The sequence below is a fragment of the Charadrius vociferus genome, unplaced genomic scaffold (genome assembly GCF_000708025.1).
Source record: "Charadrius vociferus isolate BGI_N301 unplaced genomic scaffold, ASM70802v2 scaffold15, whole genome shotgun sequence".
Lineage (NCBI taxonomy): Eukaryota > Metazoa > Chordata > Aves > Charadriiformes > Charadriidae > Charadrius > Charadrius vociferus.
In genome coordinates, this window is record NW_009650064.1 from 7,308,984 (window position 1) to 7,381,072 (window position 72,089).

The 72,089-nt window shown below is 40.2% G+C and overlaps 1 protein-coding gene across 1 annotated transcript; it reads left to right on the forward strand.

Annotated features, from left to right (window-relative positions):
- The first annotated feature begins 10,565 nt into the window (after positions 1-10,565).
- Positions 10,566-51,367, forward strand: TRIQK (triple QxxK/R motif containing). Its single transcript, XM_009891853.1, has 3 exons — positions 10,566-10,643; positions 40,899-40,984; positions 50,827-51,367. Exons 1-3 carry the CDS (start codon positions 10,583-10,585, stop codon positions 50,938-50,940), a joined length of 261 nt encoding a protein of 86 aa, XP_009890155.1. The 5' UTR covers positions 10,566-10,582; the 3' UTR covers positions 50,941-51,367.
- The last annotated feature ends 20,722 nt before the right edge of the window (positions 51,368-72,089 follow it).

Genomic DNA, 72,089 nt, shown 5'->3' on the forward strand with positions numbered 1-72,089 from the left:
GGCTGTAAAGCTGAATGCATGGGATAGAGTATTTTGGAAGTTGAAAGCAGAAGCAACTTTGCTAAAGACATTTTCAGATTTGACCCAGCTCTCCTTAAACTTCTTCAGCTTGGTTACAGGGTTGTACAGCTTTTGGTACAGTAGTGGCTGCACTGAGCAATTGTGGCAGGAACGGAACAGACCTGCAGTTTCTTGTGGTGTTGGTATTGATTCTTTGCTCTTACGCAAGCCAGTCTGAACTCGTCTTACTGTATGCTCCAGCAGTTGTTTATTTTGTTGTATGCAGCCTACAAGGCTAGATTTCAGGCATTATATCCCCCTCCTCCTAATAAAACCTTACGGTAGTGCTGAAGCGTACGTTTTCCTTTGGCTGTAGCCAGGGGCACGTGCAAACCCCGAGTGCTCAGAGAGATGCACTCAGGCAATTAGAGTGAATGGAGTGGATTGTCATCTGACATTTTGTCTCAGGCTAGGGTTTCTGAAGAGATGCTCACAGGCTGATAGCTACTCATTAAATGCTCTCATTTAGGAGTCTTATAACTATTCCATTCCTAACGAGTTTGAGGTGTAGAAATCTCTTGATCAGAGGTATCTTTTAGGCTGGAGAAGGGCAACCTGTCACATGTCAGAACGCACGATCTTAAAAATGTGCCATCTCCAAAAGGAGCAACGCATGAAAAAGTGTTAAACTTTGTATTTCACTCATATGTTTACAGTAGATAGAATTTCACGTGTACTGCGTGACTTGAAACATCCAAAGGAGTACTTTTTTCAGTCTGTTAGTCTCAGTTGGTGTCATCCTTTCCTTTGGCGTTTTGCTGGACAATGAACCTCACAGCAAAATTCCTTCCGCCTTGTGACGGACACACGCACGCTGGTCAGGAGTAGTCAGAATAGTTGGGGACACAGTCTCCTCCCATCCTGTGGTCTTACAGGTAAAGCTGCAAAAAGCACCCGGGCAGACATTTGCAGAAATGGTTGCGTCTGGGACCTTCAGATGTCCACATGACTTTCTGATATTTCAACTGATACTTTTCTGCTAGTTCCTGATTTTTCTTTTTGCTGCCTTTTCTTCCCAGCTGCACTCCACACTTTTCTCCTCTACCTTAAAATGAGGCAAGTAAACAGTTTACCACATTTTCTGATGGCTATCAAAGCTTATTTTTTCATTTGGCCCATATAAAGGTTTTAGCCTGTTTTTGATCCACTCCTTTAATACAATTTTTTGTTCAAGTTTCAGATTTTTGATAGATATCAATGATCTTCTGTTCCCTTTTTGCCCAAATAGAACATAAAGCTCCTCCAGAGATGGTATCATGTACGCTATTACTTTAGTCTTTATCTTAAAAATCACTGCCTTGAATGGGATCTCTAGGTAGGTTTCAGGAGATCCAAGTCTTGAGCAATTTAGATATAATCTGCAGTGAGCGTGCTTGGCCTATTGTTTTGAACTACTTTGGAAACTACTGAGCCGACATTATTTAAGCCGTATTAAACTCTTCACCCAATTATGGCCTAATCCTTCAAAACCAATAGAGTCGGACTACGTTTTGAAAATGCTGCTGCTAACTTCTCTGGGTCTGTTCGCTCAGCCTGACTATTAAGCTCATTATTAAGTCCTGTAGGGCTGAACTCTACATTTGATATGTTAACACAAAGTTAGCTACTGGTTTATCTACTATTTTTCACCTCAGACAATTTTAAAGAAAAAATACCAAAAAAAAAGATGTATTGCATTAAGGCTACAAAAATGCATGTCAGCTTTATCTTCTGATCTTTATGGCGAAGATTAACAGGTTATTCTGTCTTCAATCAGTCACTGAAAAATAGAAGAAAACAAATGCCCAAATTACCAAATTAAAACTCTGTACACTTAAAGTTTCTTTTGCCTTGTGACTAGAATAGATTATTCTTTTTTAAGCTGAGTTGCTTTCCTGAATGCCTGATAGAGCACGTGAGGCAACAAAAGTGGCATAAAACTATTTTTCCCCATTTATAGATCGGTCTATTTAATACTTGCTGAGCTACAGTAGTTCCAGAGAAAGGAAAAAGACCCATTCTGAATGCTGGATGGAAAGATTACCTTTTAAGTCCTTTTGAACACCAGGTTTAGTAATGGAACTAATAATTCAGTTTTGCTGAAGTGTTACGGTTAGGTCTACGTGTACTGAAGTGTTATTTGCTGCCGTCATTTGTAGCCTGTTTTCAGCTTTTGCGTGCTTGCTCAAGGTAAGAGGTGAGGCCATCATTAGGCTATAAACGTGGTGACCAGTTTTAGCAATTACTATGACTGGAATTCATGTGCGATGGGACATCATATCATAGTGCAATGAAATATATAACAGAAGGGCACATTTGCCTGCCTGCTGGCTTTGTGCCTGTGGAGCTTATTTGTGGCTGTTTTCTCTTCTTCTGGTTTTCAGTTATTAGGTTGATTGTCAAGCAGGAACGGACTATTTGCTGAGAGCTGGTTTTCTTCTTGAATGATAGACTAATTTAAATGAAAATTTAGGGCATGTAGTGATAGAACGAGGGGGAATGGCTTTAAACTGGAAGAGGGCAGGTTTAGATTAAACATTAGGAAGAAGTTTTTCGCTTTAAGGGTGGTAAGGCACTGGAACAGGTTGCCCAGAGAGGTTATTGAGGCCCCATCCCTGGAGGTGTTCAAGGCCAGGCTGGACGCGGCCTTGGGCAACCTGGTCTAGTGGGAGGTGTCCCTGCCCATGGCAGGGGGGTTGGAACTGGATGATCTTCAAGGTCCTTTCCAGCCTAAACCATTCTATGATTCTATGAAAATTGGGTCAAAACAGATGGGTTATTGATATTAGAATTAATGGGGGAAAAAATAACCTGAAACTTAGCCTTAACATACTTCAAAAAGCATTTTTTTTAAAAGCAGGGTGGGAGGAAAGGAAAAATTCCAGCAGTTTCAAATTGACTTGTTTTGATATATTTCTTCAAAGAAACTATTTCAATTCACTCAGAAATTTTGTATTTTTAAGGGTCCAAGACAACGCAAGCAAAAAAAAAAAAAGGTATAATAGGAAACAGAAAGTAATTATCAATATGGAATTACTTATTGTTCCAAATTTTTTTGTGCGTGAATAGCTCCACAAGTGACAAGATTTATTCTCACTGAAAGTTGTTATCCCATTTTGCTGTATTGAAAACATCGTGAAACAAACTTTCTGTCCTCTGGATGATTGTGAATTGTAGTTAAAGATGGGTGTGCTAAAGGAAAGTGTAATTCCTGCCTCAACATTTCTTCTTGCTTAAGGAAGAAATAAGTATTTTATTTCCAGAAAAAATGAGCCTAAGCTTAAAGTCTACAAATGAGAAATTGAGAAGTGTATGTAATTCATAGAATCATAGAGTGGTTTAGGTTGGAAGGAACCTTAAAGATCATCTAGTTCCAACCCCCTGCCATGGGCAGGGACACCTCTGACTAGACCAGGTTGGTAGAGCACCCAAGCTTATAGCAAGCTGTGACTTGTGGCAGTCCCAGGAAAGGAGTAACATCTGGAAAAAATGGATTTTTTTGTCACTTCTCCAAACTAAAGAGAGGGGAAAGTCGAGGGGTTATTTTGTGGTTTAAAGAAGAGAAAGAAGTCACTCTTCCCCTGCTGTAACATCTAGCAGGGCAAAACAGAGTTTCTAAGGTTTTGGAATAAGACCTCAGTGAAACCACGTGGTGCTGTATTAAATTCAAGAATTGTAACTTCATAACATATTAGAAGTGAAGTGCTTAGGCAGACTTAGCTGATATTGAAATTTAAGGTCTATGACCTCTAGCTTTATACCTGTTATTTAAATTATTCCCTACTTCATCAAAGGAAATGAGTGCTGAAGGGGTGTGTGCTGGGGATCAAAGAGGGAATAAAACTGCCTGGATTTAACTGAACCGCAAAATGTTCGCTGCTGCCACTTCAGTAACTGAGATGGAGCAAATAATTGTTTCTCATTGTTGCTCTTGACTCGACAAACTTTTAACTCATGAGGCAGAGAGCGCGTGCTTTGTTTCCATCTTGTGCAGGCGTGGTGGTGGTGGTGGTGGTGTCCTCTGTACTTGCCCTCAGACCCACAGAGGTGTCTGTACAGCATCTGTGGTTGCTCCCATGGAGGCTGTATCCATCCTTGGTGGATGTGCCTCTGGGCACTGGAGTGTTCTGGATGCCCATTCTCTTCCCATCCTTTTTACCTCGTATTTCTACCATAGTGTCACCCTCCCCCCCACCCAAAAAAAAAAAAAAAGGTTTAAACAGATTCTGTTATTTTGAAGAATGTTATTCTGAAATACTGCATATGGTGTCATTTATCGTGTAATTTTCCCTTTAGCAGAGATTACTTTTTCCTCTGGGAAATACTACATTTTGAACTGTCTGGCAAGGTAGAATTGAACCACATGTATGCTTTTTTCCTTCATGAACTTCTTTAAGGATATTTTCTTGACACACCAATGCCGTCATGTATTCATTAAAATGAAAAAAAAAAAAGTTCATCTTTGAACGTTTGGAATTTTAAATTTGTTCAGATGAAGATCTGTCTTCATATTAAAATGAATATATGTTTCACAGATGGTACAGCTCTACTTGGCTTTGAAGTGAGTAGGGAATTTGGTTCTGAAGACAAATAACAAATCCTAATAATGAAAAGTAAATGTAAGGTGCATGGAATCGCTACAAATAGGAATATTCTTCTGCAAAATGTCATACTGTTTTTATAACAAGTGTAACACCAATTGCTAAACAGATACCTTCTGTATAAGTTATGTTTTTATAAGTGAGTTTTGGCCTGGTACATTTTGATTTTTCTTCCCGTAGAAGCAGTGACAAACTACTCTACTGGGAATGGGAGGAACCTTTGACATTTTTAATAGCATCTTTTTGCTTAAAAACCCCAAATTTACATAATTATGAAGTCTGTTAAAATCTTAGTCAGGTTTTGCAATCCTTTAAATTTTCACTTTTTTTGTGGCTGTCATGAATATATTTCATGAAAATCTTTTCAACTCTTCAGATATTTAAAAAAATTCGCATCTAGAAAAAGTAAGTCAACTTTTTGCTAGAGGAGCGAATGAAAATATCTGGGCCTAAATAATCCCACCAAATTTTAGGTATTTATGAGAGGTTTAGGAGCATAGCAAGATTGCTGGAGGCGATTTGGATTCCTTACCATTGCATCTCTCCCTTCATTTGCTGTAAAGGGAGCAGAGGTGGCGTCCTGCATAACTTGGGTGTCTCACTTACCTCCCTGAAATTAGGTGGAACTAGTCGGGGTTGTTGATGAAATTTATTTTTCATAATGTGTTGCCTCAGGATTTTGAAACAGCCAGGAGAATATGCTGAGTATTCATGTGGACTGTTACCTGTGTTTTACTTTTGTTAAATAAATTTGGAGCTAATTTAATGGGTTTTGTAGGTGTTGTATAGGAAACAACCAAGAGAGCAGCTCCTTTTCCTAGAGTGCAAAGGGGACTTACTGGAAGTAACAATGTGCATTTTGTTCCTACTGCTTACATGAAGCTGTTGAACAGCCTGATCTGTGTCAGAATAAAAGTTGTAATTCCTATGTGGTTTTAATCTTGGGATATGGTATGGTGTTTTTTTGTCCTTGTGTAGAATGTTAAGATTATTTTAGCAATATTTGTTCCAACTGGAGTTATGGATCCCATTTTTTTGATTAAATTTCCCAAATTTAACTGAGTTGAAATCAGGTCTATTGCTTTCAAGGTTAAATTAAGTAAATAAATGTTAAAATCCTTTTATTAAAAGAAAATGAAATAAATCCCCATAGAAAGGAGAGCTACGTTCTGCAGGAAGCACCATGGGCAGGTGCTCTTTCCTTTGAAATAATAATCTCATCCTTTGAGAGAGACTTTCCAGAGGAATGGTGAAGACTACTATAAGACTTACCAATAGGACATAAATGGATTTTCTTCAAATTTTTTTTTTTGTTTGTTTGTATGGGTGGTTTTTTTAAGTATTAGTAGTAAAGGTTTTTAAATTCTTTCTCTTGGCTAAAGTATGGTTAAAGTATTCAGCTGCATTATTCTTCCAGTTCTGGCTGCAGGTCACTTCCACTGCATCTCTGCTGCTGCTGTACAGACAAACCTGAGTTACTGTACTTCAGCAGTACACCAAAGAAAACCAAATTAATATAACCAGCAGCAACGTTTTCAAAAATACCTACATGCAGACAGCTTCCCACTTGAAATGCAGTGCTACCAGTTCTTTGGAGTCACTTGATCTTCACAGAGGATCTGATGTGCTCCTTGGATTTTACCTGAGGAGGATAAAAGGGTATTTTTGCTCTCTTGTTACTTGCAAGGGTTTTAATACCCGTTATTTATTAAACTGTGAGCTATGGAATTGACTGGTCAAAGACCAATTCTTTCACTGACATCAATAAGCTTTGAATCGTATTAAACAATGATTTGTGTTGAGAGTTCAACTTATCAACCTGTATTGCATTCAATAACAACGACCAAAAAGAAAAGGATTTTTAAGTTTGGTATCCATTTGCAATAAAGGATAAGGTACTTCTGCATATATGCAGGTATTCACTGCGTTCACCTGCATTTTCAATTAGAGCTGAAGACTTGGCCCAGTGCTTTTACATTCTGTAGCGGTTCTTTTATATCCTGAATTTTTACTTGCTTTTATCTCAGCTGTCTAGCTATCTTTCAGCTACAAAACCTGTCATTTCATTGACTATTTTTATTTCTTTAGCATTCTCTCTATTAGTATTTAGGCAGCTTATTGTTGAAGAATACAGATGTACTATCAAATATCTCTGCTAAGAAAGTTCATACGCATGCGCATGTGTAGATCTTTGAGTATTCACTGGTTTGCACTTTAAGCCTTATCACTGTTATTAATCATTTGTATTGCATCATAAATGCACAAAGTGCAATCTTTTGCTATATAGTCCCTGTATTTATTTTTTATTAGTAATCCTAAAGTAATTTCTAGTTCATTAAAGTCAGTGCTTTAAACTTTCTTTGGTTGATACAGGCTGTGTATGCAGCAAGGATAGTGAGTTGGGATTTAAACGCTCCTGTGGCCAGATCTTGAATGGATAGTTATAGGTCATAATAGGCAGTTTATTGTGTGTATTATTATTATCAGCCACTGCTTATGAATAAAAGAGGCGGAAAAGAAAAATCGTATGTTCTTCTGAGGGTGTAAGCCTTCAAAGGTGAATTATGAGAAGGGAAGAGAAAGAGGATGAAAAAACAGTAAAGGGTGCCACAAAAAAGAAAGACGTCTCTTGACCTTGTGGTATCTCTGAAATAGCAATAAGCAAAAAATCATTCCATTGGGCCTCGCATCATTTTCTTAAAACCATCTTTTGTAAAAGCTTGAAAGTTGAGGAGGGCTCACGTTGCCTTCAAATGAGCTGAAATTGCTCCTGAAGTGGTTTTAGTAGCCTGTAAAAAGAGCAGTGAGGAGCTCCTTTACGTGGTTTGGTTGGTTTTTTTTTTTTAAATGGTTGTGTAGTCATTAAAATTCCAGGGACCTGAAGGCTGCTGGGGGTGCGCGCAGCACGGCGCACTGCCTGTCTCTTCGGCTCGGCGAGAAGATGGAGGAAAGGCCACATCCTCCACTTGCTGAGGTTGGAGGCAGCCGAGCGCCCAGAGACAGCTGGGAAAGGAGTGCACATTTCATTTACAGTAAAGCTAAGATGACCGATTGTTGTAGGATGACCACTGCTATTTTAAATGGGTAAAAGGCGCTTTTCAAATCGTTTTGTGACTCATAAAGGTTCCAGGTTTTTCCCTTATGGAAATCTGATCAGAAAGTTACGTTGGGAACCACTCGTACAGCAAGGTTCATAAATAATAAATATTATATCTTATTAATCCATATTTTAGTTTAACTCTGGCTCGTGGCAAGTTGCTTCCTCAGGGAACGCAGGATTCTTTACAAGAGAAGGTGATGAGCCACGGTCCCCGAGGAATTAAATTGTGAAAACAATCTCGGTTTCGTACATGCTAATATAGATCTGTTATTCCCTTTCCACATCTATCACAACACATTCTAAATTGTGGCTGATCTTTTATGCAAATAGCTGTCTTATTAGACATTGCGGCTGTATGTGCTAATGTCTCCATGGGTTTCTCGGGCGTTTGCTATCTAACCATCAAAGCGGTAGAAATGAATGATGATTACTGCATCCCTTTGAAGAACAAAGAGGAGTCGAGGTTCTAGATGTGGGAGTCGGTGACACCGAGCCACGCGGGCAAATGTGAGCATCTCTGTGGCTCGTATTATCTCGGGAAGTAATTTTTGCCTGCATTTTCTTCCTGTGTTTTATTGGCACTGCTAAAAGTGCAAGCATCTTTCACAGCTGACGTTTTGTTACAAAACATTAGTAGGCTATTGAAATTGCAAAAGGCAAGTCAAAACAGTCTCTAACAGTGGCATAAAGAAGCCAAGAACTAGTTTTGCGGTGTAAAATGCATCTGTTATCTCCTCAACTAGCTGAAAGTTCAAATGTTAGTTTTATTTTTCTACTCCTGTTATTATGCTGTGAATGTTCTGTGAGAATTCTAACTCAGTTAAGAAAATAGCTGGAAAGCATAACAGAGGGGGAAGAAAAGCCCAGTGGTTTATAGTTCACTGCTTATAGTGTTTTCCATAAAATGGCAGTGTTCTCTGAATTAAACCAAAATAATGCGTGGAAACATGAGAACACTATAATGGACTTTTCTGTTCAGATTAAAAAATACTGCTATTCTTTTATACTATATTACTCCTCCTGAATGCCTTTTAAAAAACTTGATGATTTTTGAGAATCAAAGTTCATTTTATGTCCTGTGTCCCACACTTTAAATTAAACCAGGATCCTGGTTCTATCTGTGGTGGTCTGTTTTTGTCCCTTGGCATTGAATGCCAATAATTCTTACAGGATAAATACAAAAAAAAAAACCTTTGTGGGTTCTAAACGTGAATCAGTGATGGCATCATTCCTGCAGGTGTCCTTTGAACCTTGTTTGAAGTTAGGAAGGAAATAGTGGTGGGTGTTTAAGGCTGTGATGCTGACGGTAGCCCGTTCAGCAGTGCCTTGGCATGTTTTTGTGCCCGTGGTTTGGCATGGCAGTGCCAAGGGCTGCGCTTCCCAGACAGCACACCTTGGCAGAACCTGGGGAAGCTCGTCTTGCTGTAACGCAGCTGGTTATGCCTAATGGGAAAGTAAAACTCCTGCAGATACTCCAAGGCCGTACGTGCACGATCTGCAGATGGTTTGTGGCCATCCGGTATGGTTCAGCTAAAGTTTGCCCTTGGCGCTGTGCTCGCCAAGGCTGGTTGGGAAAAGGCAAGTGTTGGCTGTGGTGCGTCTTCCGCGCTCAAATGGTAAATCTGACACCTCTGGGAAATGTCGGTCCTTTTGTGAGCGCCGGGGTTGATGCTGGGATGCTTGTGTCATAAGTATGGTGGAACGGTGGGGCTTATCATCGCTGTGGTGAGTGATGTCTTCAGCCTAGCCAAAATGGTTGAAAACCCGTGTTTTGAACAAATGTGACCATAAAAGCCAGGTGGTTTTTTACTATGGAAAAAGAGGTGAAATGAGCATATTTGTGGCATCTTACTGTATCTTTTGAGCAGCAGTTCTGAGAGGGGATGAATAAGAAACCATAAGGTTTTGCACGTGAAATGCGTATATTGGGAGTTTGCTAGAACACTACTTGTTCAGTTACATGGATGGTGCAGGAGCACCAGAGTACCAAAAAGAGCATCTCTGGATGAATGATAGTGCAGTTCCCTGTGCAATCCTACTGTCACCTGCTTGTGCTGTGCAACGCGAGAAGCCGATTCAGGAGCCAGGATGGTTGTTACCTAAATGCACCGAAGGTGATTTAAACTCTCAGTACTTTGTCTGAAGGGTGTAAAATGGGCACAGCCTCAGCTCTCACCTTTATCCTCCAGTTTCTTTTCATTAGCAGATCTCTAGAGCCCATGGCAGGAAGGTAGAAGAGAGCGTGGCGTTGCGGTGTTTTAGGTATCTTGTTCCTCTCTTTTGCTCGGGGTGGCCGGAGGGCTGCGTCTGCAGGTGGGTTTCCTGAGCAATTGCACCAGTGGATGCACACATGCCTACTCCTGCCTCGAACACCCAGGCGTAGTGTAAGTGTGTTTGCCAACGATACAAGTGGCTCACAATACTACATTCACTTCCCAGTTTACTAAAGAAAAAAATTATCTAGGAATGTAATTCAGTAGTACCAAATGCTGAATTACAGTGCAATCAGTTTAAATCCTTTTCTTTTTTCTTTTTTCTTTTTTTTTTATTCAAACTAACAGGCATTCTGTAGTGTTAATAACCCATGCAATGGGGAAAAAGGTGTATTTCGAATTTATCTAATAGTCTTCAGAATAGTGACGATTAAATCCGGTGTCTTATTGTACTCTGGGCAGACTTATGTCTTTGTGTATAGTCATGTAAATACTGCTTGTTACAGTTTTTTTCTGGTGTTAGAAGTCATTGATTTCCTTAGTAATTTATTTGGGAATAATGCCTTTTCTTTTCTTTTTTTTTTTTTTTTTTTTTCCTGATACTGACAGTGATTTTTGGATTGAAAACGATGGGTAGAAAAGATGCTTCTACAGCAAGGACTCCTGTTGACCAATACAGAAAACAAATAGGTAAGAGATCTGAAGAAGAGTTTGTGTGCTTAAAAAAAAATAAATCTGTTTTTTGCAGCCAGACCAGCTTGGTTAACAAAATGTGCTATTCCTCTTCAAAAAGTTCATGTTAGTTGTGAGCAGTACAAAATAATGCATCCTCCAGGAAAACATTTTTTTGTATGCTGTTGACTAATTTTTTCATAAAAACCTTTTATGCAGCCAGTGTTTCATGTAACTTGAAAAAAGACCATGTTCTGTGTTTGGAAATGCTAGTGAAATGCTGCAGTGCCGTGGCTACATGATCTTTCTGAACTGCTGGAACTTTCATTATTTTCCTTTTTGTCTCCAGTGTAAAATATGGGCATTTCTAACAAAATACAGTTCCAACTTAATAACAATTTTTGATACATTGAACTATACAGACCTTTACATTGTATAAAAACATTTATTCTGACATTAATGGAATACTTTCGATATTTTAATAATTTATTTTCCTAGGTTTTTTTCTGTTCTTACCCATTGTAACTGTAGGTAACTTGTATACAAATTAGGCACATGCGTATGCATGAATGCACACACGTACACTCATACACGTATATACAACGCAGACACAAGTCCCTATTTCTTTGCTTAAATGTGGAGGTAAGTGATTTGTTTTTGGAATCCATATATGAGGATTCTGTCTCTCTAGGTGTTAAATATTGTGTCTGTTTTATAATATTATTTTCAAAGTACATATATAAAATGAAGTACCTTAATCTATACTCAGTTATTTAAGTAAATGACTGTTTTACAGTTGCTAAGCACCCACATCTGTGTTTAAATATGCAGAAAAATAGCAAGTGTCTGGGAAAAAAAGGCTGTTTATAATGTACATACTCATGGTGAAAGAGCTAGGGTATGTGAACAACCTTATTTTTATCATATCTTAATTTTTTAGTGCCTCCTTACTATTTTAATGTAAGTGTTTTAATGTTTTTTTCCACATTTAAAGTTGAAAGTAAGGAACTATTTTATATTTTATTTGGTTTAGATAGCTGTGGAATGTTCTATATTTCCTAATCTTGGACAGTTCATCTTCCTCAGTTAATTCTCTGAGATAGAAACGTGCCTGAAAACCTCCAAGTACCCTTACGGATGGGAAGCAGATATGCTGCAAAAATGTTTAAATAGATGGGCTCTCCGCTTTTGTGCTATTTAGGTTTCATGTAGAAAACCTTGCAAGGAAACTAGTACTCAGCAGAAGATGACACCACAAATATTTGACCCAAATGAGTTTGGTGAGAAGTGGGAGCCCTGCAGCTCATCTTCGGGACAACTCGTCCCACGTAACTGGGTGTTTGGAGAGAGGATGATTGCATCAGCTTTCTGGCATTTTCTCCGCATTTTTTTTCATCGTGGTTACTTCTTTTTCAGCCACCTCCTTTAGGGTTGCTTTTCTTGCCTTTGTGAACACCTTCAGGTGACCATGGTTGGAGTAATTTTTTGAAGTCCTCTGCAGGGTGAAAGAGACTGGTGATCTCCAGTGGGATCCCCGGCGAGCAGGCTGGGCTGCTGGAGGACCAGAGGCATGTAAAGCTGTGTCTGAGGGTCACAAAATTACCTCCTGCTCTTCCACAACTTGGGCTCATTCTTGCACATTACCACCGTGCAGCACCATGGTTGCACATCTAACCCCTGTGAGATGCCAGAACTGATCGGCTGTGCCTTGAGTAGGGGAGAGGATACTGTGCTGTAGCAAGGGGGCGAGAGGATTTGTATTGGGGCTCACCACTTGGAGCAATCCTATTATGTAGCTAACTCTCTGGTTTCGGGCTATCGTGTTGTCTGAAAAATTTGTCACCTTCCCTGTTATACGATGCAGCACCATGATCCATCGGGTACTGCAAAAATACAGCGTCTGTAGTTTGAGTTTACATATTACAAGCTCATTTTCCTTAGATGCGATGCATTGCTCTTAACTTGGCAAAAGCAAGTGTTAAAAATTATCGTAGGAAAGAATCTCACACCGGCAGGCAAATAAACTATATAACCTAGGAGGTGTTTCTGTGATTGTAGTATTCCTTAGAGGACAGAGAGCAAGAACTAAAATAGACTATCGACTGCCTTTTGCTCTGACGATGGTTACTGCAGCTCCCACTCTGGTCGTTCACTGATACAGCCATAGAGTTTGCCAATGGAAATTACTTCTCTGATCTCACCAGTGAACTTAATGAATGTGAGAGGGAGGAGTTGAAAAGTTATGGATATGGTTTTATGCTGTAATGTTGCGGGCACGTTTGAGTTTTACATATAAGCGTTTGGGGCTAGCTTTAGGGCTGAGCATTTTGGGCTCAGCCTGGTAGCTGAGCTTAGTCAAGCTATCCCTGTAGTCTCATTATGCCTTTAGGTGTATTTTAGGACAAATAGGTATATTATTGGCAAATATTGTCCAATAAAGAACTTGTCTTGCTATAATGAATGTGGAAATCTTTCAATTTTTTGCTATTACTTCTTGATTTTTTTTTCTTCTTACATAGTTTTGTGTAAGTGAGGGTAATTCATCTGTTTATCACACAATCACAGGATGGTTGAGGTTGGCAGGGTCTCTGGATCTTGTATGGTCCAACCCCTTTGCTCAAGCAGGGCACCTAGAGCTGGTTGCCCAGGAACATGTCCAGACAGCTTTTGAATATCTCCAAGGAGGGTAACTCCGCGACTTCTCTGGACAACCTGTTCCTGTGTTTGACCACCCTCAAATTAGAAAAAAAAAAAAATCCCTTATGTTTTTCAGTGTGTGCACATTGCCCCTGGTCCTGTCACTCAGCACCACTGGCTCCATCCTCTTTGCACCCTTCCTTCAGGTATTTACACACATTGATGAGGTCTTTTCTCCTGGGTAAACAGCCCCAAGTCTCTCAGCCATTCCTCACAGGAGAGATGCCCCAGATCCCTAATTTTAACTCTTCTTGATATAATTCTTCATGATCTCATTAAGATACTTATTGAAAATTATACAGGAAGAATTTCAATTTTGTCTTAAAATCTGTTCATTAAATAAGCCCTGGGCTTGGCAGCTTAGGCACTTTTGCAGGGATGCTTTAATGTGAGGCTGTTCAGTAGAAGACCCCCCAGAATACAGAACGCCGTTGTGCTCCAGGACTGTGTAGCTTATGGGAGGGTCATTCTTGTTTGTAGGAGAACAGAGACAGAAGGCTGATCTATTTTGGAGATGGATGTTTGATCACTCTTTTCCAGACAGGTTATATCTAGAAACAGTGAACAAAGGGAGGGTGCATGGGGCCTGTCTTTAAAAAAAAATAATTTATCAGCCCCGTTTAAAATTTTAAATCCATGTTTGGAGTGATTGCCATCCTTCCTTTCCAGACATTCGGTACCTATGGGTTCTTGAAAATATTATGATGGATGCTGGCTGAACAGCTATCTCTTGCTGGCTAATGGTGTAGTGTTATTTTTTAGCTCACAATTTAATGTTTTCTAGCCTCACTGGATAGAAGGTAACCAGATTGAATTGTTTTTAATACCTTTCTTTTTTTGATGGAAAATGTCAGTCTTCAAAGAACGACATGTCACAAAATCACGTCAACTTCAACACAATTTTCAGTTAGATGTTTAGTGGAGTAATTTGAAATAAAAGCAGATTTTTAATTTCATTTTGTTCCAAGCTTTCTGTTTTGTTCTGAGTTTCCATACGGCACGCCGCATGTTTGCCCTGTGCCACGGTTCAAGTTCATGTTGATCACTTCAGTTCAGACATTTGCCTTTTTCTCTCCTCCGCGAGTGCGGGATCACTCATGTGTTGTTTGCCACTGCGCCGTTAGCGGTTGCTGTTTCCTTCAGTAGCATTTTCAGAGGATTCCCCGGGCATAGAGATTGATATTGCTCTTCTCTGTCAGCTGGCTTTCAGCCATCTTTCCTGCCACCAGCCAAAATTTGTCTGTAGTGCCTCTTGTTTCAGCAAGTGTTCCAGTATCCAACAGCAGCACCACCTTTTCTGTGGGAGCAGAGGCAGCCTTTTAGTTATCAGACCAAACTGGCACTGGCTTCATGAAGACTGTCCCCAAATGGGACAGGGAACAACAGCAGCAACCTTTGCAGACTGGCTCAGACTGTGCCTGGAGGAGGGAGGATGGTGCCGAGGGGATCTCTCCCCGTTCAGTTCCCCATAAGCAGCCGAGGCTCTGGAGGAGGTATGAGGCAAAGTAATTTTAACGCTCTTTATTTAGCACTCTCTCACATACCCAAACATATACCTGTCATGCAGCAGCAAACGGGGCAGCTCTTCCGCACAGTGTTTCCTTCTCACTGCTGCTGTTTGTGCTGCTGTGCTTAATTTGCTGGGATCAGAGGAAAGGTGTGAGGCAGTATGCATCTTTCCGCATTTATGCAGCTTTGCTCCGCAAATGCTGTGAAAATAGCAACAGGTTTTGCACCATATTTGCTTTGTTTACTGTTATGTGTGCTTTAAGTTCCCAGAACAATTCCACATGTATATTTTCCATCCGTCTTCATCTGGTGTGTCGCTTGCTCGGCATGGAAGCCGCAGGATTTGTGGGTAGTGTTCATGACTCGTGTGATTGCGGGATCCTAAGCAGGCATACTGAGAGGATTATAGCATAACTAAAACCTGGTCTGCAAATCAGGAATAGACATACTTTTGGCTCCCATTACTATTGTGTTGCTGTAGCATAATTTTTCATGAGGAGAGGTTGTTTGCCAATCATTCAACCTCCAATTTGTAGATTCAAGGGTCTGCTTATTGTCTGCTCTGTATCTTCTGACTTGCCGGCTTGATCCTTTAAGGGCTGAAGCTTATACAGGCATAGCCCAGGGGATCTCTGGAGTAAACAAGGCTCCTCACGTCCCCTGGGAAGGAGTAAAATTTATGAATGAAAATAAAATCTCTTTTTGTTTTGGAAAGCACAAAGTGCGAGGCTGAGCAAGATGGCTCGATGGTGGAGGCGGTGCTCGTTGGCATAGTACATGCAGAGCGATGGGGTGGTGAAGGGGACTGGTTGGGAGTCCTGAGACCCCGGCTGTAGCAGTGCAGAATTGGAGAGAGAACTGTCCATCTGAACTCTGTGGGTAAAGTCGCCCCTTTTTTAAAACTCTTCAGCGCAGGAAACAGGTGACTTGTCCAGAAGAAAGGCAGCTCATCCTAGTGCCAAGGGTTACCATCCCACTGTAGCCCCAATGAGGTGGAGAAGAGCTTGTCTCTCGGTGTGAGTGTGGTGGGCAGAGCTGGGCTTGGTTGCCTCTCAGTCTCCTGGACAGAGTGGCTCAGCTGTCAGCTGGGTGTTTGCGAAGGAAAACAGTCCCAGTCTCCCAAACCAGGACTCATTTGTGGTAATATGGTTGCACTGATGATATGAAGGAATAGACCTTGGTGGGATGGATGGGTGGATGGATGGGAACTAGCAGCAGCAAGAACGTCTCTGGAGTTCCCACCTCCAGCTACCAGCTCAGTCGCCAGCATGGACCTGTTCCCTTCCTGTCTCCAGAGGGAAGCCCTTCTTGCGGCAGATTGCCACTTCCACTTGCCCTGCTGCGAAAGGAATTGTCTTTACCACCTCACCTTTTCCTCTGTTTTCTGTTATTGTTCACCTTCTCTGTCCTTTTACATAGTTAATGTCCCCTTATTCTCAGTAGTGCCATTACGTACTCAAATCAAACTGACCGCTAACGGTCTTGCTTTTCAGCTTAAAAAAAGGAAAAGTGAAAGGAAATGTTGATACTTTCTTCTGAAATATATTACATAGTTTGAAGTGAAATGTGATTGTTTTGTTTTGTTTTGGATCAGGAAATGTTTGTTATCAGCATCAAAATTTTAGATTTCTTTTCTGAAACAACAGCAACAGCAGCAACAGCAAAAAATGCTTGGACTGAATTTCTGCTGAAAATTTCAAAATCGCACCATTTGTCACAAAACAGGAATTCCTATCTCTTTTGTCTCTTAAGAAAAGGCACAGGACCAGACGGCAGCATTTGCATCATCGAGACTGCTCTCTACTCTCACAAGCAAAGATGTAGCAGGACTGATGTCAATGGATTGAAAATCCTCCAGCCTATTTTTTTAATTAGACACACGCCCCCCCCCGCCCCATATTTGATGGCAGTCACCTATTTATTGGGAGAAAGGGAGGGAGGGGAAAAGTACAGAAACAAATACTTGCTATTCTAAGTTGAGACAAAAAATGAAGAGACCTCTCCTACTACTTATTTAGAGTGTAGAAACAACCCAAGAAATAGGCAGTTCTGGTGCACGGTGTGCCCCTTTTTTTTTGCATATGGAACATTACATTTACTGTCTTGAATTTTTCAAATAAAAACGTACTATTAAGCACATAATAAAGAGAAGGCGGAAAAAAATCCTCCGTTTGCTATTATGTGTGACTGTTGGCAAGTTTTGGAATCTTTTCCTATGCTGAGTTTTGTACTTCAGAGTGAAATGCCATGGATACCATGTGTAGTCACTTTCCTTTTGTTTGGGAGGAGGTTTTATGAAGAATGAATTTCTTTATCACAAAAATTGAACTAGATCTTTTGGTCAGGGATTGCTGTTTTAATTTCGAGTTTGTGCCAGTGGCATCACTTCTTGGAAACTAAAGCAGCAGCAGCTGAGGAAAACACTGCTGTGAAGTAAGGCCTAGTCTGGCTGTACTAATTTAATCCACATTTTGTGACGATTGGGATGTTTTTAAATACATTCTGTGAAGGCTGATGATGGATTTTAAGCACATACAGTATGTGATCACTTATTTTTTAAGGTCCAAAGCAGTAAAGCTATATTTTATTGCCTTGGCTGAGAGCATAAAAGGTGATGGTGGATCTGGATATGTACTTGGGTCTGCGTGGATATTATTTAGTTTTTATTTGCGGGGCAGACGCAGCCCCAGCCTGAGCAGGGACAGGAGGGGTGGCTGCAGAGCCGGGGGGCTGTGGGAGCACTTACACACACCCTGCAGAGAGGCGGTGTATCTAACCCTTGGCTCCCATCCCCTCTCCATGGCAAAAGCCTAGAGTTTCTTTGAACTTGTTTGATTATACTACTTTTACTGTACGTTTATACTACGCTTGTGTAGTACTTTTGTACAGATGGAGTCTCATAGCCTGCTCTTATTTTAATCTCATCAACAATATCACCATTTCACTCAGTAGAGTCACTAGGAATTCTTTTTATAGGTGTAAATGAGAGTGAAATTTGACACGCTGTTTCCAATTGCTGAACTGCATTTCAGCATGGTGTTATTTCAAGCATTTGCAATTCCGGTAAGGTATCTGGTATCTACAGGGCTCTTGCAATGATACATATTTGTGCTTGTACGTACTCTCAGCTTCTGATCCATTCTTCAATGGATTCATTTCTACAGCCAAAAAAATCACCCTAAAACAACCTCTTTGTATCCTCTCCAAAATACATAAAAAATTCACTATAGACACATAAGCATGCATATATTACATTCAGAGGCAGAGCAGTTTAACATTTTTAGAAATACTTTCACCAGGCTTTGAAAATCTTAGCTGGTATGTGTGAAGGGTGGACTTCAAAGTACTCATATCTCAATGTGAATCTGTAAATCTAACTTTAGGCACCCATTTCTAAAAAGTCTCAGGCATAATTTTTCTATGTATACGGTGTTCATATATATGCATTCTCTGCATGTGGTACATGTGCTTGTATTTGTAGGTAATATTACATCAATATAAATGCAAGGAGAGCTAGGAATTGAACTACAAATCTGACTTCCTCTTCTTTCATCATAAAGCAGCAGTGCAGAAGGCATAAGAATGAAAAGCCCAGTGCACACGCATCTATCAAGATGCGCTTGGCAGATGTTTAAGGTGGACATAATGCATAGTTGTAACAGCATTTCTTCAGTTACAGTGCTATGAGATGTAGTGGTTGGGTTTTTTTTTTTTCACTTTTTAGACCACTTAAGTTTTGCCCAGCCGTTGTCCTGCAATGGAGGGTGGCAGTCTTTTAAACCTCCGCTGCTCCTCCACTCTCTGGACTAGCAGAAATGAAGGCAGCAAGGATTCTGGTGAGCACGGCAGGGGGCACTGGTCTAAGAAGAAAGACAGCGTCCCCTTGGCTCAATTCAAGAGGTTTAACTGAAGAGACATTTGTATTTCATGCTTCAGGATGTGACCATGTGCATTATTATGTAGTTCAGTAGGTATTGCACCTATTTATGGCCTTAAAAAATATGTTAGATATCTGTGTTCAGGGTAAGCATGACCGTAGAACAGTCATCTGGCTTTTGTAATGAATTTGTTCACATTGGTGATTGCTATCATGCGGTCCATTAATTGCATGTTGTCAGGCATTTCTGTAACTGGTTTGTATTAAAAATATTTTTTTCAGTGGAAGCTTTTGCTTCTATTATGCCTTATTTTGGAAGAAAGTTAGGAACTGGCTACATTGTGGTTTTCAAGGTCTTGAACTATTTATGGGATTGTCTGCTAGGCTCTACATATTACTTGCAGGCTTTAAGTGTTGGATGCAAAATGAAGTAACAGGGCAGCAGGAGAATGATCTTAGTAAGCTCAAACTGCTCAAATGAGAATATAAAAAGACAGTTCTTTAATTTGAATTACAGTTATAGAAATCGCAAACATCATGCGACTAGCTTTTGCTTTTACTTGATGGTAAAGGCTGATTAAAAATAAGCACTATTGAAAATATTCACACATTCAAAGTTATTTTGAGATTTTTCATTTGTGTAGCAGTTGGATCAGTACAGCAAAACACCAAGAAGAGAACAAAGAGCTCTACAATAAGAAGTGGAATGTGGGAAATCAAATACTCTGCCCTGATTGAGTGCTCTGGTTGCAGTTAATAAATTTACAGATAATATAAGGCAAGTCACTAATCTGTTGTTTAATCTCTGAAATACTTTTCTTGAAATCTGGTCCTTGTCATCATCCCAGCTACATAGATACCATGGGACTGACTGAATGAGTTTTGCTCTGATAAGCTATCTATACTCTTCTAAAATAACTCATATATTAAATAATAATATTTTCAAGAGTTTTGACTTCCTGTTAAATAGGAAAGGTGGAAATAGTCTGCCTTTTCCTTAGTTTATTTCCTGTGAATATCTTATCATTATCAACATATCTGCATTGATGCCGTGAGATTTGTAGCAATACTGATATCTTCGATTGTGCGATTTGATTTTACGTTAACAAAGTAACAGTAATTTTAGAATGCACGGCTGGTTTTGTTAGAGTTAATTTTTCTATGGTATTTTAACCAAATACCTGTAGGTTTTCGTGTTCATAAGAATTGGGGGTTGGATGATCTAGGGTGTGATCGGTAAGAGGATGTGACACAGCTCATCACTAAATCACTTGCTCAGATTCAGCCTAGGTGATAGTCATGGGAAGATGGTAACTGCCTGGCAGATGTTGGGTGGCATTTATGATGCGATGTTTGTGCATTCAGTTCCTAGTGGAGAAGTGTTGAAAAACATCATTATTTGTTGGCAGTCAAAACAGAGAGGAGCTGGATAATGAACTAGCATATGGAGTGAAACAGTGCCTCAGCATTAGACATGGTCCCTTCAGCTCAAGGTTACAGCATACTGACGAGATCATGGCCCAGAGTCACTGAAGCTGTTGTGAGTAAGTCTGACCTCAGAGGGTGCATTAAACCCCGCAGCTTTGGACCTTTTGAGCGTTGTGCTCGTGCTGACCTGCCTCTTAGCAGCTCTAGTTAACTTGGCCACAATGCTGTGTATTATGGCAGTGCATCTCCTGATTTGAAGTTGGCGTGCACCTAACCACACCACAGGCAGAATGCAAGCGGGGCCTCCTAGGAGGGCATTGAGTGGGGATGTGTAAGAATTATCTCTGTAGGCTTCTGTTTTAACAGGTGAAAGGTCTGAGTTTGGGCTGGTGATTCACATAACAATTGGAGTGCAGACCAGTGAATTCCAGTTCCTGTTGGCATTGTATAATGTACTAGTACACCTGCAACCAGAGAGCCAGAGGGTACAGTTTGACATTACAGAGTGACCTTTAGCAACACCTACTTCTCTCTACTTGTTCCTGTCCCCATGTCACAGTGTATACTGCACCATCCTCTGGGATCACACAGCTGTTTGTGTGCCGTTTTGGTCCAGCCTGAAGAAAAAGATGTGCTGGGCAATTTTTCAGTTGAATCAACTCCCTGATCTACTTCATCATCTGGCCGCACGCGCAAACTGAGCTAATATGCATCGCAGAGCAGGACGGCACACTGCGGGGACTGAAGTGTGGCAAAACTCAGGCCAACAAGTGCCGTAAGGCAGTATTGCTGTTGAACATATCGCAAAGCCAAGCCACACCTCGAGTGAGTCTAGGAAGAGTCTTCATTCTGTATAACATGCAGATTGAACAGAATAGGAAGTGTGAGAAGGATTTGCTTCCTTTGTAGGCTTCCCCTGACTTCATAGAATAACTTTTGGTTTCAGTCCAGTGGCCTCTGTGGGTCAGATCAGTCCTACTGGCTGAATTACTTTATGAATAATAACTACGATAGTTTAAATCCATGTATTTTTAGAGATATCTGACACCGTCTGCAGTGAATAATGATGTTGTCTTCCATACATGTGGAAGGCACAACAAAACCTGAATGCAGTTCTTTCTTTGGCACAGCCTTTTCCATAATGTTCAGGTATAGTGCAGTGTAATTTGCCTACCAGACATTAGAAAGAAATGGAGTTAAGTGACTAGTGGGATTATCTCCGAAGAAATACTTTTCCAGAAAAGACAGGCTGCAGTCCGCTGTGTCATTTCTGGAATAGATGGGGACTGTGCAAACTAGAATGAACTGCACAGGGAGAAACATTGAATAAATTGCAAATCAAATAGAACTGAAGGTACAATCCTTAACATACTTCATAGTGTGAAGTGTCTCAGAAAATCAACCTGTTAAGTACAATACCAGATGGAAACGATTGGTAGAGTTACAAGAAAATCAGGCTCATGTCTGTAACACAGGAGGCTCAGCGTATCTTGATAGGCAGCTTGGAAAACCACAGACCCCATAGCACATATTCCATGGAAGAGTTTCTGTCCAAATGGCTTAATGGAAAAAGCAAATATGACCTGTTGTGTTTGTGTAGAGAAAACTATCAAATTCTCATGATTAATAGTCATGAAAAGGACAAAGAGCAAAGTGCTTTCATGTACTCTTCAGAGAGGGAGAATAGAATATTTTGGCTGTGGCAAAAGCAGAAAAAATGTAGTCCACAGATGATTGTCTTCCCCATCTTATTTCTATCACTGATGCAAAAGGAGAAATTAAAAAGCATAATTCAATGTTAACAATTTTGCTTTATCCAGCTACCTTCCAGGTAATTTTTAGTCTGAAGAGAAACACTTCCTACAGTCAAGAGGCCATGAGTAGGAAGGTTGGATTTTATGGCAGTGGAGATTTGGGACAGGTATCACACTACTGAATTTAGCAAAGTTATTTCAGATGCTCAGCCTTGTAACTAGAAGCAAAATCCAATCCGTAAGAGGGAAGATAAAATGAATGACATTTAGCTACTGGTAAGACTTACTCTATTTCTTCATTATTTGTTTGTTTTCTGTTGTCAAAATACTGTCAAAGAACTGTGCGTGTAGCCGACTTAGTAATAATTTTGGAAAAGTTTCACAATAAAGGAGGCTGAACGCCAGTACTGGTTTCCCAGAGAAGCTGTTGAATTTCCATCTCTGGAAATTTTTTGAAACTGAGTTGTATGAAGACGTGAGCCACATGATCTAACTTTGAGGTTAGCCTGGCCTAGCTTCTGGTTAGAGTAGGTAACCTCTAGAGGTCCCTTCCATCCTGAATTATTCTGACATCCTCTGCCATTATTTGCATTTGTTTCTGAAATGCTGGGAATATTTCCTTGTACCGGCATAGAGTCCTACCACAGAAAAGGTTCTCAGAGCTGCTCAGCACACTCCTGTGCATGGGCAGATGAAGAAATAGAAAACTTAGTGATATGGTACTTGTCATACGTGGCTATATCAGCATTTCAAAAAATGCTTATAAATACCTAAAGGGCGGGTGTCAAGAGAATGGGGCCAGGCTTTTTTCAGTGGTGCCCAGCGACAGGACAAGGGGCAACGGGCACAAACTGGAACACAGGAAATTCCATCTCAACATGAGGAAAAACTTACTTACTTTGAGGGTGGCAGAGCACTGGCACAGGCTGCCCAGGGTGTGGAATCTCCTCTGGAGATCTTCAAAACCCGTCTGGATGCGTTCCTGTCCAACCTGCTCCAGGTGAACCTGCTCTGGCAGGGGGGTTGGACTGGATAATCTCTGAAGGTCCCTTCCGACCCCTACTGTGCTGTGATTCTGTGATTTGGGAATGTCAGGGTGGGTTGCATGACTCATGGTCATGAAAAAAAGTGTGGTTTATCCTTGTGTGTATTTAAAGGGGAGATTGGAAATACTAAAGCCATTAAATAGGGCACTGGAGACAGTGCATTGGACGTACTGAGTACTGCTTTGCTCATCCATGTTTAAGAAAGATGAATTGAAAGTGAAAGAGTTGCTGAAAGAACTACTAGAGTGACCAAGAAGAGCCTTGCGTAGCACAGCGGAACACAAACTAAGACAAATATGGTTCCTCTCAGTGAATATTTTGGGAGTAAACACTTGGGAAAGACAACAGTCCATATATATCCAGTATGTAACTGTGTATAAATTGTCCATAAAGAAACATAGCTGGAAATTAGAAGGCAGTTTCTTGCCAATAGGAGATTGGGCTTCTTGAGTAATGTCCTACTGGTAGGGCCAAAGACCAAAAAAAAGCCCACAAAGTTCTAACTTGTTTTCCAACTGATCGTTTTGTATGATCGGTTTTCAACAAAACTGAATGATATGGGTGCCTTCACTAACAGAGTACTGGATTTCAGTAGTTCACCAAGTCCTTCCTAGTCATATGTTCCATATGGACAAAGTTTCACTGTGAAGTGGAGCAGCTTTCTGAGATATTTATAGCTAGAGAATGCATTTGGAAGAATTACCATAACTTTCTGACTGCAGTTTGACTTGTGGAAAAATTAATACTGAGTATTTTCACCAAAATCAAGATTTCAGAAGAACTGAAAATATAATCTTGAATTTCACAGACTTTTTCCCTGTTGTTGAACAGCATATGAAATTCAGGCTGAAAGTCCAGGCTAAAAGGAGAGAGAGGAGGGAAAAGGGGCACATTTCAATTGTATCATTAACCTTTGTTTTTCTGTGCCTGTGCTCTCAACATAATGTGGTGAAACCATCAAAACATTTCCATAGCATCATCTTTTCCTCTTTGTTTTCAGGGGGGGTTAATAAACTGCGGGGTGTACATTTGGTGTTGCTGCTCTTTTTGGTTTTTTTTATATTATAGAAATGCAGTATTTTACAGTCTAGTAGTAAGTACAGTATGTAATTTCTTGGAGGATCCCCAGTTGTACAGCTTTGACAGGACTTTCCTATGTCACCCCTTGGCCCTAGCTGTTGCAGCACGTCCCCTTGGTAGGAATAGGATGTGACTCAGGCATTCTTGTTGTCAAGAAATGTCAATGAGAGACTAAAATTGGTTCATACCAAATATTTCTAGCAATTAGCTCATCTCCAGGGGGACAGAAAAGAGAAATGCATACTATTTGTAAGTTGTCAAGGAACCTGGGAACATACTTAATTCAGTAAGTAAATAGGACGAGTCTGGAAACAGTTTACAGCAGGTACCAAAGCTTGTGGAATAAGGGCATGGTAAATGTGAGCTGTCTCCACTGCATACATCACTGACTGAGGTGCTTTCTTTAGGTGGAGTTTTCCTTCTCCACCTATCTATTTATTTATGGACCAGCATATACAAAATCAGTCATTTCCCAAGAATTATTTTCACCTAGCTTAGCACATTTTGAAATTAATTCATGTGGGTGCGCAGCACTAAGTGTTATTGAAATCTTTGGCATAAATTGCTTGGATCTTGGAAGTGCACACCAGTATGGGGGGCACTGAAAAAGTTTCATTCCTAGTAAATCTTGGAATAGGTCGATATATTGGCTAGAGCGGGTTATAGCTGGGTAAACATCTGGAGCAGAAAGTGATCAAGGCATGTATATTTATGTGGACTACTGGTCACGTAACGTGTCACAGGGACATATCAACTCAGGCTGCCATTTGATCGTGGAATGGGATTCTGGCCGCAGAGAAGTACGAGGTAAGTCTATTGCCATGTTTTACCTCATCAAATCTGCGCTTTTCCTAAGCCATAAGAAGGAAGACAGTTACCCAGGACAGCTTGCCCATTTGATGAATCAACACGTGAATGTCTTGTCCAAAGTCATACCCAAAACGTGTGGCTGAGAGAGGAAAAGGTATTCTGGTCCTCATCTATTGCCCTAACCATAAATGCAGTTGTCATCTTCCATTGATCCCTTGCCTCATTTTGTACTTCGTACAAGTTGATCAATGAGTCTTATCATTCATATTTACTTAGCTCCTGAAAGAGAAAAGGGCTTCTGAGCAGCATACTTTATCATAAAATGATAAAAATTCATAAACTTCTGTATTCTGGTATATATGTTAGGAGCAGACAACTTTATATTTATTCCTCGTCTTTTCAGTGCCCGCCTTTGAACTTGCTAGTGTCTGTGTTAAAAATACAGGTGGGTGCCTACAGATTTTTCTTATGATATTTCTGTGGAGAAAACCAACAAAAAATAAAGCACTGGCCCACTACAGAGTGAACTGTCAGTGAGTCCTTTTGCCACACTCTGTAGCTCTTCTATCATAAGAAAAAAATTAAGGATTAGAACATGAGCATTAAATTATGATTGTATTTCTGCCACAGCTTTGGATTTTGCACCAAAAGAACTAAGTAACTCAATGCAAATCTTCATTTCATGCATGTTTCACTCAAATGTTAGTTGCAGTAATTTTGTTTTAATAATTTAGTGTCCTGTATTCTGCATATGCAAAATCCCTTTGCTAAATTTTTAGAACTTGACATAATCAGATCCACTGGCTTTTTCTTGGATCTCAGAAAAGTATGTCTGTCATAAGGACTGCATTGTTACTGAAAGTGAAGTTGTGTCTCTTTTCTTCTGAGGAAATGAACTGTTGAGAAACAGGCCATAGGGAGAGTGTGTGGCTTTGTTTTGTTCTGTGTTTCTGTATCTATCTGTCTACAAAATGAGACATTCAGGAAAACAATATGCTCCAAATGTGAGACAAACCTCTAGGTTGTGAGGAACTGAAAAATGACTCTGAAAAGGAAATGCCTTGACTGTTTTTCACTCTGCATGGTATGTATAATAAATGTGTCCTTTGGGGTATATTTAAAGAACAGAATCAATCGGAGCGAGAAATGTTAAGAAAGAACTGCTCAGGTAGTTTACAAATAACCTCTCTCATCTTGTCCTGAGCAACGCCTGTCCTGTCTGCTGGGAGCTCACCCCGGCGGGAGGTGGCGGGTCCTCTCTGCTGATGCTGAACATCACGACTCTCCCGCAGGAGACGCACTTGAACTAGGACCAAGTCACCGGTCACCTAATGGCGCGTGGCTGAAGCTGTGTGTCCTGTGTCACGTGCTAGGCAACGCTAGGTGACTCTACACAAAAGGACTTCTTCAGCAGGGGCAGAGAGAAGGGGCTGTGGGGTTACGTAGGACCTTTGTGATCGCAGCAGCATCCATAGAAACAGTTTGTGAGGAAACCGGCATAGTTACAAGTTAGTTTTCTGTTTAATTCTGTTTAATTTTGTATGCTTTTGATTCCAGAAACTGAAATTGCTTTGTGCATGGGTTTATAAATATTTAACACACATTTTTAATGAATAAGAAATTGACTTTAAGGGTCAGTAGCAGATTTGGTTAGTTTTTCAGGTACTTTTTTTAATTGTTTCTCATTATATTTGTAAATGTAATTTTAAAATCTTTAAAAAGAAATTAATATAGGCCATCAGAGAATCATCTCTAATAGATAACACTCATGAGCGTTTTTCACTTCTATTACGCTATTAGACCAGGATCTCAGAGTTTTTGATGAGTACCAAAGTCTTGCAAGGAAAAGAGATTTCCCAAGGTCATACAGTAATTTTATGGAAGATTCAGGAATAAAAAACAGGTTCGTGCTTTATCTGCTCTAATCGAATAGTTTTCCAGATGGTAGACTATTTTCCTCAGCAGTCTCTCCAGCTTTTGTATGTTTCCTACAAGAGCCGGCGTACTTAAAAGATCATCCTGTGGAATAAAGTTTCGGAAAAAATGATGCTGGGAGCAATCCTTGTTTCTTTGAATAAATTGCCATAATACGTCTTTCACTCTTTAAATTGTTTATAATATAGTCATGTTCAAAATAAGACTATTACTGAAACCAACTGACTTTATTCATTAAAACATCAACGGAGCACTGGTGCCAGTGCGTATGATGAAATAAAATCAAAAGGTCTCAGATAAACTCATTACCATCACTCTGATGGCAAAGTGATTGGAAAAATACAGCATTTAAGTTACTTGACAAATTTATATGCCTAAAGAGAAGGTGTGAAGTAAAACCTGGCTATTCTTTATTCTGTATTGAAGTTTGCAGTATTTGTGCATTCACCTGTAAGGCAGCAAGTCCAGTCCTGAAGTCAGGAGTAAGATACCGTTATTTTACATGTTTTAATACACTACATGTCAATAATACACACATGTCGATCCTTTTCTATGAGCCTTCAGACAGTGAAAAGGAAAGGATGGAGTAGTATGTCTGGAAAAATAAAGATAAATTTTAAAGTTAACGAGGCTCCTCTATCCTATTATCTTAAGAAAAACAAGGATCTCATCACTGTCTGTAGCCCAGTTTGGATTTTGAAGGTAAAATTGTGTCTCCTAATATGCCTTCGAGACATTATTACACCTTCGGTTGTGAGGTCCATAAACCATTACTCTGGGTGCTCATAAATATGCATTTCCTTTACACTTTTGAGTAAGCTGCTATTGCTGTCATTCACTTTTCATTAAGACCTGTCAGGTGGTGTTTCTGTTGAAGGAAATAAGTTTAAATTATGGGCGAACTGAAGATATGTAGTTCTTAGGAGTGCTAAAATTATGAGTGAGTTGGAGAGATTATTCCTCACAAGTAATTTTAGGATCCCAAGGGATAATGGTGATGTGTACAAGAGATGTTCCCTTCTCCGCTAATTCCATTAAAAGCCTCTGATTTCTGCATTGCTGGAGTGAGGCTCCGAAAACCTGCTTTTCCATCTTACATAATCACTTTCACAGTATCCTGTAACATCCACCTCTGCTAAGACTGTCAGTGCACTGACTCCTGGAGAGACAGTGATATATAGGTCTGACAAAGCATCCTTCGCAATATGCTTCATTGAAGTGAGAACTGCAAATGCTGACAGTATTACTGGAAACCTTTTACTTAGGCAGAATTAATAAATTACAAGTTGTATTTTGGGATGGTCTCGTAATATACAGCTGGTCCAGAATGATATGACTTACTAGTAAGGAATTACTGCATCTTGGCAGACAGCATCCAATTTATTTTCAATTCTGAGAAAAGCATTATCCACTGGATAAGACGCTGGATCAGGAGTTAAGGCATTCAGGATCACACTTGTGCCATTCTTCTGGTGCCTGACCTCACCCAGATGTCTTTTCTTTCTTCCCCCACTCTTTCCCTTTTTAAACGTGGCTGTGATCATTCACAGGGTGTTCCTCTCAGCACTCGCAGCTTCTCCACTCGTAGGTGAACGCCATGAATCCCATACTTGAACTAAATCCATAAATTTAGTCCATTACCCACAAGTTCTAGCTCTGGTCCAGGCTTTGTTTGGTTCAGACTTGGGAAGCTTTTCTTTAGCAAGTTGTGACCAGTGGTGAATTAACGGTGAGTCAGTGTGAAGCAAAGTACGGTTTTCATCTTGGCAGCAAGGACGCAGGCTAACATTAAAAGGGATTGCATTTCAACAAAACCGGCATTAGAGGGAAGTGACCCTAGCTTCTCCTGAGCTGCACTGTCTCTGAGGCTCTGTCTCCGGTTCATCATGTGACTTTGCCAATGTTCTTTGTTTACTGCAAGGCTTTTTTTGTTTTTCGCAAAATCGAATATATGATTTAATGCTGGGTGATGTACTAATACTGTTCAAACACTGCCATCCTATTGCGTGTGAGAACAGAAGACTGTGAAACTGTTAGAAACGGATGCGATGTGGTGTCTGTGGTGGAAGTCCTGTACTTTCATATGGCCTCATCCATTCCCCGAGTTCCTCAGGTTTTCCGTGCTACCCCCAAGACCTCCCTGTTCAGCTGAAGAAAAGGAAGCTGTGGGTGACAGGTTGTGTCCTTCCCTTCCTGGACTAGCTGTCACCATCCTTCCTCTAAGCAAAGTCCCACAGCAGAACGGCTGGTCAGATTTGGCTGGGGAGGTCTGTGGCTCCTAGGAGGGTGGAGGAGCAGGGACATGGGAGAAGCTGTAACTCCAGATCCATGTGGTGCCACAGTCCCACTGTGACATCCTCCAGTGACAGGCACCAGTCACCTAACAAGGTTGAAGACATCAGGTAGTGTGGGGTTCACTACAGCAGCGAGAGAGAGATCCTCCTCTCCTGAAACACCACTGACCATTTTTCCAGAAGGTTTAATATTATTATTACAGTACTTGTGATGTTGTGGTGCTTATTCAGCAACCACTGTTGCGAATGACTTGGTGATGTTGTCTGGCAGTAGCATGATACCCACCAGAGTAATTTGGAATAAATTTCAACGTACTGGTATTGAAAACGTTTTTCAGGGAGTGGTTGGTTTGGTCCTTTTCACATGCTCAAGAGGTGAAACTTATTGCCAGAGATGCGGTCTGGAAGAGTTTCTTGCTGGTTCAGATAGTCTGGGGCTATTGAAGGGGTTTTCTTCAGTGGGGAAAGAGGGAAGAGGGAATTGCTTTCCTTTTAATCATACTCTTAGAATCATTTACATGTGTGTTGTTTTTTTTTTTTTCCTAAAAAAATACCTCGGTAGGAAATCTTTGACTTTTCCTGTGACCTCAGTGGCTCCTGTTCTGTTTAAGGTCAAAAGAAAGCAATTTATGTCTAACAGTGGGAGAAACTTCTGGCTATGTAGTTGTGGGGTTAAGAAAAACAGAGATGTTTTGTGGAACATCTGTTACATGGAGATGCTTTATTGCGGGCAACTGAATTGGATGACCTGGTCATCAGTCTCTATATTTTCCTTTATTGTCTTTAAGTGCTCTCAGTGGAGAACTATTAGTAGTATTTTCCTACCTTCCTACCTAAGCATAGGCTAGCTTTTATTGGACCTAACCTCTAGTAATTATAAAGCCAACTTCACAATAACAAGCAAACAGATGGGACATATAATATTCATAAATTATTGAACGCAGCTTCCTCATCCTTCACAGTGAGCTCTTCAGGACAGGGACAGACAGTGTCTTGTAAGCACCTACAGTACAACAACGAGGTAAGCAACAGCCAACGTGATTTGTCAAATCAATTCAATTTTCTTCTCTGACAGAGTAGCAAACCTTATCGATGGGGAAGAGGAAGAAGTGCCATATGCCTTCACCTTGTCAAGGCTTTTTGACAATGTATTCTGGTAAACAAACTAGAGATGCATGAATATGAACGTACTGCAAGATGGGTACCAAACTGGTATGAAAGCTGTTCTTGGCAGTTACTAATGGTTTATTCTCTGTTTGTAAAGGTGTAATGAGGGATCCGTAGCGGTCTGTCCTGGACCCAATACTTTAACTGCAAGTGGGATGATGAATTTAGTTTGCAAATTATACCAGTAAAGAGATAAGAGTTTAAGATTAAAATTCAAACTAAATTTGAGAAATCTATGAAACGGCTTGGAAAAACAGAATATAATCCAACAACTATAAGGGCAAGATTCTTAACTTTGGTATAAGTAATCAACCTACAGACTGAATATGGGTAAGAAATGCCTAGGCAGGAATTTTGAAGAAAGGGTTTGTAACAGTGAGCAGAGTCACAGCAGACTGTGATTGAATGTGTAAGGAGAGTGTATACATAAAAGATACCTATAAGGCCTCAGATGAAGTGCTGTGTTCAATTTTGTACAAAGATCAGTAAAAAAAAATCCAGAGGAGAGCCAGAGGAGCCCAGAAAACAAAGACTGAAGGACTGGGACTGAAGGACTGGTTCAATCTGGAAAGCAGAAGATTTGAGAGATGTAATCGCAGTCATTAAATATATAAAAGCCTTATGCAAAGAAGGGAATATATCAGCTGTCCTCAAAGTCTATGGTGGATATGACAACAAGTAATGTGCCAAGAATTCGGTGTGGGAGATTTGAGTTAAATATTGGACATGAGGAAACTTTTCATGATAAACTTCGTGAAGCACCAGGGGAAGGCTAGTGAGGCTGTGTCATCTCCATTTTTAAGGACCTGCTTTTCAGTGACTCTGTAGTCCCTGTGTGGAACATGGTTGCTGGATGAGCCCTCCAGGTCCGTATCTGGGACAAAAATATAATCATCTCTTTCTCTTGTCTTTGCTACTTAGCTTCTATCTGGCAGATCCCCTCCTATTCAGCTTTTCCCCCTATTAAGTGAGCTATGAGTACACCTTCAAATGGGATATATTAAAAAACGTCCGAGGCCTCTAAGGGACAGAGATGGCAAAGACCAGAAGAGCATGGTCAGGACTTGTGCAGCTCTGGGACAATGGCGCTGCATGCTACCTCCATCTTCCTAGAAAGCTGTGACCATCAATCTGTTTCCACTTATTTGGGGGTAAATCACATTTTCTTCAATTTGCATCCAACAAAGTTAATAAAGTCAGTATAAGCCAAATTGGAGCTGGGCACAGTCTGTCTCAGAAAGGCAGAAAGACACTTTGTGTGCTGTGTATCTCTCTCACCACCTCTTAAGCTGCCTTTTTCAAACATATCATCATCAAAGAAATAGTACAATAGTTTCCATTGTCCAAAAATCATCTAATCAAATGTTTGATAAAAATAGGGCTTTTAATTGCATTAATGGTGGGTACTTTGCTCCTAAGCAGTAGTATTTTTGTTTTGCTTTTTTCGTTTTCAGAATTCACACTAAATCATGGTTGTTTAAAGGAAAATGCAACTGCTAGTAGTTGTTCCATAGCAAAGTAATAAAAATGTGATCAAAACTACACGTGCACATCGATGCGTGTATACGCATATAGGTGGAGAAGAAAAGAAGCAAAATACCCACCCAGTGATCTCTTTCAAATTATTTGCGTTAATTTATTTTTAAGAAAGGTATTTAATGTTTTCATAGTTGTCTGAGTAGTAGATGTGAAGGAGATTGTTGGAAAGATTAATTGAAGAACTGCCATCATGTGTGTTGGAGAGACTACTTTTACATGAAGCTGTTACTTTCTAATGGCTGTAGGCACGCACCTGTTGGGCTTGAGCAAGAGACTGTAAAAGATGATTTAGCATGGAAAGGTGTGAAAGAGGGCTGCCCGTCGAATAGTATCTAGTAAGCATCAGTATTTTCAGTGCTCTTCTTCAGATTTTTTATTATGGTCTTGCAGTTAATTGAGTATATTCTACAGGTATTGAAAACAATGAAATTACATGACTGATTAGCTGATTTAAAGTATTGCTGTTATTTTTTTGTTTCGTAGATTACTGATAACCAGTTTTCTGAATTTCTTTTCTCAATTGCTTATATAGATTTTGAAAATATTCCTTAAAAGAGGTATCAGAAAAGGTGCTAATTTAAATATGTTCTTAATTACTCATTACAGTCAATGTATGTCTAATAAAGATTTTAAATGTGAAGCATTTGTTTAATGAAATGCTGCTTTTCATGGCAACTCATAGCAAATTCTGAGGGATTTTCTAAGGCATTCTAAGGGCTATTACCAGACTTCTGTTTTGGAATCAGGGAAAGATAGCAATAATTAAATGGATATATTTTGGTATACTTAAGAATGCTTTATATTTTGTTGGGTTTTTTTTTTTCTTAATCTTGCATGCAGCATAAAAGGAACTATTCATTTTAATGCATCCTGCTTGTTGGCTTAAAGCTGAAATATAGTTGCTTGAAAATTAATTTACCCCTCATGAATGACTGGTTGGATTATCTTTGTAGCATTAAATGTCAACCCTGAGCTCAGAGCACATTGTGTCTACGGTAAAAAGTTGTCCCTGAGCACTTAATGTTGTGTTAAATGATGATGTGTCCTTTGCAAATGTATTATTAGTGTCAAGCTGTTCCGTCTCTCAAGATTGAAAAATGGTCAGTGATTTGAGCTGCCATTAAACCTGAATAAAATGGAGAGAGGCTGTGGGGGGTTTTCATGCCTTTTCTGAGTACAGACATACTCTTGAGTAGGTATACGACATATCAAAATGTTTCTGTTAGGAACCTAAGACTCCAAAAACTCCATTTGGAATCACAGCAATTAAAAATAAGAAAATCTCACTTCTGCTTCTCAGGAAAACAGTGGTCACTGAATACATCTGTGTCACACTAAGAGCACAAAACCCAATAATAAATACTTGAGAGCTTGGTGTTGTTTCTGTAGATGTGAGCTAGAGTTCTGTCACCGATTCTCAAACACAGATTATAACGCTGTTACTGATGGGTGATTTTAACTGGGGTTAGGCCTGAAATTCCTGTGGAATTTTGTTTTCCTGAGGTTCCTCTAACATCCCAAACAAATAGTTATTTTCAGTTTTAGAGTTATAGCGTTATGGATGAGGCATGAATGTTTAAGGTGTGTTGTGTGCGAGTAGAGTTTCAGAGTTTCACAGGATTGAAATTCTGTTAGTCAATGAATATACAGTGAATAGTTTAAAATCTCTCAAAGATATTTAATGATCTACTTCTGTACACGCACCTTAGAAAACAGGTGCCTAGGTACTTTTATGGGTCTGGGTAAGGTTACAAAGCACTTGCGAAAACATTTCTTTACCTGTGCCAGACACCTAACTTGCTAGAATTAATAAAGGAAAAAATCTCCTACTGTGTATGAGATGATAGAGCACAGTTTTGAGGAGTCCCTGGGCGTGTAGGAAAAAAAATACTTATATTCCCTCCTATTGAAAAACAAACTACTGTAAAGTTATAGAGTTGTTGAAAGCACAAACTGATTTGAACTTTTTAGTCCACTGACTTGTTGTTTACAGACGCTACTGAATTCCTCTGGTGCACTTTAGTTACATTGCTGTAGTTAACATTGAGGTATTTCAGACAATGAGATTTTATGGCCAAATTCTCCCTGAGTTGTCACCCATTTAGCTGGTTCCAAGGAAGTGTTTCCTGATGACTGGAAAAAGGCAAAACACCGTGCCCATCTTCAAGTAAAACTAGGAGGACATGGACGTACTAGACTGCATCCAGTGAAGGGCCAAGATGACCGTCTGGAGCACAGGATGTACAAAGAGAAGCTGAGAGAGCTGGTTTGTTCAGCTCTAAGAAGAGAAAGCTCAGCTGAAATATTATTGCTGTCTACAAATACTTAATAGAAGGCCACAGACAAGGTGAAGCCTAACTTTTCTGAAAGGTGCACAATGGTAGGACAAGAGGCAAATTAGAACATGGAAATTCTAATTACATCGGAGAAAAATGTTTTTACCAGAAGGATGGTCACATGTTGGAAAAGGTTGCTCACAGAGGTTGTGGAATTGCCACCTTTGGAAATACTCAAAACTCAACTAGACAAGCTCAGCTAGACTAGTTCCCTGAGCAACTAGAGCTAACTTTCAGGTTGGATCCAGTTTAGAAGTTGGCTCTGTTCTGAGTTGGACCAGGTGACCTTCAGAAATCCCTTCTAACCTAAACTGTCCTATGAGACTGTATCTTGAAGCCCCAAGGACCATAGCTGGTACATAGGAATGTTTCTGACGAAGCAGTGTGATAATTATGGTACATTTTCACAAGAGTGGGCCCGTAGTATGGATGTAGCTAACTGGCTTGGGAACCACCACAGCATAGCTGAGCAAGGCTGGAATTCAAGCTGTGATTTTAGATGCATTTTACAGTCCCTTTGTGGGTCTGTGATGTTCTCACTTTAGTACTAGTAATACTTAAGATAATTACTTCAAAGTTAATCTGGCCATGTCCACAAATGTCCCGAGAGTCTAGACAAAATCATGTAGGAAACCAGTTCTCCTTCTCCACTTGTCCTTTAGATCTAGTTTCCTTCGCTCAGATTCATTTTGCTTAACCTTGGAGGTAAAACCAACCCACCTGTCTTGGGTGCTGAACATCTCTGAGCTCTCTCTGTTGTTGATGACAGTAAAATAAGCTCTGCCAGCGAGCACTTTAGGCTGTCTAGACTGCTGTCACTCCCTCTTTGGAAAAGTCTCTCTATGAGAAGTAAAGAGAGACCTAAACAAGCAATCACCTAAAACTGAAGTCAGGTGCAATGGCTGTGACCTTCTATGTCGTGCATGTAGGGAGGTTGTAGAAGATACTGTGACTGAGCCTTCCTCCACCTTGGACCTTCACCCCTGTCAGTGAGATCTAACTTTTCGCTTCCCCCTGTTACAGCAGGGAAAAAGAGTGGATGCTTGAAGTCAGACTGTAGAAGCCCTGGAAAGACCAGAGGACCATTTTCTTGTTCTGTGTTTGTTCTATGGGTTTTTTTGGAGGGTTCCTGGAACCTTCGCTAATTCAGATCAATAATAAGAACATTGATTTCAGCTTAACTAGGTGTGTGATTTCACACTTCCAGTTTGACAGTAAAGCTTGCCACAGTCTGTCTCTAGTTTCTAATTAGCTACGTGTACATTTTATTATGGGTTTCAGCATCAGTTACACTAGTGTACTTTAGTTAAACTACTACTGGTAACTAAAATTTATCCAGTAGTTGTAGTTCTGTTGCACCTTAAACAATACTTTAACAGAAGAAATGGATTGCTACTGTATGGAAAATGTCTTACTAAGTTTTGATTGTGACTATAATACCAGCACAGAAAGATTCAGGACAGCAGTCAGTTGGTTGTTGCGAATTATAGTGAAAGTGTTGGAAAGAATTTTAAATCTGTAATGTTGATTAGCAAATTTTACTATCTGTCAGGTTTTTTGGCATGCTGTAAATAACTTGTGTTCAAATAATTTGTCTGAGTAATTAAATTTAGATTGCATATTTCTCGTTTCAAATATTTTTACTCTTATCTATTTGCTTTTCCATTGTGGCTTAATTGGTGTGGTCTATATAAACGGACAATAAATTTATATACCTTTGTTATAAAGATCAGTCAGTGAATAGAACTTGGTATTCATCCCAGACAGAATTATGATTGAATGTATTTGCAAGATTAAAGCACTGAATTTACTTTTTTTTCTAATTAAAGGCAATTAAAGATTTGCAGGCACAAATAAAAGACAATGAATTGAGGAATAAGTATAGGAGCAAGTCCATTTGCAGGTGAAAAGAAGTGCCTTTGAAGCAGAACCAGCTGTATTTTCATTGAAAGAATAACAGTTTAGGAAGCTTTTCTGCATGTGCTTGCTTGATAGCATAATGTACTCATAAGCAGCTTACGCAGTACAGTATTCAGAAAATAGCAGTGCATTAATTTTTAAAGTAGCAAATGCAGGCAAAGAGCAATGCTGCCACATGATGATAATGAAGGTGGATATTGTAAAGTCTACTGAGAGAAAAGAAAGCAGGGAGCTCCTGAAATGTGAACATTTATAAAACAATAACTAGATATTCATATGATAATAAGCTTGGACAGCAGCATCAACAAAGGCCAAAGATGCAGTCCTGTTTCTGCTTAAGCCTGATGAATTGAAAAGCAGAGAGGCAGTCTTTAGTCTGTTATTCAATTCCAGTAATGAGCTATTGTTAGAATGAAAGAGTAAATATCTAGAAGGATTGGAAATCTAATTTTTTTTTTTTTTTTCTGGTGAAGTTATTCTATAGATTTGTTCAGGTTGTATCTTAGATGACAACATCTTTAAACACAATCTTAAATGTAGTCGGTTTTCTTAAATATAGTGCTCAGGATGTTGCATTCTCAGTTACGTGTATAACAGAGCTTGGTGTGTATGCAGAAGTACAGTGTTATGCATACTACCTGGTAATGTCACAGTATTTCTGTAGACTAAAAAAAAAATGGTCACCCAGAACTTAATGAACTTGTCTAGCTCATATGTATTATTTAGTTTAAGTTTTGCATTAATCATGGTGTCACTGGAGGTTTAGTTAAAAAGAATACTGAATATAAAAGATCAGGTCATCTCTAATCTCTTATTAAAATTACTGAATAGAAGATATATGGGATCTCAATTTCCCTTGTGAGTAGAGATGAATCACAAAAATTCTTGTGAAATCAGTAGATTTTAATCCTAGTTACATGAAGAAAAGCAAATTCATGTTGCATATTGTATGAATCCGTAATATTTGCTCTGAGGGAGACACTGGCATTTTTCACCATAGAGCTGTGTTTAGTAGCTCAAAAAGTCCTTATATTTCACCCTTTTCTAACCCTACAGCTAGTAGAATAGTCTTCATTTCTACCTCTGGAACGTTTTTCCAAGCAGGATCTGTAAACAGGGTGCAACTCAGTTCAGCTACTACTGAGGTCACTTTGCCACCAAAAAAGTGGAAAAAACTTTGCAAGAAGGGTGGAAGGGAAGGGAGGGATGAAAGGTGAGCTCTGGAGAGCTTCTGAAGGGCAAAGGCAACTTCAATCACTGAAATGGAAAGGTGGATGGTCTTTGCACATGGTCTTGGGAGGGACTGGCAGGAGGCAGGACAAGCAGAGAGATGATGGCTGTACTCAGTAAGAAAAGTTGCCTTATAGTGGACTAGTTCTTTGGCCCTAAAAATGGAAATAAAGTGATGGACTTGGGAAAAGTTGTAAAGAAAGAAATGGGAAATCTGTAAAAAAAAAAATTGAAGTTGTGGTAGTTGTAAAAAAAGTTGAGGAAAGCTGACACTGGAATTTCAGAGAAGAGATGAGATGACTAATTGATAAGAATAACGAGAAGTAGAAGAGGAAAGGATTTTGCATAAGTAATACAAAAGGTAAAATTTGGTGTGGAAATTTTCCAGTTATATGTTTTTGGCTGCTTCTTCTTCCCTTGGTACGTTCCCTCAGGAAAACTCAGTGTCTTGAATAGACATTGGGTAAAGCAGACAAATGGGGCTTTGTCTGATAAGTCGCTTTGACGGTCACTTCCTGGGGAGAAGAAACAGCTTAAGCTGATGACTCTGACAGATAAGCGTACAAGAGAGCTTGCAGGATAAGTGAGATAAAACTAGAAGACATTGGGAGTGTGAATATACGTATTCCAACTGGCTGAATTTGCAGGCCCAAAAGAGCGTAGGGAGCCTGTAATATTTATTTCTGCTTGTTTTCCAGGTGGTAATGATCAGTATTCACGTGGCAGGGGCTTTGCATTTCATAGTTCTTTATAGTCGTGTAGCGCAGATGTCTTTCCCAAGGCCTCAGAAAGTTCAGATGTTTTAAGAGTCTTTTAGTACAATTGCTGAATCTGGTTTTCATTAGAAAGAACTCCACAGATGCCCTTTTTAAACTTTTGCACTTGGTGGACTCAGACTGTTTCCCTGCCATTTTTTTTTTTTTTTTCCTTTTGGCTATCACATTTAGTAAGGAGAGTGGTAAATTAATGGCAGGTGTATAGATTTGGAGAACTACCAGCTCTAGAGTCATTATTAAAATAGCCTATTTGTTATATAGGGGGGTTAGTTGTTCATATCAGATTTAATATAAATCTGGAAGTATTTTCTAGATAAGTAGAATCCAGTCTTAGCCATAGCCACCATACTGGAATAAACAGTAGCAGAGTGCCTGAAACCAAGGGAAAGAACACCGATAAGCTTTCCCTTTTCTAGGAATGGACTTGGCCCTGCCGATAGATGTAGTTCACAGATTGGGTCTCCTGTGCAGTCTTCACCCCTGCTCCTGCCACCTTCACAGTTGAGCCTTGGAGAGGAGGAGGGAGAGTGGTCAATGGGAGGCAGGGGAGGTGGGTTTCAGTAGCTGACTTGTTTCCCATTCCTAATGGGCCTTACAAAGCTTTCTAGTTTTCATTATCTAACGCCGTTGCACAGCTGGAAGGGAAACCTCTGTCCTGCTTTATTTACCCCAGATGGGAGAGCAGCAAAACTGAATTATGAGAACTGAAATTGAACTTAGTCCTTGTCAGTTATATACATCTAAGTGAAGGTATTTTTCATGCTTAAATATCTCAGATGGATAAATTTCTATAGTTCATTTGCAAGTAAGTGAGAACAGCTGCATCACTTTTTTGAAAGTTGGCTCCCAACAAACAAACAAAAAAATTCAAGGCTGGGGTTCATCTATGGCAAATTTCAGCCTGGAGTGAATTTTTATGACTTATAAAGTCCTGCCATTTATAATGGAAATTCTGACAGCTCTTTAACCATTTCATAACAAAAGTATGACTGCAGTACTTCAGGGAGAAGAGAACACGTTCTCGTTCTGGCTGGCTTTGTCTCATGACTTAGCCATTTTGGTGGTTCCTGTGTTGCTTTCCCTAACTGTTCAAAAAAAGGTCTGTACTCCTGACGCATCCTTTTATCAGATATCATTGACTTCTGAAGAATAATGCTGTGGTGGTCTTGTCCTGCAAATGAGATACATTGACGGGATGAATATATTGGAGTATCAGGCATAAATAGTCATTCTGTCATCTTTTCTTCACTCTGTCCTCTAAGAAGGTTCCTTGGATACATGTTGTGTTGTTGGTTTTTTTTTTTTCCAATAGACATGTTTTCAGTTACTTTTTATTTTGTCATTGAGTATTTTCTAAGTTGTTTCACATCTTTTATGAATAATATCTGACCAAAGGATAATACGGAGACCTTCACAATGTATAATCCCTACAGCTGAGGAGAGATTATACAATGAAAGCAAATTCGTAATGTGAGCTCAGCATCCACAATGTGCTACAGAGAGGAGCTCTGTATTGGGTATGAGCAGAGTGATAGAAAGAGTAGACAAAGGCAGAGGTGTGTTTCCATGAATCCAGTATGTCACTGAAGACAACCTTTCTTTTCCAATTCATATTTCAGAATTTCACCACTGCACTATAGTATCCCAGTTTTGAAGGTGACCATAAAATGAGAAGATTGCTCTATTGATATGAATGTAGGATCATGTCTGGTTGAGCAAATGGAAGTGTTGCATACACAAAGCTACTGGGCACAGTTCTAAAGGAAAGGTTAAATTATTTGAATACAACGATAATGAAAGCTAATGTACAACTAGGTAAAATTCGTGGTTTAAAAATGGTCAAACACTTCTGCTTTAGGCATTGTAGCTCAGTTTTTGAAATAGGCAAAAAGGACAAAAGGACAAAAAGGCATATATGCATTAGGGGGGAAGCATGGAAAGGACTTTTTTGAAAAGCCAAAGTGGCTGTACTGAGGCTCTACCCCTCTGAGCAGTTGCTTCACAGATTCCTCTTTACCTCCTTTTGTGACTGTATCTATACCTTGACTTCAAGAAGCTATGGTTAATAGCAAGCAGAAACAGGCCCTTCAGACAGCAAAAGTATCCCTGAGAGATATCAAGTGTTTTATGCTTTATTATTAAGTTGAGATAAATGATTTATGCCATTTCTAAGTACTTGCATGTCCTCCTCTGAACCCAGTTCATATGGACTCATAGTAATCAAGCACTTGGCTGCACTCTTTGTGACTGCAAGAGATAGTCCCCGTAACTTTTAAAGTCTAAGGCACTTCTAGAAGATTCTGTGTTACATGTTTCTACAAGCAGATGGTATGAAGCAATGGTTTTATTAGCACTTACTTGGACTGACCTGCATGTCTCCGAGTTCTGATACTTGCAAATAATGTTCCAGTTCAGAATGATGAAACATTTACACTCAACATAATGTCCTCTATTACACGTTTATATGTGCATTAGAGATGACTAACCAACAAAAATTACGATGAAAATTTTGGTTTGATTGAAATGTGAGGGAAAACATCATCCACTTTTAATCTACTTATTTGCTGTCTGGTGCTTACTGAACAATTTAATAAACATTCTACTAGTGGATGGCTATCCGTACATGTATTTTGATGTCCCTCTGGAGTAACAGTTTCTACGCTGATTTGTTGGCTCTTGCTTATTACTGTCATTGTCTGTGTTGAGGACTGTTGTTCCATGGATGGAGCCCCTGTCTCACAGAGTACCTCCTGTTTGAAGTGCTGGACTGTGAGGTGTTTTCAAGTGTTAGATCTGACTTTTCAACTGAAATAATTGCTGACATTCTTTATATTCTTTTTGCAACATTTTCATTAAATGTGCTTTTCTACTCTAGGAAAACAAGATTATAAGAAAACCAGGCCTATGTTAAGAGCTACAAGATTAAAAGCAGAGGCCAAGAAAACTGCACTAGGCGTAAAGGTAGAGATCTGTTTGATAGCTTATACCACCTTTGTGTATATGTTGTTTCTTTTCCCTGTAGATGTGCTGTGTGAATATTGATTTCTGAGAGATATTGTTTATGACACTTCAAAATCTAAGTGGAATGCCAGAATCTAAAATATTTATGATGGATTGCTTTTACTTAACCCTAAAATAACTAGAATAGTTGAAATGCTAAAAGATTTTAAGTACTCCATGTCCTTGTTATGATGCATACTTACTTTAAGGTCAATAAAGTACTGTATGCTTAGAAAATTGATCTTTTCAGGGAGCCTCTCAACACACAGAACAAATGCTTTAATGATTTCTTATAGTTATAAAAATTACAATAAGCATCTTCCTTCTTCCTCTTCCTATCCTATACCCAGGAGTAATTTAAAGACTGGGTTTGTTAAGTATTATAAATTCTCAGCATTATTGTCTCAGACTACATCCTTGTGTACTGCCTCTGACTTGGAAAAAGGAGGCTTAACTAACAGCAAAACACATGGAAAGGTAGTGAACTTTATTTTGGAAACGTCCCTTTTTCAGACTGGTATGTAGTATAATAATGTCTATTTCATCATGGCCGTGAATGTGAACAAGTAGGACAATATTTTGTGCTATGTACTACCCAATGTGTCATCAAAACAGGATTTATCTGAATGCACGTTGTTATTTTAAATTGCACCCAGTATTTTTCCCTCAAACTTATTTTTGAATCAAATCGATACACGATTAGCAAGGGTAAAATCTGAGCAAAATAAAAAAAAGGTGGATCAAATACCTGGGTATTCTAGTGAAAGAAACTTCAGAAATGTTAAAAGGGGAACATTTTCTTGTTTCTGGCGGATGAGAAATCAATTTTTTCAAGTTATAGCTTATAGCAAATGCCAAGGTATTACTACCAAGCTGTAACAGCTGTTGAGCTGCCAGATGATGTATTTGGTTGTCTTCCAGAATTTGCTATTATAATCACGAAACAGTGCTTTCTTTTTGCTCCTGATTGCTGATCTCGATCAAGCATTACCGTGCGATGCAGTATGTTTTCACAACATAATCTCCTCAGTTAGTGCTGTGTGTCAGGTTTTAATGAGAAAAAGTAGATTGCCTTTTTTGTTTAAAGGATAGATTATTAACCTTTTGAGTTCAATGTTTTTTCCTTCCTTTCTTATTAAATTTTACTTTTTCTTTTCCTTTTCATTTTACTTTCAATGACATGACCTTTTAAAAGTGATGTTTTACTTGGAGACTTTTACTGTACAGCCTAGTTCTTTTAATATGTGCACGTTTTTTGCGTGTCTTTCACAAGTGAAAAAGATCTGAACCTTGGTCCTTCAAAACCTGGTGGTTTTTTTTCCTTATTTTCTTAAGTAATTCTTACTTAAAAATGAAGGAGGGTAGGAAAGCATATGTGTAATCATATGTATAATGAAGAACCATGTATTAGTGAGTAAAGAAATTAAGAACAGTTTATTTTGTACAAATATGCTCCTGCATGTTATAGCAGAACACCAGCTGACTTCGAGTTAAGAATGAGTTTTGCCATCAAGGCACACAAGTCCTCTCCAGGTCCTGGGATGTTGTGTTTCTGTGGTTCTGCTAGTTGCAGTATGCAAAGTCTCAGGTTTGCAATTCTGCCTCTGCCTTTAAAAAAAAAATTAAAAAAAAATAAAAAATAAAAAGAAAGAAAATCTTTAAAATATTGTCTTCCGGCTGTAACAGTTTTTGCATGCCTGGACCTTAAAATATGACTCTGGATCATCCCCAAACAGATCGCAGACATTTGCTTTGCTTCCTAATTGCTGAGAAAAGCTGACAGAGCTGAAGCAAATGGGAAGGTAAGTTGGGCACCTTTCCCTCCGGGAACACGCTCGTGGGGGAAGGAAAGAGGAAAGCAGGGCCTTTGTGTGTGTTCTTCTGGCTGAGCCTGCCTAACGCCAGCAACCTCGGCCTTCCACCAGAATATGGACAATCCCTTTAGAATAAAACTGCACTTCTGCTGACAGAGCCTGCAGCACTCGGCACGGAAGCAAGGCATATTTCATGTCTCGAGGTACACTTGCACCTCTTCCCGTGTTGCAGTGAGAACTCTTCATCCTGCTCTCTCTCAGCAGAGATTCTCCGCGGGCAGTGGATGTGCCTGGAGTTGTCTGCAGGGAAATCGCCCTCTCTACCCTGGGAGAGGCTGCTCGGTTGCGAAGCTCCGTAAGCGCTCCCCCTCTCTCAGGAAGGGCTTGTTTCGCTCAGTTCCATGGTTAAGTTCCTCCAGCTGTCCACGAGCAATCTTCTCACGTTCGTCCTCCCCACCTATCCCAGATGCTCCTCTGCTGTCTTCTGGATAAATTTTGAAATAAGATTCTCTTGAAGTCTCCTGCTTAGTGTGACAGGAGGGCGTTAAACCGCTCCTCATGTCTGTGGCTGTCGGAAGAGTCAGCAGAGTCAGGTCGCAGCAGGTTATGTACGTTTCTGAAACTGTTTTGAAGCTTGAATGTGCATTCCTTTAATTGTTTCCTAATATTCAGAGCTTATGAGTGTGCCTGAGCTCTTCCTTTGGGAAGGTATCATCACAGTTGTCACTTCTTATTAACAAAGTTTTCTGGTGGTGATAAGCGACATGATTCACCTTCCAGCGGCTGGGATTTTAGTCTTTTTATATGATGTAGGCCCTGAGCCGGTGCTGTGACAGTTGATTAACTTCAATCTGTGTTGAGGAAAAAAAAAAAGTGGTGTAACTACTTTACTACAATGTAGTAAGTCGGCAGCAGTTTAAATAGAAATGTCCAAAGTTCTGGTAAATCTTTGCAAAAACACATACAAATGTGTATTTACCATATATGCTATTTCTTTATCCAGGTTTCAGTACATGATGCAGTATGCAGCATTTCAAAATATATTAACATTTCCCTATAAAAAGCTAAGTTGCGGTTAATAAAAATATTGTAGAGAAATGATAGCCTTATCATATATGTAAAAGTACAAGCTGTCTGGGAAAGAGGAACATTTTTATAATTCTGTGAAATATCTAACACAGTAAGTACCATACTGCCACTTAAAATGATAGGATTTTTGGTGCTTATTGATACCTCTAGAGTTGTTTTGTGCTAGTGTCCTGAAAAGCTTATATTCCTGGCTGCAAACTTGGTGTAGTATTTAGGGGGAAAAAACAAAAACAAAAACAAAAACGAAGATGACTGAGAAATAGTGAAGGATTTTATTCCTTAATTTCTACGAAGATAATGAAATTCAACTGTTTTGTATTTCACCATGAGAGCTGACAACATTAGCTTAAAAAAAAAGGCCCTTTAAATGACATAAAACTTTTCAGAACCAATCCCCTGGAGATCCTTCACATTTCATCGCTGGCATACTAATTAGCTTGTCTTGTCAAACTTTGATTGCCTTGTCATTTTAATGCAAGGTTTAAAGTAACAAAGTTTCTTTCAGTCACTGGCATTTAGTATTTTTTAATTTCCCCAATGAGAGATTTTATCTGTGTTGATAATGTCAGAGAAGCAGCTAAGCACTAATAACTATCAAAAGTTAATTCAAGCAGGGTGACCATGCTAGTATTTGGAGTGTAATATTTGCTCTTTAAACATGGTTAAAAATTAAATATTGTAGCAGAGCTATTGTGCTGGCTCTGTCTGTGTATGTGACACCAGTGAAGGCAGTGCCAAAATATATGGTGTCTCTTGGAAAAGCAGGACCCCTGTCTCAAGAAACAACTCTGAGAGAAAGTAGTATGCTGTATGGTGTTTGGATAAGACAAAATTCTTTGTAGCAGTACCAAAAAGGGAGCCTCTGAACCTTCTCTGTGTGCTTGTTTTGTTGTCCCCCCACAGGGGGCTCGTGCTGGTGGAAGCTTAACTTCTCGTCCTTACCAGGTGGAGCAGCAAGGGGTCTGCACCAGCGGTGCGAACTCTGCTCTCGGTGGTTGAGGAAGAGGTGCCAGCAGGAGGGTGGCAAGCAGAAAATGGTCTGAGGATTGTGGAAGCTCAGCACCAGATAGCTGGGGTTTGGTATGCGAGGGCCAAAAGTAACGGGAGTTCTTGGGGAGAGATTTTTTTCACAGGCTGCAAGAGTGAATCAGTGGTCCGTGGGCTAGATGATGAAGTTTTCTCTCTTGTTGAAAGGTAGACACAAATCTGAGCAGTAGTATTTCGCACCCAGTTGCAAAGACAGAAACGACAGCAGAATACTGCTCCGTAGAGAATTATTAGCAGTGTAGTACATCGGTTGAGCTAAGGAAAAAATGTTTCCTAAAAAAGTGAGAGCTTCCTGTCTGTCATTCTTCTGCATATCTACTTTATCTATTGTGTAGCTCGCTAGCTCGCTATTAAGAGTTTATCTCATCTGGAACAAGTTATGTATGAATAGATAACAAGACAGTCCTAGTGTATTTTGGCAAAGGGTATTCTCTGATTTCACGCTGCTCATAATCTGCTAAGTTAGTGAACTACATTTGCCAAGATAATTTGGGAATATAGTTTCATAGCTTTGCAGAAATTAAGGCCACAAGGGACTATTAGATCATTTGATCTGGTCTTCTATGTGTTACAGATCGTAAAATTTCATCCAAATACTTTCTCGGAAGTCCAAGCACTTTATAACAGCCAAAATACTGGGTCTTCAAACCATCTTACGTGCCTCACATAAAGAGCAGGGCAACTTAATGTGCCACCGGTGAACAAAGTGTGATATTCCCAGTGATCCCAGTAGTCAGACCTTGATCCCTACCTTGAAATGGGAGGGGAAAAAACCCGTACGAAGAGAAAAACAAAATCAGATTGCTCCCATCTGACCCTGGCCTGACTTGTCCATGTAAGTACAGTAATCATGGTGGTTTGAGCATCTGAACAAGATGCACCAAGCAGGAGCTTAGGAGGACTTTCTGTACCGTCTCAGAGCAGTAGTCCGTCTTTCTCAGGCTGTGGTCTCTACTTATGACCAATCTCTATTACTTCAAAAGATAAGTTAACAACAACAAAACCTCAAATCCCAGGAATGAAATCGATACAATTGGAGGAAAATTTCCTGAAAAAGAAGGAAATTTCTTTTGCTCCTATACAGAAAAGTCTGAAGCACTGAGGCATGAGGTGCAATTACTTTTAACAATCTGGTACTTCAGGGGTTCAGAATAAAGCACTGACCATGTAAGTAGTCCCAGTCTTCCCAGGGCCCTGAAGGAGGGGAGCAGTCTGGAGGGCTGAGTTCACCAACTCCAAGGCTGGCAGCCAGGACCTCCTTTTCACTCAAGTCCAAGTTGAAGTATTCTTCCCAATAGCTAAATGAAAAAGGACTTTTTTTAAGACATCTGACCATAAAAGACTCACAGCCATGCAAGTCCTTATTTTCCCCAAGAGGTAACTGGAATGTACAATCATTCTTGCTCAAAGGAAATGGCATCTTATTTCAAGACTGAGCTTATCTAACCGCAGCTGGACCCTGAGACGTTCTTGTAAACAAGATAGAAGGACCCCACACTGTGAAGCGCCTCACTTAAATACAGGTGTATGGCATATATAGTTATATGCTGTAACCAAACTACCTCTCATTCTTCTCTATGATAAAATAAGTACCAGTCATCTCCCTACTGGAAATCCCAACGCCTTTGCACATCCAGAGATCACACTGAGGGAACTGTTACCCCTTAAATCCAAAGACCTTTTTAGAGTCACAGTTTTTCAAGGCAGAGTCCTCCTCTTTATAAGTACTGTCTACACCTTTGATACCTGTATATATTGTCTCTCATTTAGCTATATTAAAATGAATCCTGTTGCTTTGTGATCACACAGCCAGGCCTTTTAGATGAATCTGTAATAATATCATATTCTCATTATTTGAGACAATAATGATCTTTGTTCCATCTGAAATTTTTACAATAAAAAAATTATAACTACTGTTAAAAGTTAATAAATTATTTTTGTTACCTTGCATTAGGTGTAGAATGTCCTGCATTAAGGGAAGTAAACATCCATTTTTAAATATGATTTTGTTGAAATTCTAAAAAATGGTCACAGGGAATATCCAGATAAAATCTTCCAATTAGAAATTATATGGGATAAAAAGGCTGATTGACAAGTCCATGTATGTTTATTTCTACAGGTATTCTTGGTCAGCATGATTTTCTTTTCATCTCTTTTCAGAAATAGCTAGGGATAGTTTAGCATTTCAAAGAGCAATTTGTAGCACTCTTTCACCTAGTTTTAAGCTGGTTTCAGATAAAAAAGGTACAATTCTCTTTGAAGGACAATAAAAATATGTTAAAAATCTGAAATTTCCTGAAAGTGTGATATTTCCCTATATATGTAGGATATGATGCTGCCATATACAGTGTCCAGATTTGTGTTATTACAACGAACATTTTTTCCTCAGCCCTATTTTTTCATCTCCTGATTAATCTTCTTTAGATCCCAGCTCTGCAACTTGCTCCATCAGGGTGAATCTGAGGACATTATCCAAGTATTTTGGAATGTGAGACATAAAACTGACAAAAAATGATAGGAGAATTAAATCTACGTTACAGTGTAATGGCATGTGTTTCCTTTATGGAAAAATTTCTGAAAAACTTAACCAAGTTGAAATCAGTAGGGTTCTACAGACATTATTCTAAATATAGGAGAATATAATAGAAAATTCTGTTCTTTTAAAGGCTTCTTTGACTGTACTTTGGGATTTGAGAGCAGGGAGGTTATTTCCTAGCGTTCTTTACCGTGTTATAAAAGAAAAAAAAAAAGGAGAAAAAGCTCTGTGATCATTTTAAGTTTATTTCTATAGGACTTTTTCTATATTGGTTAATTATTCATGGTGAAATCCTCTGAGTAAATGGATTTCACAGAGGGATGATGGGGATGATCCATAAAGTGTAAGAGAAAGGGAGCTATATATGCCAAGCGGGGAGTATTTTAACATTTCATTTCTATGCATGGCTTAAAATACACATAGCAAATCCTGATAAGTATAAAACAAATTAAAATGACAATATATACTGTTGTTGCAAAGACAGTACAGTGGTGTAGCATCTCATTTGCTATTTACATTGCAAAATTTATGTCTATAAAAGTTCATAAACTGGATGCAATTCTTAAGACTGTGTATCCCTAGCTGAGAGCTAGGTGTCCTTTGTAAGGCCATTTATTTTAGATTTTTTTGTTACTCTGCCTTCTTCAGTAACTCAAAATTAAGGTTCTTTAATAATTCTCAAACCTGGAATTTCAGTAAGGCTTTTCATTCCCAGGGTTAATAAATACTGATCCAGCCACCCAGTTCCTAATGCCTGTGTGAGGAAAGTAGTGTTGTTTTCTTAGTCCTATTCACTGCAAAACTTAGGCAGAGGAGTTAAAGAACTACTCCCATCAAAGCAGTTACTGGGCAGCCTGAGACTAAAAATCAAGATTTTCCCAGTTCCACTTCCTAGAAAACAAATCTTTAATGCAAACATTCCCCCAAATTTTGCTGCTGCTACCACGGTGTTTCATGAGGGAGACTGGGGAGAAGGGAGAGGGAAAGTGAACCTGTCGTAAAGCGGCAAGCGTGGCAAGCGTGGCATCCAAACAAGGGAAAAAACTTTTTAATACTGGAATGAATTTGCTCTCTGTGTCAAGTGTGAACGGTGCCTGCATTGTACGGTTTTGTTGTCCACTCTCCTGAGCAGATGGAGCTTGCAGTTGTATGTCACTTGTTTATTACATCCTCTTAAGATTAGTAGCTGTGTGGCCAGATGGGTCTGGGAGCACAGCTGTGGATACAAGGAAATAAATGAAACCTGTCTGATGCTGCCATGCCCTTTTGTGAGATACTGACGTGTTGCAACTGCAACAAAGCAAAAAATCACTTTCCTTTAATATATTAGTGAATTAGATGTACTTTCTTTTTTTTTAATCAAATCATATGAAATCAGGAGGATGAGGTTCAGAGGATGATATAATTCTATGAGGAAAGCGTAGCTGAAATCTCTAGCAAACAGCCTCAGCAAATTTACAGGAGCAATTTTAATGTGGTAAAATAAATTTAAAGTACATCTCAATTAATCATCCATATAAAATGTAAAGCAAAGGTTTCCATAGACAAAGACTCCTATAGACCATACGCCAACTAGGCTGTAGTATTTCAAAGTTTATTAGATGGCATATGTTGAATTATTGATCCAACATTCTGATAAACTGTATAATGCATTCATGTAAATGCAAATGAAATGCTGTTCTATAGAAGAATGCCAGATTATGGGCTAGACTTTAAAAAATGAAGCTAACACAGTTTTAACTCCTTCATGGCAGTGGACACACAGAGTTGGTCACAAAGCCACCACCAGTCTAGAGATACTGAATGGAATTCATCCTGCCATGCAGGTCTCCACACCAGAGACATCATCTCCACTCCCGTTCTAGTCTAAGGGGAGAAATAGGCATTGTTAGGAAGAATTCACCTGACATCTTTTAGCGGACACAATGAATCTTACACCAAAGAGGGTCAGATCCTCTCCTTGGGCGGTAGAGGGTGTCTGCTTGTCTAGGTGCAGTGTAGGGATCTCCGTTCAGTCCCACTGGCAAAGATTTGATGTGGTATCTTCTGTACCAATTCAGATTAGTTGTTATAAAGTCACTGAACTGTTTTTCCTCTCTCCTTTTAAGCATTCAGCTGGATTCTTCTGATGCAGATGGATTGTGGGTTAATGGGAAGCTAAGATTTGGTGGGGAGGTCGTTGCTTCTTTTTGTAGAGGGAAAATGGTTTTGGGGGGTGCAAACTAACCTGTTCCTTTTGGGCACCTCAGCGCATGATTTTACAAATACATCATGATGATAAGGAATGAAGCGATGCATGTTGTTAGCTGTGGAAGTGGCACTTTCTGTGACCTGAAAGAACATAAGGATTTTTTTCAAATTTATATATCTTCTTCCATTGTCTAGCAAAATGAGAGTCAACACTATAGGAAGTGTGCTGTGCTTTCCAGGAAAATAAAAACTTAAAAACGTGAAATACTGTGACTTTGAAAGAAGTAGTGTTATGAAGAGGATGATTTATTATATCTGAGATCTAAAGTTGGAGCTTAACAGAGTCCAGCCTTAAGATAGAGTATGGTGATAGGCAGTCACATAATGAGTATGACGTGTAGTACAAAAACATTTTTCTGCTTCTGAAAGCTGCTATAAATCATGTATACTTTGGAAGACTCTTTTATGTTAATTAAGGAAGATGCAGCAAATTGCAATATTTTATGGGAAGAGAGGCAAGTGCAAATTGTTGTGCTTTTTGCCTTATTGCAGAGGGGAAGGAAGAAAAGTTTCATCCAATTCGGAAGGATTTTGTAGCTCCATATTGTAATACATGCCAGGAGGTTGGGAGGTAGAGGTAGCAATTTTCATTGACTTCCACCATACTGTGTTTGCTTCATTAAAAAATTACAAATTTGTTGGCAAAAAGCAGCAACATATTGCTAGAAAACATCAAAATTCACAGTGTAAATTCATAACTTAAATTTGTGTTCAAAACTGTGGTTTGTGAATTCTGTCTTTTTTAAAAAAAAAGAAGGAATAGCATAATAAAAGGAAGTAAAGCTCCATTTCTAGGTCAGACCAAAGATCTTTAAGCCAAATATCCTATATCTGTTAGTATATATCAGACTCACGAAAATCTTTATTAAGTGGATGGCTTTTATAACATGCTGAAATGGCAATCGCAAAGAAATCATTAAAGTATCAGTGCCTTATGCAATTATATATGTCTGATGTTATTTTGTTGTGCATTATAGATTAGAAATAATATTTATTCCGTATTTATCTGAAAATATGGTACTATTTCTAACAGGTTTTGTTTTTTGTTTTTTCTCTTATTTCTACAGGAAGTTGCCCTTGTCCTTGCAGCTATACTCGTATTTTTGTTGGCTTTCTATGCTTTCTTTTATCTTAACATTTCCAATGAAGTTGACCTTGATCTGGATCCAGATGAAAACTAGCAGATGCAATGAATCTATCATCAAGATTTCTTCAGCTCGAACAAGACTACGTAGGAACACACAGTCCCTTCACTGTGAGACAGTAAACGATGCCATTTCTTGCAGTCCAAATTCATACGAAAGTTTTACAATATGTGTGTCACTTTTACATTCCCGATCTCCAAAATAAGAGAACACTGATGGCCAGCAAACGTGTTTGGTTAACACCAAAGCCAAGAGCAGCAGTACAATACATGAAGTTTATTGTTTACATTATTTTTTTCTCAGGCAGAGAACTTTGATGTCAAAAGACAGGTGCTATTATTATCATGGGTATTGATGCTGACTTCACAGCAGGAGAGTCTGCCTTGACTAAATTTAGGAATCAAAGCTTCCTAATAGCCAAATTAGTTTCTTTTTCCTTTCCCAAAAGAAAGCCGAAATACCAAATAAGAAGTCTTTTCTTGATTTGTATTTAAAATATATCAAAAAGCCCTCATCCTTTCTCTTCCTTTTAATCTTTCCTGTGCATGTGCGCACACGCGCACGCACGAAGATGGAAGAAATTGTAAGAAAAAAATCTTTTTAGAAGCAGTCTGTCACCTCCTATATGGACTTAATTTTATGTCATCCCAGATTCTGTGTGCCCATATATCTGCAGTAATCTTTTTCATTCTTTTGCCAACTGTTCAGCACACATGTGTTCTGTCAGAAATGGCACCTGGATGACAGAAGCTCTAACATTCACATATGCCTCTGAAACACAGTTCTTTGCCTCCTGTGCTGTCTGAACTAGTGTAAATAGAAAGTTCAGTCAATGTTGGTTTTAATTAGTGTATTGCTCTATTATTAATATAAAGTCAAAATCGTATTTTAATTATACTCTTCTTGCTGGTTGTGGTATCAACTTGCTCTACTTGTTAGGGGGATGTTGTAAAAAACTGCTTTCCAGTTATGCAATCATTTTAATCATCAAACTAATGTGAGAAGTTGTATGTATTAAGAAATCTTTTTTTCCGTGTGTACTAATAATTGGGAAAATCTTGGCCTGATGACATCCTTCAGTTCTTGCAAAGTACCTTTCAGAATATGCGCTGTAGATAACATTTCTGATCCCTTTGATAACCACAAGCCCCTTGAAGAAGTCAATATGTCATAGCAGCTGCAGAGAGCTGTAAAATTCTGGCTTTATCCTGTTCTGCTTCAGCTTTGGCATATAACTGAGCTTTGTGGTTGTAAAGGTTCACTTTTCATCCTTTTAAAAATGTGGCCACTCTTTCTCAAGTTCGGATTCACTTTGATACCGAGAAAAGCATAGAGCCATCGGTGCTGAATACAGCAAGGGAGTTAGGCAGGTTAACTTCTAGAAACTTTATAATAATTCTGAAATTCTATTAGCAAACTAGCTTGGCTTTATCTTTGATACCAATTTCAGGGCTGAATGTTAGGCTTAGTTGCAACTAAGATATTTACTGACTTGTTCCAGAAATGCCTGACTAAGATTTCTTACAGTGATTTTGAAGACAAAGGGATACAAATCATCGCAAATATTATAATGGAAAATATATTTATTTTAAATTGACACAGTCCCATTATCACCACTTAAGGAACTTGGATCAATACAGTTAATTTTTAAACCATACAGTAACTATGACCATATACATTATGAGTCTCCAAGGATCTACTTCTTATCTGTCATACTCCACATTCTCTTCATGCAATGCAAAACAACTCTAGAAATTCAGAGTTCAACAGTCTTCCAAGAAGGATATGAAAGAGAAGCATAAATATATATGTGCAAATATTTCTCATTTTCTAATTATGACTGTTACAGACAAAAAATCCTAACATTTATGCATTCGTATGACCTATAGTCTGCTAACACTCGCACACATGACCAAACACTTAGCAACATGTTGCATTTATAGTGAAGCATTATCTGACACATGGCCCGACTTTCAGTGGAGAGAAAAGCGTATCACAAGCTGTCTCCTTGGATGTGACATGCCTTTCACTTCACCAGTGCCACACCACATGTCGCAGAAGCTGCAGACCTCTCCTGTTACTTTGCATAAGCAATTTTCTTATTCCACAGAATACTGGAAGGATTGCTTTCCTAATGTCTGCATGTAGCTCCCTGGGTGATGTGTGGCCTGAGAATGATGTGTAGTTATCCGCTTCATGCAGGTTGTGTTGTAAGTTGCTTTCTGGATCAGTTGCATGAAAAAGCAAGATATTCTTACTGTCACATTTATTAACATGAAATTCCTAGAACAGGAATGTTGCATTTCCCGTAATTATGACTCAGACAAAATCTGAAGTGCATATATGTGTGTGATTGAAGCAGCTTCACTGATTTGTGGCTTATCAGTCCATATTGCCCACAAGAGCCATAGCTTGCAGTTTGTTGGCTTCGTTTAGGTTAGACCTTTTCGTTCACATGAAAGATATTCTCATGTAACAAGAAAATTTCCTTTTGCTTAGATAAACTGGACAGACTTCTGTTCAGTGTGCAGAGAAATACATGGCAAATATCGCAGCAAATACACTTTTTCTCTTGTCAGTGCAATAATTTCTAATGGGACTATGTCAATAGTTTTTTTAAGCTAAAAGCTCCCGCTTCTCATCAAATTATTCATCCTTGGTTTTCTAAAAGGCACAAATACAACAATATTAGCAATGAGGTCTGATTCTGAGCTTACTAATTTTTGATTCCCCTGAGTTCACTGAAATTACAAGTGATTTACTCCAAGGGAAAATCAGAATTGGACCTGAAGTTATTTCTGCTTTGTGGAGTGCTACATTGGTCGTGCTTGATATTTGAAAGTAGAGACTGATTTTAATCTTGCAAACGTGTGGCTTATTTTGCCCTCAATTATATCTCAGATTGAATGCCTCTTGGTTTTTGGACCACCTATCTTTGTATGAGTTGCTCGGTGTCTATTTTAATAATAAATGTATTTTTACTATTTTTGTGCTCTTATTAATGTTAGATATGTCACACAATTATATATACATTTGAAAGGACATTAAAGCAATCTAAACATCACAGTGTACAAATGTGATCTGTGATACTCAACAGTTTTAGAGTATCTGGATTCCTCTAAGCTGTTCTAGCCCCTAAGCTCATATTAAAACTAAGCATAGCCTACAAATACTTAAAAGACAATGAAGAGAACTTCCCATGGCATCCTACCCGATACCAGTAGAGCAGATCTCTTTCTGCAGACAAAGTTGTTCTGTGTAGCTCCCATCACCTTCAGACAGATTGACTTTATTATAAAAGTAATATTTTTATACGCCTGTTTCGAAGAAAGATTGCTGATCAAACCATTTACACAGCAGCCCTGGCTTAACGGGGCAGGTTTTTTCAAGGATATTCACCTCTGGGGAAAGGGTGGATGTTGGTACCATTGTTTCCCTCTGCTTGTGGAGTAAACTGAATTTCTTTCCAGCAGAGGTTGTGGAGGAGATGCCCGTACCGAGTCCTCACACTGTGGGTGGGAGCGGATGTCCCATCTGGAAGAGTCTCTGGCTAGGAAGGCACGACAGTCTTCCAGCAGTGATTTTGCTCAATAAATCTTTCCTCAGCAGTTTCCCTTTTCCCTTTGATCCTACAAAAGCAGAACCAGCATGTAGACCGTCTCAGGACAGAAGCCTCAATATGGGAGTTTTACTAGTGCCGCTGGTGAACATTGCCAAGGAAAGGCTTTAACTCTATTTCCTAGAGTCCATAAATATATTTTACTGGGAGCTTAGGAGGCATGTTAAGCATTTCCCTAATGGACCCTAGAGATATATTTAAACTTTTCTTGAAGAAAGCTTTATTTAAAGTTCACTGTTGCGTATCATATAGACATCATGTGGTTCAGTATCTGTCATAGCTCCTTCCATGCATCAGACCAGCCGTAGCAAGGACAACATGTAGACTGTGACATTATGCTGCAACATGTAACTGCGAACATACGCAACATGAGCAAGCTCAGCTGTTTAGGTGTCATCTAGAGTAGGTGACCTAACAAGTTGTGTTTGAAAACACATGGTTTTTAAACAACCCTACTAAATGAAGGCACAGTGAAAGGCCTACAAAACCACTCATCCTGTTTCCATGAAAATTACTACCATAGAAGAGGCTTATCTGCTGACCTGGGGCCAAGTTTTGAATGCTGCCCTTTCAGGGAGGAAACTGTTGCTAGCAGCTACCAGTAGAGCGATGATTCATTTTGCTCTGATACGGGATTGTGCCTGTAAGGCACAACTGAGCCAGTTGGTGAAGGTCAAATGCATTCAGGACGATTCCCAGTAAAGGATTGTACTTGAAATGCAGACTAGGCAAGTTAGAGTGCCAACAAACAGGATGCTACAGATCTTGATCGCATTTCAAGTTTTACTTACAGTAGCATAATAATTAGTGGTGCTTATGACTAAGAAAATAACAATATGGCACATCAATAAGACAGCAGAAATGTGATATTGGAACTGCTTCTTAAAAGATTTTGTAGTGGATTATGCCTGCACTTTGGGAAAAGAAACCATGAGATGAATAAACTGGCAAAGATTGTCTGTGATCTTATGTTTACAATATTTTTCCCTGAAAGAGCTGACGGAGATATTTTGCAAGACTTTTCCCCATCATCCTCTTAGTTTGCTGTAATACATACTTTTCTGGATGTATTTCTACACTTTTCCAAGAGTCGAGCAACATTTTTTGTAGTTCATCAATGCATTTAATTGACAGAATCCTCTACTCTTCATTTTATCCCCCCCTTAATCACAACCAAATTGGTGGGGAGACAGCCAAAATGTTAGGTACCAGTGTCTCTCAAGCAGATGTCACACCATTATTTTTTAGCTCGTTTAAGTGAATAAACATGTTAAACTGTGAAGTATTACATTTTAGATTTTTTCATTAAAAAAAAAAGGGACAATCTGTTTACTGTCCTTAATTGAGACAACAATCCTGGTGGTTGCCAGTTTTGGCAGTTGTAATGATGAACTATAAATATTGGGACAAATCAACTAACTGGTGATTGTGGAGGATAGTTCAAGTAGAAGCCTCATTCTGCATGAATACTTTTTTCAGTCCTATATTTTTTTCTAACTTCTATAATCGTTATAATGGTTTTGCACGTTAAAACCACAAATAAATACATGACTAGTCAAACAATAGACTTGATTCTGTTGTCTTATTCTGAATCACCGAAAAAGCAGATAAAAGCTGGCAGCTCTGCAGCACGGTTCATGCCTTGCCCAAATTCTCCCTAAAAGGTGTTTGTTCGGCTCAGTTATAAATGTGAGCTACGAAAAGCTTCATTTTGCTGAACCTTGGAAAAACTGAGCAGCATATAGATCTTTGTGAGTTTGCCATTTCACAAAGGTATTGTAGGAATTATAAAGAGCAAAGCTGCAGGAGGTGAGTATGGAGTTTGGTGACAAACTTATGTCATTGTCCTATTGCAGTTCCTCCTGGAACGAGAGTGGAAGAAAATCGAAGTAAAATGGCCAGTTCTTCCAGGAGACAACCACCTCACAACTCACCATGTTGCTCAAGAAGAAGAGGGTGGAAGAAAAGCTAATTCTGATATCAAATCAGAGCCACCTCAACTTTTTATTATTTCTTAGCGGAAAAAGAGGGCCAGGAGGAGATAAAGATGTCTGACATGAAGCAGCTTCTCATTGCAATAACGGTTCATTTATTTAAGTAGGGAGTAAACAGCATTTGGGTGATTTACACAAAGCGTAAGTCAGGCTAATTGCTGTTGCCTTCATGTATAAAAAAAGTCACATGCCAAGCTAGAGTAGCTTTGTGTGTCTGTTACTGAGTTAAATGTAAATGTACTCATACTGGCAATGTCCCCATTTCTCTAGGGACACCACCTTCTCCTGTGATACTGTCAGCAGAGAGGAAGGACAGGGAGGGAAGTGGCAGGGGACCTCTTTTGCTGATTCTGCACTCCTAAAGCATCACCCCTGCTCAGTGGGGAGCTGCTGGTGTTTAGAGTAGGACTGCGGTCCTGGATTGCTTTGGACAGGCTACAAAAAAGAACAGAGCGGAGCTTAACCTACAGGGCGAGTCTCCTGCCATCACTGGTGCCTGATTTGTTACCACAAATAAATAGAAGCTGAGATGTTCAAGCTTTTTACTTTTATTTATAAGGTTCTCAGGGAAGTGCCAGAAAAATTGTCTTTTGTTGTCCTTTTGAAATTTGTTTCTGCGTAGTTGTTTCCCTTAATGTCTGCGGGACTGCTTTCCAGTCAAAGAATGCCAAGCTCGTGCCTTCTGCTTTTGGTAGGAAAGCTGTACACGTTATCCTTTTGCAAGGAGGGGCCGGCGGGTGACCTGCCATCTCCCCAGCTCTCGCCTGGCTGAAGCTGAAGAGGCTTCAAGTAGCTATTACTGTGTAATATAGTAAGGCTTGCTCTGATTTGGGAAGGACAGTACATTCTGAATTCGGGGCAGCTTTATTTAGCCTTTCCTGCCAGAGGAGCCTTCGGAGCAGCCCACACAGTGAAAGTCAGGGTTTTTTTCTTGCTTCCCTTTTGATGGCTTCCTCCAGCTTCTCATTTAAAAGATGAGCTAAGGTGCTATGGTTGTCTACTTAAAGCAGGGCTCTTTTAACAACAGTATCATGGGTTCTCACTGCCATAATGAGCTTGTGACTGTTCCTTCTTAAAAGGCAGACAATCATATTTGTGTTTACCTGTTCATTAATCGTAGCCATTCCCAAGCTGCTCTTCTCAGGCAGTGCTTTACCTTTGTGCCACTGTGTCTCTGCTGCTCCAGTAATAACAGGATGTGCTGAACAGAGAAGAGAGTAGAGAGGTTTCTTCAGATCATTAGCAAAGCCACAAATTCATTTAAAGTTAGGCAATATATATGGGGGAAATTTTCCCCGGTGCACTATATATATTTTTATTGTGAAGAGCAGCCTTTAAAACCTGCTCTGTTCTTGTGAATGTCATTTGACAGTCCTTGCCCTTATACATGAAGGCTTGTGAGTTCACATTAAAATAAGACAACTTGTAAACATGGTTGTGTTATTCATGAGAATATGTCAGATATTTTTTTTCTCATAAACCAGTCATCAGCTGTTTTCAATTAATAGAAAAGTGGCTTTGTTTGTGGGTGATAGAGTTTGGTCAAATGTAGCTTCTCATCTGAAATGTTACAGAATAATAATTACCTCTCTTTGTTTAACAGTTGCCTCAAAATAGGAATTACTTGTAATATGTATAACTTTTTCCTAAGATTGTGATGCTGAAATTTCGTAAATTCTCCAAGAAATATCAGCTCTATGGCTCTAACAAGACCAATGGTTTGGACATTTTTCCTTTTCAATGAGTTTTACCTTTTGTATTAGGAAATTTTCAAGTTGATATTATGATGGAGTGGGTAATGCCTGAAGGACAACTGAAAAGAACAAAATAAATGCTTAAGAGACTCTTCACATGCATTATTCGACCTCTCGTATACACACTGCTGTGACTGGACTACGTCAGTGTTATGGGGTGATGGAGAGGCAACACGTCTGAGACAATCTACTTTGCTTGTGATTGTTGCACCCTCAAACTCACGGGGGCAAGCATTTCTGCTACACTGTGTTATGCTTTTATACGCAAACGAGATGTCTCTTACTAAATGAATTCATGTGTACAGAAGAAGATAGCTTCTCTTTTGTACGTCTTCATGTAAAATATACACATAGCAGAAAGAAAAAATGCTCCCTGTGAGCAAGGGCATTTGGAAACAAGAATCATTCCTGCAGTACAGGAGTTGTGCATGGGCATAAAACATGTTAAATTTAAAAGATAATACAAATACAGAAAGGAAGTTTTCATTACACTGCACCTTTATAAAGGATAAAAGTAGGCCTCATTCCTCTGTCATATATTCATCATTCCTTACAGTACAGATCGCTAGAGTGGTTTCCACAAAGCTATTATTCCCCCTATTCCACCACTAGTTTGGGGATCACCATTGCCAACTCAGAACAAAAAATGATCTTGTGTTTCCCAGAACTTAAACAAGAAAATTAAAGTATTCTTGTTAAGCGTTGAGTTATTCAGTTGCTTTGAAAGGGTCTACCAGAGGGTATGTACAATGATGTATAATGCAAAGTGATGTAGAATAACAGAAAAAAATTGTAACTGACTTTCAACCTATCAGCTAACTATGGAGCTGGCCTGGGGCCCTTCAGTGCTTCCTTGCTGCTTCCTTGCAAAGCCTTGAGGAACAGATCTGTCACATCCACTCATCAACATTTATCTCAGTTACCATCTTAGTTTTCGTGTCCTTTGTAAAGAATTAGAACTTCAGGGTCATTGGTCTGGAGAAGGCTGGGTTTGATCTTTGCACCTAGATCAGGCCTTCCAGCTTGCTCAGATCAAGGCTTTTCAGCAGATTTCTTCCAGAGAGCCATGAGCAGTTTGAAAAGAGACTGTGTACTCTTCCATCACGTTAGCAATGAGATAACACAAGATGAAGACACTGAAAAAGTGCCTCAGCACTCTCTTGGAGAGAAAAGTATTTGCTGAGGTTGTCTGGCAGTGGGGTACCAGATATGTCAAGCTCCGTACAAAGTGAGACCAGGCAGACGGATCTCAGGGTGTCAGCAGGGACTGGATGCAGATGTGCTGCCAGATGCTTCTTCTTATGCACTCCTTCCTCCAATGGCACAAACCCAAGAAAACTTGTGAGAGGATCCCAGTGCAATCTTGCTCTTCAGGAGTAAGAGTCGAGATAATGAGACGTATCTCTCATGCTAAGGATGACGAAAAGTTGGTCAATTCATTAGCAACTCAGGATTATAGGAAGTGCAAGTGCTAAAATAAAGCTTCCTTACTCTAACAGTAGGGCTTCATTTGTAAATGAACCTTCATGGAAGTGTAGGCGCATTATGGATAACCAAGCAGTTTAATACTTGTAATGGGAAAGTCTATGCAGCTGAATATGAGAGAAAAAAAAAACATTTTGATGAGAAATATGTTAATTCTCTTCCAGAGGAACTACAGAGGCCCTAGCTCTGATGCAGTCTGAGGAAGGAGTCATGTACACTAATGATGTCTTCCTCCTTTCATCATGTGCTAGTAACAGGGTAACACATCTTTCCACCCAGCCAACAGGAATACTTTAATTAAGTAAAACAGGATTACAAAACACCAGGCTACCTAACTGTCCCAGTTTAGAGAGCTGCAGAAATAAAGCTCTCAGTTCATTAAATTATAGCTTGTATAGATACCCCACCATTACCTGCCTCACAGCCAAATATCAAAAACAGATCCACGAGCAACATGTTCATGAGCTGACAAGTTCTCCTGTGTCTCAGAAGTCTTGAGGAATACAGAGACTGCCACATGTGTGAGAGATTTTGTCTTATGTTGCCCCTCTCACAAGGTGTTCCTTGACCTTAGCATAGGCTGAGAGCTGAAGCTGGCAGGCTAATGAGGAGGAAAAAGCATATTCGTTAAAACCTCTACTATATGCTAGTCTTAATCATTTAGAGGCAGACATCACAGCCGTCCTTGGAGGTAGAACTGGGATAAAGTATTCCAGGAAAGACACTGTTGTTCCTCTTTGGAAAGCACAGTGGAAAAAGCTTTATGCTGTCTATGTCATAGTGGAGGAATAATCAGCCATGTGGAAGCTGAATAGATGGTCCTGAAATGAGGACAGCAACCAGCAAGAGGAGCAGCCCCAGACCATCAAATCCACAGCATTGCAGTGGCCCAAAGGAGCAGCACTTCCTTTCCATCCAAAGCCCAAACCTTCAGGCAGCTCACTCTGCCTGAGAGCTTGGGAAAAACAGATCTTGTGTGTGACTCTTCAATAGCAGTTACACAGGATGTCTCTCCAAGAATAAAAATGTGCTCAAACAGGAGAAAAGAGCTGGAAAACCTCTGTGTAATACTGCCACCCACCAACACACCCTGTTTGTAAATTATATCACTGGCTTTCATCCCTCTGAAAAACAAAGTTTATTTGACAAATACTGTAATGTTCGTAATGACTTGGGTTTTGGATATATGGCAGCTGCATTTGAAAAAAAAAAAAAAAAATAGCCCACGCAGATAGTGGCTTGATTCACAGATCGCCCTTGCTCACAGAGATGGGTGCAGCCCCTCTGGCAGGGCAGCTCGTGGTGGAGAAGGCAGGAGTCTGTTCACATGGCTATGCTCTCGTGACCACACTTCTCCCAGCAGTATTGCCTGCTCTGGGAATCCTGAGTCCCTGCAGGGCCAGGGCAGCTGACAGTGCTCCCTGCTGCTGCATCAGCCCTCGGAGCAATTTAAGTATTGACTGGGTTTATCTGTGCAGTAGACCTCAGCATGCAATACCCTGGAGGCAAAACCAAAGCAGGAATACACGTGGGATGATGAGCAGAAGCCCCAGGGGATACAGAGCCTATACACTAAGTTGTCAGGAGGATGGTGTCTAAATCAAACTCCAGTCAGAAATGAAGAAAATTTAGAGCTTGGTTTGGTTGAGGGTTGATTCTCGGCTGATCCCGAACGTACAGTGAAAAACTGCCCACACCAGAGGCCTCTGTAGAGCAGAAGGCAGTCTGGAGTTGCAGATGTGCAAGTGTGCCTCCAAAGGGCTGCTGCCCTCCAGGCTGTCCGCTCCCTGCCCACGATGGGATCACAGGTGACTTTTGCAATGACGACGACGTGTCTGGTAACACACTGACGCAATTCACGCCATGGCAATACTGAACTTACTTCTGGGTGTGCTCAGGTTTATGGGCCCATGGTCTCTGAAGGGCTGTCCCCAGCTGCTCCCAGGAAAGCCCATGTTTGTTGCCTCTGTGAAGCTGAATATGCATGAATATTACATTAAGAAAGACTGTGGGCACATTCAACTTTTGATGTAAAAGTTCTAAATTTTCTCTGGCATAATTATATCCTTTTTGTTTGTTTATGACTTGTGACTTGTTTTTTTTCCGATGTTTTTCACACAGCTGTGTCTTTAACCACCACTGAGATTTTAGCAGAACGTCAGGAGGCTGTATCACTTTCCGTTTCCCACACACGTGTGTTTTCTTGGGCTGCATTAAATAAGATCTTTTGTGCTCGCTATATTTTGCAGGAAGCCAGTATGGCAGAGTTGCAACTTCTGAATAGTTCTGAATTGAAAACACAGAGAAAAGAATAAACCTAGATCCTCATTTCCAAAAAATAAATTGAATAGTTGTATACATTATTCAGTCATGGATTAAAATACTTATTTCTAATTATTAAATCATTAATAATTTAAATACTTTAAATATTTTAATTAAATCCACCATGCTGAATGATACCAAATTCATTAAGATAAAAGTGATAGGTTGGGACAAAAATACGCATCTTAAAAAGCAGTTCACTTCTCTCACCTCGTGGTGCCGACAGGTTTCATCCTGAGACTTCCTCAGAACACATTTCACAAACATTGGGAAGCTGCAGCGTTGGCTCATCACTGGCAGGTTTTGCCTTCCTCCAGCACAGTGTTGGGACAGCTGTATAGCTTAAGGTTTTGCCATAAGGATGAAGCAAATCTCAAAACCCTAATAATTACTAAACGCCCCATAGAACTTTTCTTCAAAGCTAAGGGGTTTTAGCTGTGGTTTTCCCACAAACCTCAACTCAAATAATTTCCCTTTCATTATGACTTAGTTATAGTACTTCTCCCTTCTTCTGATACTAATCACACTGCATTGATATTCTCCGTGTTTAAGCAGATGTTGTGATTTGCTCCAGAGGTGACTGCATTTCAGTAACTGGATAAAGTGGTCCCACCCCATCATTTTGCAAAGTTTGTAGAATGATTTGGGAGGAAATATTCTATTTAAATGTAAATTATTTTACTGTTATTATTATCATCATCATTGTCAACTACTAGGAGTGAATTATAAGAATTTATTTATCTACATTTGGAGTAGAAAGAGGCACATAGAAGAATACAGCAGAGGTATTTGTCTACCTATTGCTTAATTGTGAATGGACTCATAGTTTATTACCAGCGTTGTATTTTTTGCCTTGGCTCAGCTAGCACTAAATGTAATGAAAACAGTTTGGAGGTATTTGTCTGAATTCAGTAAACAAATTGTTTTAAACAGTTTTGAACATGAATTTCACATTATGGCTTCATTTTCCTGGCAGGCTTTATTATTCGGTTGTAGGACATCATTACACCAACTGTGTGAAGCACTCAGAGAAATGGTTTACAGGTGCATCTCACCTGTTGCTTATTGTGACAAGATTCATATCATTTAAAGAATGGCTGTAAAATGCTCTACATGGAAATCCGCTACCTGATTATCTAAACATGGTGCATACAAGTAATTCCTAATAAAATCTGTATCAGTCTTTTTTAACATAGCCTCTTTTCCAACAGCGGAGAAAAAATCTGTTGTTTGTATCTCTGAAACATGTTGGCTGATAGCAGAAAAGTATTTGGAAGTTCCCAAATAAAAACCTAAGGGTTTAAGAGGATTCAAAACTGATGCAGGCTTAGCCCGTTACAACACTCCAGCATTGCAGCATGCAATTTCTCAGTCCCTGATCCTTGGTTGGGTACCCAGGGCTCATGAACAGCACACGCAGGTCCACAAGGATGGAGCATGCTGCCTTAATTGATAACATGGAGTTCTGGATGCCAGGAGCCCATCTGAAATCCCACGCCTTTCCCGCTTTTGAGTGGCTTTTTAATAGGCTTTAGAATTTCTGTGCTGTCATGAAGACTTCTCCCTTTCCCCACCATCTGAATGCTCTTTTGATGGTAGGTGCCTAAACCATCTCTGCTAAAGGTGGAGTGCCATCACATCTCTACATCACAGTCCTGACAGAAATTACCACTCCCTTTCAGTGAGAAAGGACGAGAAAATCTCACACTGTCTTCCAAGGAGGTGAAGCCTCCTGACTAGAGCATATCACAGGAGGAATGAGGTCTGGCCAGGCAGAGTGAGGCATCGAACTGTATCTCTCATATCCCATTCAAATACTGCAGTAACTTAGAAAAGAGAAGGACTCCAGAGGTTATATTTCAAAAGAAATTGATAGCTGCCATTGTGTTTGATGTAAAATCCAATTTGAGAGCTGTTTGGTAGGAATTTTCAGAGCACTCAAACCAGCCCTTGGGGGAAGATAAACAGACGAACGTTTTTTGGGGGTTCCCAACTAAGCTGGTGTCTGAACTTCACGTTGGGCAATTTGACCTCTTTAAGACTGAAGAGCTCTTGGGTATCACCAGAATGCAAGATGTCTGGGGAGCTTTTGTACCGGTAGCTGTGCTCAAGGAGAGTTTGGAAACCTCCTAGAGTCAACAGCAGAATCTCTGTTTTGGATGTAAGTACATAAATTCCACCTCTGCCAGGTTTTGAGCGCCTAAGTCCTTTACGGAGTACAAAGATGTGACAGGTATATGGCTGCCCTTCAATATGAACTCTGAGTGGCTTTTTCATTCTTATTGCACAACTCAGGAAACTTTTATACCTTAATTTATGCTCAATGAATATTAAAAAGCAGTTTTATCCTGAGTTTTCCTTCCACCGTGTCTTCCTAAACTAACATGCAGTGGGCATGAAAACGCATGAGGGGTTTCTATAACAACACTGTGAAATAATAAATACCACAAAGCAACTCTGCAATCTCCAAGTAATGTAAATTTTTTTTTCATTTAATTATTATCCGCATTGCTGTCCAGCTTCAGAATAATACAGCTGCAAAAGTAATTAATTAATACAGGAATGCAGTTTAATAACAGCGCAAGGATTCTGTGTTCACCCATTGGTTACGGGCACTAGCTAGCATGCTGATAACAGGTTGTTGCCATTGTTGTCACCTCATTAGAAAATTAGCATTTAATTAACTTAGGAAGATATGGAACAATTTTGATATGGGAAATATTTGTACACATTTTCTATTGGAATTAAAAGCTCCCATCCAGCAAAAAGCACAGCAGCCTCTACAGCTGGTGGCTGTTGGCCCACAGAAACTAAACAGACTCGCCGGTCTGTGCAGCTGCAGTCGCTGCCTTTGATTTGGAGGGGAAAGGGAAGCTGTGAGACGCACTCGTATCTGAGGCATCAGATGAAAGGAGTGATCCAGCGGTGGCGTCAGCGCTCGCCTCGCAGGCACTGTAGCAACTCCCCAAAAGTCTTAACGTACGGCCAGTGCCAATCTACGAACAGTCAAGCACAAGTTTTGAAGGAAAGATGGCTCTGCTTCAACCTGGGCCTGATGCAGCCTCCCCTGAAGACAGTGGGAGTCTTTCCACTGACGTCAGTGGGCTTTGGACGGCCCCGCTGGGGTTTCCTGGCCCGAGAGCCCCCATGCTGCAGTGAGCCAGATGGAGGGAGAGGCAGGTCAAGCTGTGCAAAGGTTAACCACCCCCAGCTTGGAGGGGCAAAGGGTGGGGAGGAGAAGGGGACGGCAAGAAAGGGAAGGGGTTGCTGAAAAGTAGCTGGATTTTCTCGCTGTTGCTTTCTTGTGTTGACACTGGCTGAACAGTCTGAGGTTTGATTTAGGTGCTCTTGTGGATGTAAAGATCTTCTTTCAGTTACGATGTTGAAAAACAGCCTGAAATGTCCTGCAAGCAAACACGAAATAGGAAAAAATCCCTGGTTCCTAGGGTGATTTGTTATTCTGACTGGATACTTTTATTTAGCTTGATGCAAAACCAGAGGAACAGTCAGACGACGTTGAACCTCGCTCCTGCAGGGTGAGGAATTCACACCTACGTGTGCCAGCACCGCCGTGCACATCCGTGGGGGATTCCTCCAAGCAGGGGTAAATGGTTGTATCACCTCTGTCATCCCTCGGGCTCGGGAGCAGATACTGCAAACCCTCTGCACGTGTTTAATGTTGCACATGCAAAGCCGTGGAGTCGTGCCAAGCATCCCACAAGTTTCTCCCACTGACGTCCCTGCAGCTGCAGCTGCGGCAGCAGGATCCGTCCTAACCCCGGGCTGAACCAGCGCTCTGCAGCAGCCAACCCGCCTCGGCTGCGCTCACAGCCCTGCTCCGACGTCTCCAGGTACGTCTGAGAGAGATGTCACTGCCCTTGCCAGCAAAAACAGAGCTCCCAGCTCTTCGCTTGCCCTTCCCCAGCCCTGCCAAGCAGATTACCACCTGCCAGGAGCGCTGCAAGCAGGACATTAGGGTCTCCCGGAACAGACTGGGTGGGCTGTATTGTGTAAGGCTGTCTCCCCTGGAGGGGATCTCACTCCTGTCAGTGCGATGGGCTGACAGGTAGGGACCGACAGCACCCATCAATCACACCTCTAACAGCCTGAAATGCTGCCATTTCTCTTGCGGAGAGCAGCAGCCAAGCCGACAGGCTGCGCGGGGCTGTCAATGAGGCGAATGTCCTCGGTGACAGAGCTGCTCCTGAGGGGATCTCCCACAGTCGTCCGTGTTTATCCCGAGCAACTGCCCCCTATTCTTCCTCCTGGCGTGAGGTGAGCAAATATCAGAGCTGGAGGGATTAAGAATAATTGTGTTGTGATCGGCGCAGATGTTTTTTAAGGCAGACACTGAAGTGCGTGACACTGCTGTACGCTGTGTGTCAGGGCGCGAGGCAGGCAGATAAAATGCAATGGTATTCCTTCAGCAAAGGACAGCCAGACCCAGTACCATGGGGACAAGGTGTGTATGCCTGTGTTGCGTGCCTTTAATTGTTGGCAGCAATTAAGAGCTGTTTGTATGTGTGAAGTGAGCAATATAGATGAACGTAAGCACTGAAGCTTCACCGTTTCTTGAGAGGGAAATGATCCCAGCCTTGAGAACTGCAGCAGCAGTTACCAAAGTAAGATAGGTGCTGAAGGTTGAAGGTGGAAATAACGTTGCTCAAAGTCCTTTCAGTGCCCAGCAGCAGTGGTTAAATATCTGAAGGGAGAGACAAATAAATGAGGAGGCAAAACACAAAGTAGCAAACAAACAAAACTTCTCATTAAAATCTCACTCTGTGTCAGTCTTATGTTTTCCCGCAGCTGGTTCATAAGAACTGGCTGCTTCTAGCTCCCAAATAAGCCTGTTGTAAGGAGCACAGGATGGGCCCTCCCTAAGAAGTGAGTCTGCTGTTGTGTGTGTGGCTCCGTAGGAAGACATAAGGGCAGATGTCTCTCTGGTGGGGCTTGGCAAGATGTTGTATAACACACACTGACTTAGGACAGGGCCTTCAGAAGAAAATGCCACATCGTCATACACTGGTCTGTCCATTTTGATTTTCCTAAGTTTACACATCTCTCTCACTGCCAATAATTTATCCTTGGTGAGATTCAGACCACCTACTTTGGTGCTAAAACCCAAGAATATGATTTAAAAACCCATGGGCCATCACAGCTTAATGCTAAAGGCGCCTACATACTACATACATACATACATAGACCCCAGTACTCCCAAGACCAAACACCTCCTGTTCTCAGAAAAGTTTGGGCATTTAAAGGAGCAAGAATTGGAGAACAAAGCCATCATCTTGTGCTTGTGCATGGCAGTCAAGAGGCAACCAAAGCATGGTGAGGCTCTCTGACCTGTGAGCCTGTGTCAGCTTGGGGCCCAGAGTCAGCGGCAGGGTCGTTGCATCCGTGCTCCATACACTTTTCTCCCCCCAGGTTATCCCACTTTCTGAATGAGACATGTCGGCCACACACGTGCTAGCAAATCACACCAGGCCAGCACATGGCTGTGTCTCCCACTGTTGTCTGGATTGTTTCCTTGTCAGGTTTCTCCCCAGCAAGATTCGGGCCGGATCCCACCTGTTATGGCCAATCAAGGTCTGGTCAAGATCTGGGATGTCACGTCCGTGCCTGCCCATCCTTGACATAACATCCACTTCTGCCATCTCTGGGCACGGACGTGCGGTAGTTGAATCCTTACAGCCCATCCAGCCCCTGCTCTCAGAAACTGCAAGGAAAGTTACACTGTTGAACGCTGATGAAATTTCAGGTAGCGCTAAGTTCTGCCCCCTCCGTGCTACCTACATTCTGGCATTTCACTAATTTGAATTGCTGATCTATTTAAAATGTAAATTGCTGATCTATTTAAAAGGCTACAGCAGGAGCACAGTTTACATGGAGATCCAGCTGGGATGGAGGGTCAACATTCAAGTTCAGTGTTTTCTTTCTAAATAACTTGGCTGCTAGAACAACACCTCAAGGATTTGAATTTAGTAGATCAAATTTTCTTCTTGGTACATCCCCACTGACACCACTTAGGTCAATGGACCAGCTTGTGATCTCAGTTAAATCAGCGTGTAGTGGGACTAACATTACAGAGACTAGTGGAACTATTCCAGATTTATATTGGTGCTAATGAGACCAAAATCTGGTCCAATGTACTTGCGGAGATAGAACTGAGAGCAAAGCATTCATTCCATTCCTGCAGTAAAATATACCACCCTGAAACTTTTTAAAATCTTTGAACACAAGCCTGTGTATAACAATAAGAATAAACAGAGTGAACACTAGAAGAATAACAGATTAAAATTTATCCAGTAAACTATACCAAAACTGGTAAAACCTGGGAGCGGGTCCTGGATAGTTGCAAAAAAATAATGATCGTAACAGATAAGCTACATGAATGCTCAAGTTATGAGTTAGAAATTATTTTTTAAATGTTCTAGTTTAACACAATATTTTGAGATAAGAGGAATAATTTAAGGTTCCAGCCTTGCAAAGCCTTTTGTTAGTGGTACCAACATCCCATTTACTTTACTCGTGTTCTTTTAATCACCCATATGATTCTTTGCTTCTATTCCCAAATACCTGCCGATTAGTTTATTTTTATTCTTTCCACCTTAGCTTCCTTGTGATTTGTCACCTTTTTCTGAGAGTATTTCAGAAAGTAAACTTTTTTCATTATATGCATGAAGAACAGTATGAAAATTTTACAGTTGTTAAGAGAATGATTATCAAACTCAGAAAAGATTGTTTCAAGTTCTTCTTGAATGCTTATTATGATAGAAGAGACCTTCCCCTATTTAGCTCATGGGAAATATCCAAACTCTTCCTGTTTGGATGATGAAAAGTGGTAACTAGTACTCTGATAACAAAGCTCCCAGTGTTAATACAAGGGCAATGCAGCTGTAGAAACCAATGGGCCATCAAAAATAGAAGTATGAACTGGAGAACAACCAGAACAACTCCAGCTCCTCTAGCATTACCAAAACCTGTAATTCAAAAGGCCCTACACTTTGGGACAGGTAACAGAAGCCTCTATAAATTGCCTTCTACCAAGCTGGCTCCTTTTTCTAGGTGTGCGGAATGCTGGTCTGGAAGTGTGGGAGAAAAAACATTAGGAAAGATTTTTCATAAAATGTAAAAGAGAGGAAGAGAGAGAGATAGCAAACATATATATCTAAGCTATATATTTAAGCTGTCCTGTCCCTTTCCTTTCAAAATAGATCAGAATAGGGAAAGGGGGGGGAAATTAAAAAAAAGGAAAAAAAAAAAAAGGACAGTAGGGCAGGGGAATAGGGGAAAGCTAAAGAAAGGTTTTAATCCCTCAGGGATCCCACTGAAGGAGGATGTTTCCTGTCTTCCTGCTCTGGCAGTCCTATTTCTAGCGTTTTGCTCCCCCTTCTTTCTTTTACAGTTGCATCTATATGGACTGGGATTCAGTACAAAGGAATGTTCATATCCATGCTGGAGGTTTAGCTTTATGGGTATCAGTGGACCTGTGCCGATTTACACGACAAGAGGATCACACCTTCCTACCTGGTATTTAAACTGAAATAGCAAACTACTAGTGGCATAATTTGTACAGGGTTTGTATTTCTGTTTTAGCCAGTTTCTGGTATGGACAAGAGGAAAAAAAGCACACAGCGATCTTTATTATCATCTCTAATAAGAATCTGAGCTCCAAACTTGATAGTATGTGACTGTGCATAAAATTAACTAGATGTGTCTGTTAGCAGATCTGGCTGAAGTTGTGCATGATTATATTCTGCATGCATATTTGTTTTCAGTCATATTTACAGGGGTGCCTCTATCCTGATGCTTCAGTTAACTGTTACTTTGAGGAAATAAACAGAGGTGAGGGTCCAGTCACCTTCAGCTGTTAGAAGCTAATAAGGTGTTAATGAAACATTGGCAAATAACAGCAGTTTAGCACTCGGTTGACACTTGATTTTTAAAAGAGACAGAGTGTAAATAAGCTGTGTTTGCAGTGAAAATTAAAAAAGTGGGAGGTGGGGGAACAAATAACACTCTCACAGCTTATTGGTTTTAATCAGGAAACACTTGATAAACCACATCAGGGAGAGTAACTTGCATGCCACAGTCACTGGCTGTCAAAAAAGACAGCATGGCAAAGGAATCTGTTTTCATACATGCCTTTTTAAGACACTCTTCGAAACATAGAATCATTTAGGTTGGAAAGGAACTTAAAGGTCATTGAATTCCAACATTATCCTAGTGCTGCCAAATCCACCACTAAACTATGTCCCCAAGTGCCACATCTACCTGTCTTAAATACCTCCAGGGATGGTGACTCAACCATTTCCCTACGCAGCCTGTTCCAATGCTTGACAACCCTTTCAGTAAAGAAATTTTTCCTAATATCCAATCTAAACCTCCCCTGGCACAACTTTAGGCCATTTCCTGTTCTCTTATTGCTTGTTACTTGGGGGAGCAGAGACCAACCCCCACCTTGCTTCAACCTCCTTTCGGGTAGTTGTAGAGAACGATAAGGTCTCCCCTCAGCCTCCTTTTCTCCAGGCCAAACCACCCATTTCCTCAGCCGCTCCTCATAAGACCTGTGCTCCAGATCCCTCACCAGCTTTGTTGCCCTTCTCTGGACATGCTCCAGCACCTCAATGTCTTTCTAGTAGTGAGGGGCCCAAAACCGAACACAGTGCTCGAAGTGCAGCCTCACCAGTGCTGAGTACAGGGGGACAAACACTTCCCTAGTCCTGCTGGCCACACTATTTCTGACACAAGCCAGGATGCCGTTGGCTTTCTTGGACACCTGGGCACACTGCTGGCTCATATTCAGCCATCTGTCAACCTGCACCCCCAGGTCCTTTTCTGCTGGGCAGCTTTGCAGCCACTTTTCCCCAAGCCTGTAGTGCTGAGTGGGGTTGTTGTGACACAAGTGCAGGACCCAGCACTTGGCCTTGTTGAACCTCATACCATTGGCCTCAGTCCATTAATCCAGCCTGTCCAGAACCCTCTGTAGAGCCTTCCTACCCTCCAGCAGATCAACATTCCCACCCAACTTGGTGTCATCTGCAAACTTACTGAGGGTGCACTCGATCCCCTCATCTAGATCGTTGACAAAGATATTAAACAGAACTGGCCTCCGTACTGAGCCCTGGGGAACACCTCTTGTGACTGGCCACCGACTGGATTTAACTACGTTCACCACAACTCTTTGGGCCCGACCATCCAGCTAGTTTTTCACCCAGTGAAGCGTATGCCCATCCAAGCCATGAGCAGCCAGTTTCTCCAGGAGTATGCTGGAGGAAATGGTGTCAAAGGCTTTACTAAAGTCCAGGTAGACAACACCCACAGCCTTTCCCTCATCCACTAAGCAGGTAGCAAGTAATTTAGGCTTGAGATGTATCAGGCAGCACTACATAAGGTAGTACAGCATCATTCTGAATGAATAACTTTCCTGTTTTCCCCAGTCACAGTATAGAAGTGGGTCCTGCAGGCAGTGTAGCCGAGCTATACCTGGTATCTTGCTTCTAGCTCTGAAGGAAGAGTAGGATGGTGATGGAGCAGGAGCTTCCTCAATGAGGGAGTGGAATTAAACAAAGGTAGCTTAGCAAGTTAGCACTTCAGAAAGATCTGGAAAGAGCATTAGCAGCTTTGTCTCAGAGTGGCTTCTTGGAACAGGGAGCATTGATATTGACACCTAGAATAGATCTAGGCTCAAAAGGAAGATATAAATTTGTAACTGATGCACTGAGGATTTTCTGTTTATGCAGTATATCCAGAAATTTTCCTTGATAAATTGTTCTACAACAGACGAGCTCATGCCAAGGCAATTAAAAAAGGGCGATACCCTGGGGATATCACTTTTCCTGTACAGTTACATTGTTTGTTCTGCAGGTGAGTAGTGTGAGTGATGTTTGCTTGCTAGGCTGGAGAGACTGGTGGGTTCTAGCAGATTATCATCCATGTCTGAAATTACTTTAGCAGTGTGGTGTTGTTATAGTTAGTAACCTGGGTTACTTGATTTATTTTTCTCCC

Coding starts and splice junctions, on each gene's coding strand:
- TRIQK (XM_009891853.1), top strand. CDS start 10,583: ATGGGTAGAAAAGATGCTTCTACAGCAAGGACTCCTGTTGACCAATAC. Junction 10,644..40,898: donor CCAATACAGAAAACAAATAG/GTAAGAGATCTG, acceptor TTTCTACTCTAG/GAAAACAAGATTATAAGAAA. Junction 40,985..50,826: donor AAACTGCACTAGGCGTAAAG/GTAGAGATCTGT, acceptor TTATTTCTACAG/GAAGTTGCCCTTGTCCTTGC.